The sequence below is a fragment of the Apodemus sylvaticus genome, chromosome 1, assembly GCF_947179515.1.
Source record: "Apodemus sylvaticus chromosome 1, mApoSyl1.1, whole genome shotgun sequence".
Lineage (NCBI taxonomy): Eukaryota > Metazoa > Chordata > Mammalia > Rodentia > Muridae > Apodemus > Apodemus sylvaticus.
This window is the reverse complement of record NC_067472.1, coordinates 62,424,273-62,495,068: the sequence shown is the minus strand read 5'-3', so window position 1 is coordinate 62,495,068 and position 70,796 is coordinate 62,424,273. Positions and strand designations below refer to the sequence as shown.

At 49.2% G+C, this 70,796-nt stretch overlaps 2 protein-coding genes across 2 annotated transcripts; both read right to left on the bottom strand.

Annotated features, from left to right (window-relative positions):
• Positions 1–30,562: 30,562 nt before the first annotated feature.
• Igf2 (insulin like growth factor 2) lies at positions 30,563–35,003 on the bottom strand. Its single transcript, XM_052173645.1, has 4 exons — positions 34,977–35,003; positions 32,445–32,607; positions 31,158–31,306; positions 30,563–30,898 (listed from the first exon to the last, which is right to left on the bottom strand). Exons 1-4 carry the CDS (start codon positions 35,001–35,003, stop codon positions 30,662–30,664), a joined length of 576 nt encoding a protein of 191 aa, XP_052029605.1. The 3' UTR covers positions 30,563–30,661.
• Positions 35,004–54,229: 19,226 nt separating this feature from the next.
• Ins (insulin) lies at positions 54,230–55,288 on the bottom strand. The gene is made up of 3 exons (XM_052173628.1): positions 55,234–55,288; positions 54,924–55,124; positions 54,230–54,436 (listed from the first exon to the last, which is right to left on the bottom strand). Exons 2-3 carry the CDS (start codon positions 55,108–55,110, stop codon positions 54,291–54,293), a joined length of 333 nt encoding a protein of 110 aa, XP_052029588.1. The 5' UTR covers positions 55,111–55,124; positions 55,234–55,288; the 3' UTR covers positions 54,230–54,290.
• Between the last annotated feature and the right edge of the window lie 15,508 nt (positions 55,289–70,796).

Genomic DNA, 70,796 nt, shown 5'->3' with positions numbered 1-70,796 from the left:
TAGGAGATATGGAGACTGCAATGAGGCTGGTCACATGTCATGTGTGAAGCAAAAGCTTCAGTCTCTTTCAGTCCCCACTGGTGATCCCGCTCTGAAGCTCATTCTCATGCCTTCTTGCTTACTGATCTTTGGCTCCAAATAATTAATTTTAGCATGTGGGTGCGGGAGGTCTCATCCCCTATGAATCTGTTCTTTTCTAGAATGATAGTTTACCTGAGAAGCAATCTTGTCATTCTAGTTTTCCTTTCTGATTTGTCCCATGAGCTCCCACTAGCATCCTTTTGGTATTGAGACCTGTTGTACTTCTTGGTAAGGGCATCCCAACACCCAGTCACCCCATCACATCCCAGGTAAGAAGCAGGAGTATGCCAAGGAGTTTGCAGATGGTGAGCTGAGCATTAGAATAGAGCCTTGCAGAGGGAGGCTGAAAGGGGCCAGAGGCCTAAGGAGAGGAGGCCTGGGACATAGTGCACCACAGAGCTGGAAGCAGGACAGGAGCCCATTCAGAGGGCACAAGCCACACAGCTGGGAAGGGCCCATGGGACCACTTAGAAGAGGGTCCCTGAAGTTGAGTGGGCCTGTGCCCTACAACCCCTCACACACGCTGACCCGTATCCATATGCTCACACACTAATATTGCACACTCAAACACAAAAACATTCATGGAACCACACAAGTACAAGATGGATTCACACTGGAGCACACAAACACACCTCCCAGGCACACAGAGTCACAGACACTACATCAGCTCATATCGACACTCAAACATACACACAGACACATCATTATCCAAACACAGGTACAAAACAAGCACACACACACACACACACACATACACACTTCCATGTTCCTTCCCTTCATGGTACTAGGTGGCAGGTGATTACAATGTTTCCGTGTATAGGTGGGGAAACTGAAGGGGCGGGGGCTTCTTGAGAGCTCAAGGATTTGGCTTAGTCTCAGAGCTGGATGTCAGGCTCCATCTTCCTGACACCCAGCATGACACGGATACACTAGGAGCACATAGGGACACTGTTGCACCATAGCAGCTTTCTCTCATGTGAGACCTCCCAGGGACAGAAACGCTGAAACCAGGCCAGAGCCATGGGGATCTAGTCTCTAGATCCCAGGTCTTAGGTTCCTAACTGGGGTCCTTCAGGGCCACTTTCTGCCTTTCATACAGAGGTTTGGAGTACAGAGTCCTGTCCACTGTGGTGTCTGTGCCACTGGGCCAGAAGTAGGACTGTGTGTACAGAGCAGGAAGACAGTTCTCTAAGAATGTCTCACCGCCCACGCATGCATGGTGGCAGGAGATGAAGCCAGCTGTGGCCACAGAGTTCTGGTTCAGAGCAAATATTGTCCTAAAGTGGTTCTGGAACGTGCCTTGTGCATTTGTGTTTGTGTGTGTGTGTTTTGGGAGCTGTTGCATTGACAGTGGCTGCCAGCCAGCCTCCACAGAAGAAAGTAGGGTAGCTAGACAGTCTCTTGGGGGCCCAGCACCTGCACCTCACATCTGTCTCTGCTTTATGTCTAGGCTGTCCATCCGCCATGAGCTTGTACTGGTGAAGCAGTGCAGATGCCCATATGAAGGACTCTCCCACCAAAGGCTGGGATGGAGGCAGACTCACCTGAGGAACTGAGTCCTATTACTGGACCAGGTCCAACTGGAGAAACTGTTCTTATCAACCTTAGAACTGGCCATCAATGTCAGTCACCAGATGCTTGTTCTAGAGCTTAGAGTCCTCTGCAGCACCTCAGGAGCAGCCACCATACCTGGCAACCCCGGACATTGGCTTGAGTACCTGCAACAAAAGCCACCATTGGAGATATTCCCTGATACCGAGCCATCACCCCATAACCTGATCTTGAGTTTCTCAGGCCCGGGGAAGACCCTTGAATATGGGAAATCTCTCCAAAGGTTCCATTGGACTATCAAACTAGAGCAGATTGATATTGATTAGAGGACCTTTCTGCAAGCTCTACTGGCTGTCACATCTCCATGGCTTCCCATCCTATTCTTGTCTAATTCCAAAGCAGATCTGCCGTATGTCAGAGAGACTGTGGGATGCCTTGCCTTTAATTACAACCAGAACAACTTGAAAACTCAAAGGAATCACCGGCTTTCTCCCACATCACACTGCAAACTGAGAATTTTTGAAGAGGTCACACCACAGGATCTAGAGCTTCCCTTTTCTTCTTTCAAGGAGGATGTGGAGACTTTGAATCCATTCTTCTGCCACTTGCTCTTTTCTTGAGACTCGCAGTAGGACTCTTCTCCAGACTGGTGTTTTATAATAGTAGGGCAACTAGGACTGACTAGATGGGCAGCTGTTAAAAGTACAACTCAGGGACCCCAAGGCTTTGTGCTGTGTTCTCCTTCTGACAGCCTCTGAGGTATGATGACTTCAAACCTTGCCCCCATAAAGAACAAATCACCAGGGGCTGGAGAGATGGCTCAGTGGTTAAGAGTGTTATTGCTCTTGTAGATAACCTGGGTTCAGTTCTGTGGCTCACAACCATTGGTTGTGGAGAGCACTCCCAACTGTACCCTGTGCCCCAAGTGTAAACACAGACACACATTGGTGTCCTATGTGCATCTGTGTGAACCAGGCACACTAACGATCTGGCTGGAGACAGAATAAGAAGAGCAGTGGATTTGATAGCTCATGGCTCCCAGAGTGGGTTCCCTGAGGCTGCTGTCTGTGAGATTGTCACAGAGATGCCACAACCTGGGTATTCCTGCCATCTTTGGAGGTGGGGGTCCTGGTCTATGGAGAGCAGCACAAAACCTCCAGGATTCTGCTCATGCCTGTTCCCACTTTTCTGGTAGCTCTTTTAATTTTGACTATCGACCTGATAGGATTGAGACAGCTAGGACATTAATGAGCTGTCTGTGCAAGCATTTCCAGAGACAAATAATTGGGGAGGTGGAAAGGCTTGGGTACTGGTGGCACCATCCATGGGCTACAGTCCCTGATGGAAGAAAAGGAAAGGAGAGAAAGCAAGCTAAACACTAGCATTCTCCACTAGACTCCCTGGTCTGCTGAAGTGAAGACAAGCAGTTCAGGTTCACACCCCGTCATGGAGCTGCCTCCAGCCATGCCTTCCCACCAAGATGCCCTATATCCCCTAGCCTATAGGAGGAAAAAAATTCCTTCTCCTTTAGGTTGTTTTTGTCAGGTATTTGGTTATAGCAATGAGAAGTAATATATTCCTGGTTTTCTCATACCAGGAAGGCTTGTCCCATCTTTTAGACCCTATGAAGCATGTCACAAAACAATCACTCGTTGCTTTCAGTGGAAGCCAGAAGCATACATGGCATTGTGTGCTGGCAAACAGGGATACTGAGGCAGAGTGCCTTGTGGAAGCCACATCCTTGCAGGCCCTGCACTCCTATGTCCCAGTCCTGGCCCCAGCCCCACATCACCCTGTACCATAGAGGGCCATGAAGCCATGTTGGCCCCCTGGACCACAAAGGACTCATAGGACCAGACCATGGCACTCATGTTGTCTAGGCCAGACTTCCCCAGGTATTGAATTTACCTTGGACCTGTGCCGCTGAACATGCATCTGCCCCTTGGCCCCACCCACCCATCACTGTTTTCTCTCCTTTCTTTCTTACCTGGAGGCTTCCCTCTCAGCTGACTGAATCCCAGTCTGTAATCAAAGTTCCAACTGGCCCCCCTTCCCACCTCACTGCTTCATGCAATCTCAGAGAGGGTAGGTAGCAGCTCCTCCTACCTGTTACTCATACCCCAAAGAGTTCGAGATGCCTTCAGATCCTGACACTGGACGCCTGTCAGAGGGGGAAAGGGATAAGTCTCAGAGCCCATTACCCAGCATTTGTCAAGTTCTGATGCTTTCCTGAAGAGAAGGAGCCTTAAAGCTCAGCCCTCTGGAAGGTACTAGGTGGTAGGAAGTACTCTCCTCCCTCCTTCCCCCTCCCCGTGTTATTCAATTCCTGGGAGACACAGCAGCATCGATTTTGAAATCTCTTTGAAAATGTTTGCTTTGTTTTATTTAGAAATTTTCCAAATTTTTACCAGGTTAAAGAGATAACCACAAGAATGTGTAGCCTGGGTAGATGTCTGGCATAAACAGCTCCTCCCCCACTACCCAGCCTACCCCTTCAACTGCAGCCCCCCAACTCAGCTTCAAAAATGTCAAACACAAGTAAGAAGATACACGGTGATGTAGATGTAGCCGGGTGAGGGGCAGATAACATTTCTTTGGCCATGGCATGCATACACTTCTGCGGATATATGCATGCCACACACATCATCAAACACTTGTATGTGCTCTATATTCAGTTGTGTATGCACAGGTATAACACATATGCATGTGTACATGCATATGGGTGTATACATATGTATTCCAGCTGTTCTTGATCCTAGTGAAGAAGTAGAGGGTTGAAGACAGGCTATTGGGTTGCCCATGCCTCCCATATTCCTTTAGTGAATCCAATGGGACAATTTGGTAAGCTCTGTGTGTCAGCCAGTACAGCCAAGTGGTAGGAGATACAACCCAGTATACCCCCAGGAGACCCTTGCAGCTGGGAACTGTGGAGCTACTACAGGAAAAATGAATGGGCATTGGGCTTTTGAAACCCTGCTCTGATCAAGCCTACTCTTAGAATACTGAGTACAATTTCCCAGAGGCAGTTGAGACTGAAAGACCTAGAATGGTCAGTGGCGACTAGAAATAACACTGAGAAAGGCTTCCAAATTTCATTCTCTAGGCTACACCTCCAAAGAACTTTGGCACCTCTCTGGAAGCTGTCTCGACCCTTCCAGAATTCCTCTTTTCTTGCAGAAGCTGCCTGACTAGTTGATTCTGGCAGAGGCCAGTTTTGATGCCTAAGGGTTTCACCTAGAGTGATGGCATTCCTTGGCCAGGAAATATTTAACTTTTAGTAATAAAGGTGGACTCCCACCCCCACCCCAAGAACCAAGGATGCTTTGCCCCAAAGCCCAGCATCTGGCTGCTGCACAGGCCCAAAACCCAGATCTGATGGCATAGCTACCAGCCAACATCTTGGCCTCATGGAGGGATGCTCTGCTTACCCAAGAGGCTAACGTGGAGCCCAGGGGGAACCCCTCATGAGCTGGTTCCCATGCAGGGGAGAATTTTGGGTACAAGTAGACCCTCAGAGCCCTTGGAATTTCACTTCCCTACAGGCATTTACAAAAGATGATTTGGCCTGTGTACTTTGCTGGCATATAGACTCTCGGCCTTTCAAATGGTTACTATACCAGAAAATGAATTCACTATGCACAGGTTCCAATAGTGAAAATAAACACACACCATCACTCAAGGCAAATGTGGGCTAACCTGAGGCTTCCCACAATGAATGAAGGTAGGTCAAGATGAGTCAGGTAGGTTTCTTTCTCGCCCAACCCTCCCCACCCTGGCATAGGCTACCACCCACAAATGTTCTGGGCTGTCACTGACACCAGTAAGGCTTTTATTACTGGATTTTGCCCTACTGAGGAGGCAGGTACCCAGCAAACCTCACCCCCAGTCCTCGCAATGTGCATTACCAGGACCAGGAGGATAGAGACCTATGCTGGCTCTGTGATGACACGAGGCTGTCTGGTGAGACGGGGCATCCCTAGTCATTGGGACTTTCAGAAACCTGGGCTGTTTTAGACTAGGGAATCTGGAGGTCAACCTCCTGGTATGATGTCCTGGTCAGTTCTGAACCAGGCTGAAACCCAGATGATGATGATGGGGTCTGGAGTTTGAGAGACGGAAGGGACTTGAGTACAGAGTATGGTGCTCATACCAAATACACCTCTCTCCCTTTCGCCAGCTGTCAGAGGCAGCTGCTGGAGTTATAAGCTCAATTTCTCATCCTGGTTGCCCCTCCCCATGCTCCCACAACAAGAAAGGCCTCAGCCTCTGTCATAGAACAGTCTCACACCACTAAACATGGCTGCCTGGAGTTCATGAGGAAAGCCATAATCCTTTTGCCTCATCCACCCTGACATCTGAGCCACCTCTAACTCTCTTACAAAGACAAGGTCCCTGTTTCTCGATCCATGGAATTTTTGAGCTCCTACTCAGTGCATACAACTATCACAGTATCTGACCTGCAGGGCTCTGTTCTAGGCTTGAAGACCTTTGCGCATTCATTAGGCAATGGATACCTATGATACCCATAGCCTGCCTAGCCTCACCTGTCTCTGTGAGCATTGCTGTCCTGAATATTTTATTCCATGGTCCAGGAAGTTACAGGGTTCCCAAATAGTACTAGAAGTAGGAGCATGGAACCTGGCTATAGCTTTAAGGAGGGATATAGCTTTAAGTTGTTCTCAAAGTAATATGGGAGCAGGGAGGTTCCTGGCTATAGGAAATGTAAAAGACCATCTAGCTGGCTTTTCTTCTGGCCACCTGCCAGCCATAGTCATTTCAAGGAGCCATAGAAAAGAGAACTGATTGTAAGAGGCATTTTGACTAAGAGGAAGCAGGTATGGGGTCCATGTCCCATAAGACCAGGGACAGTGCAGAACCCAAGCTACCAGCAAAACTCTCAGGATACCTGGAACCGGATAGATTATCAACATTCTCTGGAGTCCCTTCCACAGAGCCCCATGCCACCAGATTGGTCGCCGTGCTTTGGGTGATAGACCCAGCAGGAGGTCTTCTGTGTCCCTCATGGACAGTCTCTATCGCAAGCTTCAGCCCAGCTTGGTGTTTGAAGCCAGGCTCTCTTCTTCCATGGGATCAGCTCATGCTGATCCCACAGGATGACCATGTCTGCTGAGCCCTGTCCTGCCTGCCTCTTGTATACTCTCACATAGCCAGGCCAGGGTGCAGAGGCACTGCCAATTCTGTGTTGGCTTTGGGAATGTGGGGCTCTTTTTCTTTTCATTGGATGCTGGGGTTAGAGGTAATTGGTTAAGGAATGGGGATACTGGCTGGGGCTGAGCAGTGCTAACTCTGCTCAATAGGCAGGTGTGGTTGGACCATTAACAGGGCTACATCACCTGTGTTCAGTCTCTGCCTTCACCCTTGAATAGGGACAACCAAGCTCCCTGCCAAACAACAAGCAGAGCTGAACCAAGAGAGCTAGCACATTGGGACAGGTATAGGCTGAGGACCCAAGCTGCCAGGGACAGCTAGGTACACATAAGCACCTGCCAGATACACCCTTCCTTCCTACGTCTCACTCTGCCAGCACATTTCAAAAAGCACCCAGGATATCAAACATATGCCAAGTTCCCAGCCCCAAGCCATGACCCTGTTGGCTGCCTCAGTGTGCTAATGAGCCCAGAATAGGCCCAGGCAAGCCTAGAGAGCCCATGAAACATTGGGATCCGCTGAGAGTCGTTTCCAAATGAGAAAAGAAGCTGCGTCATTATCCTAGAAAACATATGCACCTCAAGCCAAGCCTGCAAACAAGCTCAGGTGAACACTTGGGTCCTTATCTCTGCAGAGCGGCCACTGTTTGTCAACTCCCAACCCGGCCAGGCCTCTATTTCATCCTGCCCAGCATCCTCCCCAGCCGCATCACCTCCTCACTAATTCTGCCTGCACCAAGCTCTCTTTGCAGCAGATATTCCTCAATCCTTCTAGCCAGTTCCCACTTCACAGCCAGTATTACCGTTTTCTGCCAAGAGCCATACCATAGCCCCTTCACCCAGCTCCCAGTGTCTGCTCAATACCTTTCCCAGTCATCCTTCATTGCACGGGCATCCAACTTCAGTGTTTCTTTCCACTTCCTCCCCAATGACCCTGAGAAGCTGAGGTAGTATGTAGCTACCTCCACCCCACTGTTGTTACTCGTCCTGGTAAGCTCTGTGTCTTGTATACTGGTCCAGCCTCTATCTTCTGCAGTCTCTCTGCTAGAGCCCCACTTGGATCCTCTCACCCTCTGTGTAGTACTTTCTGATTGAGACTCTCACTCTAGCCCCTCCCACCTGGGGTCACTTGGGTCCTCAGCAATCGCTGGTCCTCACCAGTCTGGTGCATGTGGTCCGATCTAAGCCCTAGCATTCTAGGAATAGCTTCTCTGCCCATGGGTTTTTTTTTTTTATTTTTATTGCAAAACACAATTAAACATCCCCAGGTAGGCCCTGCCAGCTGGCACAGGACATCTCAGTGAGGTGTGGCTTTTGGATGCCAAAGAGACTGGCTAGTGCCAGGAAACTGGGCCTGTGTGCCCCCGGGCTACTGTTCTGCCCATTCATTTGCTGGCAACACTGTTTGCCACAGTTCGATGAGAAGAGCTCCCATGTCGCACTCAGCCTGTCTGAAGATAACTGGGGCTGTGCTTCCCTTGGGTAGCACAAGTGGGCTACAGGGAGGGGAGGCCTATGGTCAAGCCTTCCAATAGCATTACAGGTCCAAATCAGTAGTGTTGAAGCCCCCATGTGTCCACTATGGTGCTTGGGCATGGAAGAGCAGACCTGCAAGGCTACCCTGGACAAAAATGTCCCCAAACAGGACCAAACATGGTCCTCATCCCTTTTGCTAAGTACATTAAGACCACACTTATTTATCCATATATCAATTGAACATTCATTGCATAGCTAGGTGGGCTCCAGGTCCCATGTGCCTCCAACAAAAGACAGCTGGGTTCTAACATACAGCAGAGGTAACAAGGGCAGAGTGGTACCCAGTCCTCCCCAGGTCGGACCTGAAGATCTGTCACAGTGACCCAACAAGAAGCCCATTCCAAATGGTGGCTTTTCCCCAACTGAGGTGGCCTCTTTGTCCCACACAGTCCAGATTACAGTGAGACTATGCCAGGGGTGGGGGTTGGGGTGTACCAAGATAGCACCTTGTTATCTCAGACAGTGATGTCACTGACTGTAGTGGGGAGTATGTAGGTGTGAGGCGGGGAGGGGTCATTCCCCTGGGCCAGACAGGAAACCTGCTCAGCACAGAAGGAGGTTCCCTCTGAGTCCAATATACTGGGACCCTCTGCTCCCACCCTGGTCCTTCCAGGCCAGCTAGGCCTGTTTTCCACTCCTTTCAACCCTGTATTCCTTCTTCAGGTTCAAAGCCTTGTGGACAAACATCTTACTTGTCTCTTCTAGTTTCCAAATCTCCCTTAGCCTCAGTTTGGAGGACCTTTGGCCTTAGGACAGGGCTCAGGGAATCATTTCACAGGTTCCTTTACATCTGGATACCTGCTGGTCACTGTTGAGAAAATGGGAAGACACTTAAGAGCCTACACAGAGAGACTGCCTCAGTATCCAGGCTGTCCCCGTTTAGGTAGATGGAAGCTAGAAGGAAGGGAAAGATGGAGAGAGCCAACCTTGAAGACTTAAGAGTGTTAAATCAGGATGACCTGAAAGGTAGAGGGGCTGGAGTCGTAAAAACTGGCCCAAGCCAGACCCAGGACCCATTCCATGCTCAGAAGCACTGTTAAAGTCACGAGGCCTTCCACACGTGGCTCTAGAGAAGAAACCTCAGGCCCAGACATTTAGCAGGGCAACTGGATGCACCATTTTGTCCTCACTTGAGTCTTCCCCATGACAAATTCACTAAATCATTTCAGGGATTCTGTTTGGGGCTGAAACATTAGTCTCAGCCCCAAGGGACTTTAGAGAAAGCTCAAAGAGAGGAGTGGCCTTCACGTCCAGGCAACATTTCGAAGGTGTCTAGCAGACTCTCCTCACAGCAATGTAATCTGTGCATCCCCTTTGCAGAGAGGGCCAGATCAGAGGAGAAAGACAGTCAACAGAGCTCAGAGCGACCCTTCCCCACACTGGCAGCCTTGGGAACTCCAGCCCGCGTAGTGTCTCCTGTATGACACCATCTCCATTTATATAGTGAGACAGTCTCATATACTGGACACAGTGTCAGGCATCACTCGCAAAGGCTCAAAGCTGCAAGTTATCGATGTGGAACATGAAAGGAGGCAACATTACATTTAAAAGGTAAAAACCAAACCAAACCAAACAAAAAGCACTTACTGAAGAAATTTTCTTGGCAATGGACTACCAGTTACCATGTTAAATCAAGATGCCACAAAAAGTGAAATGGTCTTGAGAGATTGTCTTAGCCACTGTTCTATTCTGAGAAGAGACACCATGACCACGGCAGCTTATAAACGAAAGCATTTAACTGGGGGCTTGCTTACAGTTTCAGAAGGTGAGTCCATGACCATCATGGAGGGGAGTGTGGCAGCAGGCATGATGTTGGAGCAGTTGCTGAGGGCGTATAACTGATCCACAGACCCAAGCCGGAGAGATCAAGCAAGCAAAGAGAGAGACAGAGAGAGGCATAGATGGGAGGGGTGAAAGACTGGGACTGGCAAGGGCTTTTGAAATCTCAAAGCCCATTCCCAGTGGCATACTTCCTCCAACAAAACTGTACCTCCCAATCAATTAGACAGTTCTCTATCAACTAGACGTCAAGTATTCAAACACATGAGCCTATGGGCACCATTCTCATTAAAACCACCACAAAGGTGTATGAGCTGATATGGAGATGGGTGAACAGGTGATGGATGGATGGAGCATTGAGGGATAAATGGATGATAAATTATACACAGATGAATGGACAAGCATGGACTTGTGAATGGATATGATGGGTAGTGAGCAAATGGATGTGGACAGATGGATGGACTAATGAGTAGATGGATAAATGGATGGATAGAGTGATGGATGATGGATGGATGGATGGATGGATGGATGGATAGATGGGTGGATGGATAGACTGATATATAGATGAACTGATATATAGATAATAGATGGGTAGGTAGATGTATGAATGAGTAGGTAGATGGAGAGATTGTAGATGAATGGCATCTGGCTGGATATATGGGTGGGTAAATGAGTAGATGTGTAAATTATTGGATAGTGAGGGATGTAGGTGAGATGGATGGATGGATTGGTGTTGGGTATAGGTGTTTGGATATGATTGAAGATGTGAGTGGAAGATAAATAGGTTGGATGGATGGGTAGAGGACACTCAGAGATCTGTGGACATCTAGATAGAGTGCTAAATGGATCTTCTTTTTTTTTCCTAAGATTTATTTATTTATTTATTATATGTGAGTACATTGTAGCTGTGAGTACACTGTAGCTGTCCTCAGACACTCCAGAAGAGGTCATCAGATTTCATTATGGATGGTGAGCCACCATGTGGTTGCTGGGATTTGAACTCAGGACCTCTGGAAGAGCAGTCAGCGCTCTTAACCACTGAGCCATCTCTCCAGCCCCTAAATGGATCTTCTAATGGTACTTTCTTTAGCTAAGCTCTGAGCACAGAGAATGGCTGTAAAGATACCCCTTTATACATACTTTGGGTCTGTGGTTTCATACCTTGACTCCCAGGCCACATAGTAGTGTGGCTTCTTAATCCCCAAATAAGGTGGATAAAGCCCACTCTGGCCAGCCAGGGCGCAGGAAGCCTGGGAGGGGTGGGAGGCCCTGCTCCAGGAGCTGAAGTCAGTTCCTCCTTTTCTAAACAATGGGCCTGGCTTCGTCTTGCTGCACCTCCACCCTGCTCCACCCATGCTCCCTCCCTCCTCATCTGCTGAGGTTCTGGGGCCCTAAGAATGGGGTTCAGGGAGAGAGGGAGCAGGAAACCAGAAAAGACCAAGGCCTCTGACAAGTGTCCGAGGCCTTCAGATGAGAAGATGCCTCCCCTGGGGTTGGGACTGCTGGGGTCACCTGCTCCAGGTTGCCTTTTGGGGAAAAAGAAGAATGCAAGGTGATGCTGTGCCTTCCCCACCCTCTCATTGAGGAACCCTGGTTCCTTAGTTTGCCTTTCCATCAAGTTTCTAACTGGAGGCCCCTCATCCTCTTCCTTACACTCATCCTGCCTGAGTTCCTCCCTTCCTTTATCCCCCTCCTCAACCCATCCTCTGCCTCCCATGACACTGTGCTCAGTTGATTCTGGAAAGGAAGAGGGAAGCTCTTGACCCTGCTGCTGGTAGTGTCTCAGCTCTTGACCTCCTGTTGAAACTCAAGTCAGGACTGGTTTCCAGCTTCTGCCCCTAGGTGTGTGCCACCCCTGGGGACAACATGAGGAAACCAAGGAAACCAGGTCTTTGGAGGGAAACTGTGTTACCCTCAAAGATTCTGTCTCTTGTTGACTTCTGGAATTCAGGGATGGCTCCAGGAGCTCACAGGTCATTTGATACAGTCCTACATATAAACCCCAGGTGAGGAATGCTATGGATGAAGCACATGGATCTCTTTAGAGAAGAACATGAGAGAATCAGTGTATAGGACTCCAAGAAGGCCCTGCTACCTTCCTGCTTTTGCCCAGTTGTCTCTGATTGTGTGAAGGCTGTGTGTGCAGAACCCAAAACACACACACACATACACACACACACACACACACACACACACACACACACACACACACACCATAAAGATCATCTTGGTCCAAGAGTCCAAGTTTTGTCCTCCTTCATGGCTCTAGCAGCCCAGAAAACCCTCTTCTGCTGCCCTGCCCTAATTTAGAAAGTCCTAGTGAATATGCCAGGGTCCCTGAGCCTACCTCAAAGGTCACCAGGCTCCTGCCACCTCACAACAGGGAGTCATACTGCACACTGCCTCCCTCACCTGCTAATCTCCTTTGATCCCTGGCAACCTCTAGGTGAGAGCCATCATGAAGCCCTCAGCAGTTCATAAGTAGCTCAGGAAAGATCAAATGCAAGTCTTGCTTCTGGAGTCAGTTTAACCCAGTGAGAAGATGCAAGAAATGGCCCAGCTGAGGGAAGCCAGCGTGGATGGGAGGATCTCATGTTGGTATCCCCTCTGTCCCTCTCACAGCCGCAGGTTCAGTCTGTTGCTAGGATTAGTGCCCAGATTAGTCCACCAACTTTCCAGAGCCTGGAGTGTCCCAGTCACTGGTGCTATAGAAACCTGGCTGGAGGCTCCCTCTCAGGCAGGCCGGAGCCTCCACCTCTTATGGGGAACAGTCAGAGCTACAGGCATGGGCAGAGCCTGGGTTTAGCCACCATACTGACCTAGGTTTCCTTCTCAGAACTCTGCACCCTGGGAAGTTTGCAGTTTATCCCTGAGCCAGAAAAAGCTCTGCTGGAATGGAACCATGTCTCACAAGGTGTCAGGCTATGAGTGGGAGGCCTGTTCCTTTCATGAAGTTCTCAGCACAGGGCCTGTGAGCCTGGATACAGAAACAAGAGAGACGGGAGAGCCCATCTCTATTTTGTATGGATGTTTGGAGAGCCCTACCTCCCCTTTAAAGTGCCAGGGTCCCTGGTTATAGCATCAGAATAGCAGGGAGGGCAGAAAGCCTGAGGTCAAGCTCCCCGGGGCCATCTTGGAAGATGACTCCCATGATCAGAGGCCTCTTCCACAACTTAGTTTAGAACGAGAGAAGCAGATGAACATGGCTTCTGTCATCCTCCTCTCATGTGAAAACCCTTGTTTGCCCACCTGCTACCTCAGGCCCCTTCCTTCTGCTCTCCAGGAGTTCTTCTCCTCACTTTCCTTCCCATTCACCTGCCCCTCCTCAGTCCCATCGCTGCTCAGGGCCTGGGTTCCTGTCTATTACCTTCTTTGACCCCCTCCTGTTCTCTTAGAGTGTACCACCCCACACATATCTCTACTGCTCAGTTCCCCACCCCACCGTCACCTTCACTTCCTGCCTCCCTACTCCTCGCTCCTGAGGTGATGCTGAGTACCAGTGTTAAGAACAGTGTGTGCATGTACCCTGAGAGTGAGCTTCTGAGCCCTGAGCCCCCCCAAATGCTGGCATGTAGGAGGGGGTACTCATTACTGTCCCTTGCTCTTGGCCCTACAGCTTGGCAGATACATCAGCCTCAAGGAAAGGGAAACTGGAGTGCTTTGTGGGGTACATAATATAGATCCCGGAGCACCCTGTGCAAAGAGCCAGTACCATCGGACCCAGCCCTTACTACACCTCTAAGAAAAGAGAATTAGAGACAACATGGGCTATCTCTACCCTATCTTCCCTGAGAGAGTGAGAGAGAAGAGAAGGGAGAAGGAGAAGAAGATGGTAGGAGGAAACTCCTGCAGGGTTAGTTGGAAGTCAGGGGCCCCAGAGGTCATCTACCATCTTTCCCTGACCTTCTTCCCTGTGGGGCCCAGACCTGACAGGACACTGAGAGTCCTTTTCCTCAGCACTGACCCATGGCTGGAAGAGGTCAGGGCTATTCTGGGGCTCTGCTGCCAGGGACAGGGATGAGGAGCTCCTTCTGGCCTGTTCCTTGCCTCCCAAATGCTCTAGTTTGGGCAAGTCCAGTCCTGGAGGCCCACCACCCTCCCCTGGGAGCCCACGGCCCAGCTTTGCCAGCTGGGGCAGAGCATTTAAATTGACGCCTATTATACAAGGAACGTTGCAGGCCCCAGGGCTGGAGCAGAGCAGGGTCATTTTTTTTTATTAAAAAGCAAAACCTAAACCAAGAAAACAAAGTGATTAAGTTTCTCCTCAGAGCAACGGGCCATGCAGACTCGGGACAACCAACTCACAGTTGCTTAGACCCTCAGAGCAGGAAAACAATTGAAATCTGGATACAAACAGGAAGCAGCTGTTTTTCTCTAAATGTAAGGGGATGGCTGGGGTCTCCAGGACACCTACTGTCTGAATGGTGGTGCTGTGCCAAGCACTCAGATGAGGGACATGTCTGGGACATGTCCAGACAGGAACCTGGGGATCCCTGAGCTTCCTGACTGGACACACACACACACACACACACACACACACACACACTTACTTTGGGGTCAGTTTCTCTGAGAGGACTATAACCACTAACTCTCTAATGGGGCCACGAAGGGGTGCACAGAAAGACTAGTAGATAAAAATTAAAGCCCTCACAGTAGAAGAGTGGGGGATGGTATTGAGTCTAGGTTCTGGGGCCTGCCCCTCCCCAGCAGTTTCCCCTCTTGCCCATAGCCCCACTGTTGACTTGATTTGAGAGCAGGGGAAAAATGGCTGCCTACTCTGCTCAGCCTCTGGTGGAGAGGGCTGTCTCAGTGAACCTGTCCTGAAGCAGTGCTGCTGTTGAGCACTTGGGGTTGGGCCAAGGGAGGCAAAGAGACTCTGAAGGAGACTTGGAGGATCAGGAATGGGTGGGTACCCAGCCTAGCAGAGAGGTCTCAACGAGCTCTGGCTTGAAGGGAAGTAGAATACAGTCCCAGGAGGGGATCCTATTCCTAAAGAGGGAAACACACTGAGCCTGGGTTCTGGGGCCTGTCCTTACATAAAAGGATAAGCATGTCTTGCCATGTAATCCCAGAGACTCTGCCTCAAATGTTAATCTGAAGAAGACACTAGACACTAGACGCTTGGCCTCTGTCTGTGTTCACAGAATGCATACATGCATATCTCCCACCTCAGGAGTTAAGAAAAATTACCTTTCAAATCATCTTGAGATGATTCACTACCATAGCACAAACGCTTATAATAGCTTTGTTCATAATTTCTTAGATGTCCCTCAGTGGTAAGTAAACAACTACAGTTGGTCCATGCCAAGGGCTGCTGTTTCATGCTGTAAAGAAGTTAGTTGTCAGTCATGGGACTAAGACACATGGGGACAAGAAGCCAGGCTGCAAAGACCCCACTATGCTGAAACATTCTATAGAGGGCAAAATTACCCTACTGTGAAAACAGTCAGTGGCTGTCAGGACCCAGGGCAGGGGTAAGGATGGATGGAACCCAGGGGATGTGCAAGATGGTGAATGTTTGACACTGTAAGGGTGGGTGTACTCGTGACATTACACATTTGTCTCATCTATGAAAATGTGTGAATCCAAAAGTGACCCCATGTAAGTATGCACTTTAATTAATAGTATGTGTTGACTCTGACTGACCAGTTGAAACCAGAGCCCCATACCAGTGGGAGGTATTAATCACAGGGGAAGTTGGGTTCTTCTTGTTGTTTCCAAGTTGGTCTTGAACTTGAAATCCAGCTGACCTTGGCTGTGAGCTTAAACTTCTGATGTTCCCACCTCTACACTATGAGTATTGAGATAGCAGGTGAACACTACCACACTGTTTATACCATGGTAAGCATTGAACCTAGGGCTTCCAGCATGCTGTATGAGTCCACTACAATTGAACCATAGCTCCAGCCCTCTGCACAATTCTATAGGCCCAGTGAGGGTTTTTAATATTTTTAATATTTATTTTTTGTGTGCATTTTGCCTGTGTGAATGTGCATCACAGGGGTGCCTGGTGCCCACAGAAGTCATAAGAGGACATTGGATCTCCTGGACCTGGGGTTACGTATGAACTGCCGTGTAGGTTCTAGAAACAAAACTCAAGTTCTCTGTAAGAGTACTCTGTGCTCTTAAGCACTGGCCCATCTTTCTAGCCTGGGCCTAATAAATCCTTATCTTGTTAAATAATTGCCTATATATTTGATTCTGAAGCCACCAGCTTCCCTTCATGAGGAAGAGAAAGATTTGGCCTTATACATGGCTCATCCTGTATAAGGCTCACCCTCATGAAGTCTCTTTTTGACACAAAGGGGAAACTGAGGCACATAGAATATGGACAACACATCAAGATTTAGAAAACACTCTCCTTTAAACAAACAATAGGCAGATCTGGTAACTCCTGAGCCCTGTGTGCTTTGACCTTATTTCTCAAACATTCTGACCTCAGAACTTTACATTCATAGAAATTATGCAGGAGCCCCAAAAGATCTTTTGTTGAGATAAAGCTGTTCCTATTGAATATAAAAAAATACAGCCGCCGGGTGGTGGTGGCACACGCCTGTAATCCCAGCACTCTGGGAGGCAGAGGCAGGCGGAGTTCTGAGGCCAGCCTGGTCTACAGAGTGAATTCCAGGACAGCCAAGGCTATACAGAGAAACCCTGTCTTGAAAAACCAAATCCAAAAAAACCCCAAAAAACAAAACCAAACCAAAACAAAACAAAACAAAAAACCCAAAAAACCATCCTCCGGGATCGAGATTTCATGTCCATCAAGGACATTCCTCAGTGAGCGGTTAGCTAGCCAGTGCCTGGAGGTTACTTCTCAAAGCGGACCCTTTATTCCCAGTTCCCAGAGGTCTCCAGGCTAGCTCCTTTGCCCTTGCTGGAGGGCCTTGGTGAGAGTATGTCTCAGCCTCACCACCACCACCACCACCACCACCACCACCACCACCACGGGCCTGTCCTGCTCGGGCGCCACACTGGTCCTGACAATCCCTCGGTCCACTCTGTTATCTCCCCATCGAGAGCTGCAGAGCCTCCACCGGACGCTTTATCCCACCTCCTTTAAAGATGTCCACGTCCTCCTCTTCCAGGCTGGAAGTGTTCTTTTCAGTTTACCCAGCACGCCTGTAGCTGCCGGTCATCAAGGCCCTCGCTCAAATCCAGCAGCAACGGACACTAGGCTTCCTGGACTTCTTTTGACTCCTACTAATAAGCAAAACCTGCCCCTCTGCTACTAACAAGCAGAGTGTGGCGAAAGCAAACACATGACTCTTCATTGTGATGGGCCTGCCTCATGTTTCTTCTCAAGCATGCCACGGGCCATTACATGACTTAGATGTCAAACCCCACAGCGGCTCTGAGGGGTTCCTGTGGAACATCCATGAGTAAGGTGTATTAGGAGTAAGTGGCTTATGCCCTCTTGGGCTTCCTGGTTGGCTCCCGTTTTCCACAGGGCAGAAGGGTAGGAGTGGTCCCTTGCTCCTGGGCTATGCTCAACCCCTTCCTTCCTCCTCATCTGTGCCAGAGGTACCTTGCTCTAAAGCAGCCAATATTCCCATTCATCTCTTACCTGGAATGAAGCCCAAAAGGCCTGACTCCATGGGTGATGTCATGGAACTGTAGGAGCTCTCCAGCACCTCTCCTGTACTCACGTCTGACTTGGATGGTGCAGACAGAAGGGTCCATGGTGGGGGGCCACACGCCACAGAAAGGACAGCTTGAGGGTGTGTTAGGCCCGAGGGACACTCTTTCTTCCATCCTTCTGCTTAGAACACAGGCTTCTCAGTGGCCCCTTGCCTTTCTTATAATGTAGAAGAACACAGGACTCTTGACCCTTTCCTCCCAGAGAGCCTTCTCCCTTTTTACTAGATCTCCCAAGCCCCAGGCTGTACCTCCCTCCTGTTCCTAAACCCAGAGATGCTGACTAGGTAGGGTGATGCATATCCAACAGAGGGTATCTAAGCCTCCTCCAGCACTGCTTCTGATCTTTCTGATTCTTGACCCATCCAGATGTGAGCAAGCTTCCATGGAGGTTGCTGTGAACTGCTCTTGCTATTGTGGCTGCCCCCACTGTGACTGACTACACACCCTTACATCTAAGCCCAGACAAGCCTTCCTTCCCCTAAGTTGCTTCTTGTCAAGTGTTTGGTGACAGCAACAACAAACGTAACTAGTATATTTTTTTCTGGCCACTTTTTAGGATTCTTTTCTCACTCTTTAATGAATTTTTATCATTGTAGGAGCATTCTCCAGTCAGAAACACAGCTGACTAACTATTCCGATGACAACCACATTGCACCTTTCCTTTCAGAACCTATCTGCTTTGCCTCATTATCTGGAGAACCCAGGTCTTTTTTTTTTTTGTCTGCAGTTCAGGGCTAATAGTTTCTCTCTACAAAAATGTTGCCCTGTTAGTACTTTGAGAGCTCATGCTGGACATAAAACTCAGATAATTTCATAATGGAATGGGACTTTAGCAGTCATGGTGCAGCTGAGCTGGCAAGTCTGGTACAGAAACAGCCATTACATTTGGTTGTAAGAAATTTGGGGTGGATAGATGGCTCAGAGCTTAAGAACATTGCTGATTTTTTTGAGGGCCCTGATTTGATTCCCATAACCCCCATGACAGCTCATAGCTGTCTGTAACTCCAGTTATAAGGGATTTGATGCCCTGTTCTGGCCTCTCTAGGCACCAGACACACATGTGATACACAGACATACATGCAGACCAACACTCAGACACATAAATTATTAAAGGTCATTTTAAAGATGCTTGGGAGTGACCTTGACGAACATGGTAGGTGGTGAGATGGGAGACCAGGTAGCTCATGTGATAAAGTGATGTAATGTAAGGAGACATAGATGATGTCATGATGAGATATGAGAAAGTCAGGTTGTAGTGGTTTGAGTATGAAATGTCCTCCGTAGTCATTTGCCCCATAGGCATTTGAATACTTAGTCCCTAGCCAGTGGCACTGTTTGAAGAGGTTCAAGTGGTATAGTCTTACTGATGAAAAATTGAGATAAAAGCCTGGTGCTACTTCCAGTTTGCTGTCTGTGCTTCATGCTCATAGCTGATATGTGTGATCTTAGCTTTTTCTCTGGCCTTCATGCCTGCTGGTTGCTGCCATGCCTCTACTCAGTGATGGACTCGTACCCTATGGAGCCATAAGCCAAAATAAACTTTCTTCTGTCTGTTGTTTTTGGTCATGGCATTTATCACAGCAACAGAAGAGTAATGGAGACACATGTGGTGGGTGATAGACTACCGGAAGACTCAGGAACAAAGGTCTCCTCAGATTCAGGAAAATTATTTTGAATCCTAGCCTTTTTTGGGTTTGTTTGTTTGTTGCTGATATTTTTGAGAAAGGGTTTCTTTGTGTGGTCCTGGCTTGCCTGGAATTTGCTCTGTAGACAAAGCTGGCTAGAACTCAGAAATCCTCCTACCTCTGCTTCCTGAGTGCTGGAATTGAAGTTGTGTGCCACTAGCACCAGGTGAGTCCTAGCCTCTTATGCATGTATTACACAGACCAAGGGAAGACAAAATGTATGATATTGAGATGTTCCAGAAACATTTAATAAAATCCAAAATGCATTTCCAGTATTCCTAGTCCTATGGAAACAAACTCTTCCATAAATTACAGTGTCTTTACTCTCTCTTTTCATTCATTCTGCACCAAGACCATCTCAGATGAGAACTCAGGTAGATGTTTGTGGGTGTACAGTTGACACACCCATCAGCCTTTCCAGCCATTTTTCTCTCCAGCTATCCTTTCATAGTTCATATATTCACACATCTATCCATTCGCCTTTATAAATCTGTCAACCCATTCACACATTCATGAATGTATCTATCCATCCATCCAACCTTTCACAATTCACATATCTATCTTCAGCCTATCCTCTATCTATTCACACAGCATCCATCCATCAAACCATTAGTCTAGTCACACATTCATGTATCTATCCATCTGCCAGTCACCCACATATTGATGCATATATCCATCCATCCATCCATCCATCCATCCATTTATCTATACTTTCATCTATTTATGAGCCTATCTACCAGTTAATCCATCTACTCATCTGTACATATATCCATTCACCCAACTCTATTCACTCCATCCTTGCATCTTTTCATCCATCAATCCATCCATCCATTCATCCATCCACATGATCATGAATATGCCCACCCATCTATCCTACTATTGATTCAATACCCACACATTCTTCTATATATTCATCCATACATTTATATATCCCTATACCCCACCCATACCCCACTTATGCAGCCCACATTGAGTTCCTGCATGTACTAGTCTAGACATTGAAAGTTCAGTGCTAGAAGATACAAGCCAAAGGCTGGAAGATCAATTTGAGATTTAAAACTGTCCTAGCAAGATAATGTCATTGACAGAATAGAAACAATATGCTTCTGTGGAACTCTTATCTTCTGGGCAGTAGCATATCTTTTATCACCCCGGTATGTGTCAGAAAGAAGCTTCTGGAGCTGGACCAGGAACCTCTCTGGGGGTGTCATTGGCATAGGAAGATGAGAGGGTGGGCGTATTGTTCTCTTTCCTTCTCCTCCTCTTCCTCTTCCTCCTCCTCCTTCTCTTCCTCCTCCTCCTCGTCTTCCATGCACAACTCTGTAGAGAACCAATTTACCTTATCAGAAAGTCCGGCAAGCGACTGGCTAACCAAATAACTAGAATTCCTGCTCCAAGGCACATCTGGTCCTGATCGAGGGGAGGCCAGGGATGGCAGGCAAGGGAGGGGGGAAGTAGAGGTACTGCCTAGAACTTCCCAAAAGCAGTCCTCTAGGACAGCAAGGGAAGCCTGCCAGCCTGGTCAAGGGCAATCCCCCATGGCCTCTAGGGTAGAAGGCAATACTCTTTGCTTACCCTTCAATCTCGCCAGCAGATGAGCCCAGGCTTGCTCTCTATGAGGCTGGGAGTGGTGGGAAGAACACCCCACCCTAGTTAGCTCAATGGTGTTGGTGCTTCACATACTGTGCTCCTCCCAACCGCAGCACCACCCCTACTCCCCACCCAATCCTGCCCCTTCATTACTCCATAAACCTTCCCCAGCTCCAGTGCATCCTACATGTACACCATCTTTCCTGAACTTAATCTGCTTGCCTTGGTCTCTCCCTAAAAACTATCTGTTGCCACCCAGAGCCCTTGGCAGGTTGAATTAAGGTTCAGAGCCAGAACTCAACCCTGGGGCACTTTGATTGTACCTTCTACAAAGACACTCTACCAGCCTTCCATGTACAGGTTCTCCTGCTCCGCCCTCTTCAGATGCAAGGGTAGAAAATTTCTCATGGGAGAGGAAGGTCTTTTTCAGGCCCAGGTGCCATCCTTCTGGCCCCTCTGGTAGAACTTATCTTCGGGCCCCCTTGACTCAGAGGAGCCCCTTCTTCTATGATCCAGACTGATACAGACTCAGGAGAATAAAAACAAGTGAAGACTAGGATTTCCCAAGAGGAGTGAGAGGGTATAGACCCTGGGGACTGTGGTAAGACTCAAAGGAAAGGCTTGCTTAAACTTCCTGTCTCCCAAGACAGCAAGAGCAAGCAGGGACCCTGTCCTTCTTTCTGTATGGCCAGAGCCCTGAGCACAGGACTTCCACAGTTCAAGGCACCGATCCTAGCCAGGGGTAGTTCATACTTTCACAGTGGCCACCAGAAAATACCTGGCTGTGCATCTGTTGACCCCCTAAGCCAGGCCACAGTGACAGAGGATGTTCCTGCTTTGTGAGCTCCAGGGCACCATAGACCTTGAGGGATGAGGAGATACGGAAAGAAGGCTAGTGGACAGGTGGTCTGGGCACCAGTCTCATGAAATGGAGGTAGGCTCTTGGCACTTCAGAGCAGACCTGGGGATCAACCACGAAGTGCTTTCCTTACCTTCCTGCCCTGTCCAGAATGGATCCAGTCTGACTGAACCCTAATACTCATAGACTCCAGATGTATCCTTCCATTGCCCCAGGGGAGACAGAGCCTCCTCTGCCTCCCTCTTTACTCTCCTTGCCACTTCACCAGACCTACAACCCTTTCTGGGGGTGCCCAGTACCTAAGACGAGGGCATGGCCAGAGCCTAGGCCAGTAGGGGTACATAGCAGCCAGTGTAAACAGATCAGTTCTGTCTGCCTAGGGGGAGGGTGGGGGCAGGGAGGGAGTTGTCTTGGGCTTTATTATGTTCTGAAAAAAAAAGGCAAAAAATTTGGGTCACAAACCACAAACTGTTTTGCTTTCGGCATAACTGGCATAAACAGGCATTTTCTCTTTGGTTTCTGGCCGGCAGAGGCCTGGGTTGGCTGGGGCTGGGAGCGGGAGAGGCTGCAGGCTGCGCTAATGAGGCCTCAGGCCTTGGCCCAGCAGCCAGAAGGGGGCTGGGTAGGAGCAGGGCTCAGCAGAGCAGGTAAAGAGGCCAGGCTTGGAGAGTACTGTCATGGAACTACCCCTAACCCCAACTTGTCTATGTCTAGGTATTAGCTCTAAGCTGGGAGCCAGGCCTCAGTGACTGGGGAGGCCTGAGGACATTGGGCATCAGGACACCAAGGCAGATGGAAACAAGTGTTTAAAGATGAATCTGATGACCTGCTCCAGGGACTCATCAGTTCGCGAGTAAGAGGCCAGGGAAGACTAGCACTCACCCCTGAAGAAGATGGGCATGGATAAGCCTGGGCCTCCATAGAGTTTGTCCTGGGGTCCCCAGATGCACAATTTCTCTCGCCAGCTCTGAAGTGAAAGCTACAGAGAAATCAGACAAATTCCGGGAGAATTTGACAGCAGATATCTTGCACATCTCTGCATCTCTGGGCAACAGGAGAAGGGGCCCAACTGCTATCTAAAGAAGATCAGTCATTTGGGGGGATTCAGAAAAGAACTGCCCAGGATAGCAGAAGGCATGCCAAGACCATCAGGGTTGATGACAGATGCCAAAGGGTCTGGGAGAGAGGGCAGTTACCTTACAGGACTGGGTGTGGGGACACTGAGTGAGGGAACCCAGGGGATGAAGAAATTGGTATGATACAACTGAGAAATGGGGATGATGTCAGTATGCTGAAGAACCCAAAGCATGGCCAGTCTCTGAGTTTCACCCAACAGTCTGTGAGCCACAGAGGATTCTAAGTGGAGAATGGCAAGGTCTGGACTCAACACTCTGGTCTCATGAAGAATATGACGTGTGTGTGTGTGTGTGTGTGTGTGTGTGTGTGTGTGTGTGTGTGTGCAGTACAGAGTCTGTCTTGTAGGTTGGAGGCATGGAGATAATGGATGGAAAGGTCTTTTCGATGTCCTGGGGAAACAAAAGGGCGTGGGTGGTACCATTTTGAAGCCTGTTCTCTTTATTTCTAGAGTCTTTGTGGAACACATGCATGTCAAATGCCATTGTGTACCGGGTACTCAGGCTTTGTGAAGGATGCCCCAGTCAAGGAAGGATACTTAGAGCAGGTTTCTCAGGGGAAGTGGTCCAGACAGGACAGTCCTTGCAGAGGGTCAAAGGTCCCCAGATATCAGGAGCTTGTGACTGGGACAATTGTTAGAGATAGTAGTGGTTGACTGTGTGTGCCAGGGTGGCTTCTGGTCACCATGAGTTGGTTGGCTTATCTAGAAGCATCTGGCATGTTCCATACAGAAGTGGGATGGTGTCTGGTTATGTTCCACCACGTGGGTTCTGCTGCAGGGAGGTACCTGGGGCAGGTAGGGCAATGGAGATGTGGCCTGGCAGGGTCAGACCACTAAATAGAAGCTCTTCTTGAGGTTACTTGCTGTGGGGCCTTCCATGTCCAGACCCGGGCTGTGTTGTAACAGAATGAGGGCACTCTAGTGCAATCCATTTCCTAAACAACCACAAACTGGGAGCTTCTACAACAGTAACACATTTCATTAGAAACCAGGAGCCTAATATCAAGGTGTGCCAAGGCCATCCTTCCCAAGACTCCAGATGGTGGTCCTTCCTCTCTCTTCCAGCTCCCAAGGACCCCCAGACATCCTCTGGCTTGTGACTTCATAACTCTAGTCCCTGCCTCTGTCTTTGTATATAACTTTATTCCTTATGTAACTTTCTCATGTCTCCTGAGGACAACTGCTATTTGAGTTAGGCCTACCCTAAATTCAAAATAATGTCATTGCAAAGTCCTTCTATAATTTTGCAGACCCTTCCTTTTTTTCCTTTTTTTTTTTTTTTTTTTTTTTGGATTTGGTTTTTTGAGACAGGGTTTCTCTGTATAGCCCTGGCTGTCCTGAAACTCACTCTGTAGACCAGGCTGGCCTCAGAAATCCACCTGCCTCAGCCTCCCAGAGTGCTGGGATTACAGGCATGTACCACTATTGCCTGGCTCCTTCCTTTCTTTAAATAAGGTCACATTCATAGGTCCCAGTGTCAAGAGATAAATGTGTCTTTTTGGAGGACATCATTTAGCCTAGTGAAGAGATGTCCATAAGTGCTCGTTGAGTGGATAGCAATGGCTTATATGGCCCACATGACCTGACCTTGTTCCAGCTCTGACCTCATCACTTATATTTTTCCCTCCTGCTGCTGCAACCCTATCCCATTCCCAGTGAATACTCTTGGCCCAGGCATGTGCATCCCACCCCTTTCATGTTTTTCTCTATACTTGCTACAGTCTGTGTGTCATCTTCTTGAAGCCCCACTCAGCACTTCCATCACACTCACCCCCTGCTGAGACAGCCTGAACATTATAGGTGCCCACCCACATGTGTGGATGGGGTAGTGATAGATGAATAGATAGTGGGTGGGTAATGGATAGATAGACAGATGGTTGGTGAGTGGGTGGGTGGGTGAACAGGTAGGCAGATGGATAAATAAGTGGCTTAATGAGTCAGTGATTTAGATAAATGAACAAGTCATGGTGGATGGGTGGATGGATAGATAGATGATAGAGTGGTGGGTAGATGGATAGATGGGTGGGTGGATGAAAAAATGAATGAGTGTGGATGAATTGGTAGATGGGTAGGTAGATGAATGGGCGAATAGGTGAATGAATGGGTTGATGAGTGAATTGGAGCATGGGTGGATAGAATGATGAGTGGGTGGGTAGATATATGAATAGATAGATGAGAGGTTAGGTGGATAAATAGGTTGGTAGGTTAATATGGGATTTGTGTATAAGTAGATGTGTGGCTGACTGGACAGGTAGAGAAGTTGGTGGATGGGTGGGTGCATGAATGAGTAGGTGGATAGATGAGTGGGTGGGTGGGTTGTGGATGAATGGGCAGATAGGTAGGTGGCTTGATGGATAGGTATAGTGGACACATGGATACTATGGATGGGTAGGTGGGTGGATTGATAGGTAGATGAGTGTGTGCATTAGTGGATGGGGAACAGATGAGTGGGTGACTGGGGGCATGGGTGGTGAATGGATAAATGGGCAAGGATAGGTGGTGGATGTATGGATATAAGGTGGTCAGGGTGATGGATGGGTGGATGAGCAGATAGATGGGTGGTTGGATACATGTGAATCAGTGGGTGAAACAGCAGACAGATGGGTGGGTAGATGGATAAATGGATCAGTGGGTAAGGGGATGGATAGATGGATGGATGGATGGTTGGTTAAATGAGTAGGCAGATGAGTAGATGTTTGGGTAGATATATGGATATATGTATAGAATAGATGAGGGGGAAAATAGATGGTTGGATGATTGGTTGGGGGATAAGTAAGCTAAAGGATGGATGAATGAGAGTCATAAAAGTGGGCAGAGAGGCAGGCAGTTAACTAGACAGATAGCTGGGTCTGCGGAGGAAAGAACTTTGACAAACAGGATTTTCCAAGCAAGAAATGGAGAGAAAAGAGAGTCCTGGAGCACCCCGGTGGGAGTTAGGGATGTTAAGGCAACCCGAAGGGGATTTCTGTGAGGTGAGGACTAACTTGAAAAGACTGGGCAAAGTGGTTTATTTTACCCAGGACTTCAGTGAAGTCAGAGGAGGCCCTGGAGATGGCAAATACCTACTGCTGTGAGAATAGAGGCCAACAACAGTGGATTGAAGACTGCATCTCAGAGCTCTAGAGGTTTATCAGGGACAAGTGGATATATCAGGAGGTGCCAAGAACTCCAGGTTTAGGTGATCTTGATTAGCAAGTCAGGAAGGAACCAGCTTTGGAAAGGGGGTAAGAGTCTGGATCCTGGACACCCCAAGGCAAACTCCATAGGATCCTAGTCAACTGCAGAGTTGACAGAGGGTGGACAGGCCCGCAGTGGGCTTTCAGATAATGGCACTGACGAGAACACAAAGGATTGGGCATCTCAGGGCCTTCCTCCACCCACATAGGAGACACTGAAGTGTCTCGGAAGAAAGACTCACCGGGTAGGAAGACTCAGCGGGTAGGAAGGTGGTCAGTTTGCCCAGATCCAGACCTCAAACTAGCCTCAACTCTGTCAAGCTAGAGGCTGGCCAGTGTCCTTCGTTCTCATCTTACTGATATCTGGTCTTCCTCTTCAAGGATGAATTTGTGTCTTCTAAGCAGTCCCCTGTGACCACTGTGTACCCTGAGTTTAGAAGCAGCCCTTGGGTTTGTAGGCTGCCCTGAAGACCCCCTTTAGCATGCCCAGTAGAGACTCTGGAGTGCAAACAAAACTAAAAGCTAATGCTAACGGTGTGCTGGCTTGCACCTATAATTCAGCCTCTTGGGGGGAGGGGGGCTGAGGCAGAACTGAGACTGCTCTGAGTTCTAGGACAGCATGGACATACATCCATTTGCAGTTCCAAGCTTGCCTGGGGTAGAGTGTGAGACTCTGTATCAAAAAACTAGCCCAACACGAGAAAAAGAAGTGCTAGTGTGTAGCAATAACTGGGGAAAAGGAGCAGGGTCCCAGGCACCGGGCCTCAGCAGCTGCCCTAGCCTGGGCTCTTCCCACATGGGGGAAAGGCACATACCCATCCGCACTAGAAAAGTGGGGGACTAAGGACTAGTAAAGGTGCAGAAAGACGGTATCCAGGCCAAGTAGCAAGCATCTAGGGGTCAATCTCACTTTACTCCCAGGGTCCGGGATCCCAAAGACCACTATTACTGGGCAGGTGGGTCCAGTGACTACTGGGGACAGGCTCCAGCGTAGCCTTTATAGAGGGAACAGTACGGGTGACTGCATGCGCATGGAAACCATCTTAGGTGTTTTCACCCTGAGTCCCCATGTCCATCACCAACCACGATTCTTCACCCATCTTGCTCCCCAACCCCCAAGGCTAAGGGCAATGTTCCCTGGGGTAGGTATTCATAGTACATGGCTCATTCCAAAATGTGGGACCCCTTTAGTCCCATAGCACCCCATCTTTGAGGACTTAGAGTGGCTTATTGAGCACCACTTCTTGTACTTCAAAGGCTTCTCTTCTTCATCTGCTGGCCCCCATGTGCCCCCAGGCATCAGGCACCCTTTACTCCATCCCTCCCTCCCACCCAACCTTCCCTCCCTTTGCCCCCTCCCCCAGATAAAAGAGCAAAGAACTCAGTAACTAGAATTTTAAATGCTTTATTAGGTTTGCAAGCGTTACAGGTTAAAAACAAAACCCAAGCTTTGGGTTTTGCCAGAAAATGCATGTTAAAGGGACTGGGTTGGGGCAAACACCTGGGGGCCACTGCTGGATGACATGGACAGTGGCACAGGTGACATATGGCGTTCGACGCGTGGGAAGTCTTTACATGATGACAAAGGGAGGGACCCAAGAGGGGATCCCACCGAAGACAGTAGGGAAGAGACAAGATGGAGGGCCACACTAGGCATGGGAGGCTAGGGAGGTGCCTGCATCAGGGTGACCTATGATGGGGAGAACTGTAAATCTGGGGACACAGAGGGTGGTCAGCAAATGCCCCTGAAATCACCCATCCCACGAGGCATATTAACACTGGGTGGGTGTCCAGCCAAATGGGCAGGTAATTTAGGGTGCCTCGAGATATTTTGGGTAGCAGGCCAATTCATATTCTCCAATTATAACAATTTACTCTTTGAGTTTCTGTCCAATGTTCCAAATGGCCCATTCTTTAGGCACTTGCTGAGGGACCCTCTGTGCCATGCTTGACTGACACACACCGCCCCCAGGGTGGTGCCAGTCCTGTCACCTGGGCCCAGAAGCCTCAGGCCTCTAGATTGCTAGTTGGACTGTTGGGCAGGGGGGCTGCACTGGAAGCAGAAGTGGGGGTGAGGTAAACCTCCAGCCGCCCTGTTCCCCACCGCAGTCCTAGGCACCGTGGAGTGGCTGCTACGGCTCGCCAGACCCTCGGGCCTCAGGGCCCAGATGACCCCTTGTACACAGTCCTCCTGGCTCTGTAGGCTTTAAGCCTCCTAGCTTCCCCAACTCCAGGCCTCACCCCACCTTGCCCCAAAGAGGTCTGTAGAGCTCCAGACCTCCTGTGGGCAAGGTGGGGTGCTGAGGAGTGGGCACGATGACACTGAGGGACGGGGGAGGACCTCCCCCAAGTGCTCAGAAGGCAGCCACCTGCTCCCGCCTGATGGAACCTCTCTACTCTCACATCTATATCCCCTTCCCCCACAGCTGGCATTGGCCAGCTGGGGGCCCCATCTTTGTGGCTTCCGAGCACCTTCCTAACACCTGAGGGGACACTACCCCACGCCCCCTCCACTCCGCAGAACTTCTGGGGACCAGCCACTGTCCCCAGAAGTCAGGCCAGGTAGCGGCCTTCTCAATTCCTTTTATTTCTCTGTGGGTGCGTGGCCAACATCCCACAGAGACTCCACTCCCAACTCAGGCCCAAGCGATAGAAAGAGATAAAAAACAAAAACAAATCAAGGTTGATAAATGAAAGGAGAGCAGGACATGGTGGTAGCCGGTGTTGATGGCTCTAGCCGGTGTTGATGGCTCTAGCTGGTGTTGATGGCTCAATGCGTTCATTACTTGATCACTGCTCCCGTTATATAGGGAATGGGTACAATTTGATTATGAGCGCATAAAAAGCTAAGGAGGGATAAAAAAAAAAAACAAAACAAAAAAAGGAAAAACCGGCCCCAGAAACAAAAAGAGGGGAATAGATCAATTGGCATAAAATTTGGGGTCCTGATTCTTCAGTAATTCTGCAAGTTGACCTGTGACTCCTCCTGATTATTCCACGTAAAACCTCTCTGCGACCACTTCCTACCCATAGCTCCCCCCACCCAGCCCCCACTGCCCCCCACCCACCCCTCCAACCGCCAAACTTCCCACACTCCCCACATCAGTGTGAGTCTCCTGGGGAGCCCCTAAAAAGTGGGGGCTCCCCAGGAGACTGACAGGGATGGCCCATAGGTGTGCTTGGGGTAGGGGTTGTCCCCCAGATCTTTCCTCCCAGGAACACACCTAGGGCTCAGGGTACTTGGGCAGCATGTATCACTTGGCAGTGCCATCTCCTTATCTGGCCAAACTTATTCTACACTGGCTAGGCATTGGTCCTCACGTGGGCTGGGGAGCACTGGGCTCATGCTGTAAGGGTGTGGACAGGTGCCCAGATGGAAGTGAGCCTGGCTAGAACACCTCTCTCACTGAGAAAGACAGAACTAACAGCCTAGTCACACACAGGGCCAATAAGCAGCAGCAGAAACTAGATGGATTGGGAGGGGAGCTCAAACCATGCAAACTGCTCAGGGAATTTGGGATGGGCCTTGGTTTGGGCAATGTGGTTAAAATTGAAGTTGTTCAGCCATTTCAATGTTCTCATCCAATTGTGTGTGTGTGTGTGTGTGCCTGTGTATGTATATCCATGCAAATGTGTTATGTGTATGTGTGTGAGTGTCTGTGTGTGTGAGTATAAACATGTGCTTTTTAGTGTAGGTAGAGAAAAGTGAGATTTTGGGATGGGGGGCTTGTGCCAATTAAGCTCTAATTCCAGTTTTCATGTTGTTCCTTTCCTCGGGTTCCTTCACCCAGCCCCTTGGTGACATGGGGGACATTTGTGATGGAATGACCAGTGAAGAAGGAGTTTGGGCGGCTATTGTTGTTCACAGCCAGCTTATGCTAAAAGCGCCTGGGGACAAGGAGAGGGCACTGAAGCAATGACATGCCACCTGCAAAATTTTGGGTCCCCTTCCTTTCTTCTTGGGTTCTGAGATCCAAGTCTAAGCCAATTTGACTAAAGATCCAAATGGGAAGAAGATGAAGGGGGGGGGCCGAATTATTTAATTTTGCCAATTGTTTTTAAGCCAATTAATTTTTAGTATGTTTTAGCCAATTAATTTCTTTAGTTGTTTAATTTTTAAATTATCAGTTATGGGGTTTCTTAAAAGCCAATTCGTTTTAAAGGGACTGTATTTTTTTAAATTTTTTTTTAATGTACAAATACAATTTGGGGGGTGTCAATTGGGTTGTTAAGAGCCAATCAAATTTGTTTTTGAAGAGTTGCTGAGATCCCCTTGCCCGATGGTGTGGGGAAGGGGTGCAGCCTGATGTGGGGAGGCGGGGCATGGGGGTGGGTAGGGAGAAACCTGGGGAGGGAAGGGAAGCAGAGAGACTTTAGTGTGGGACTGATGGAACTGTCCCTGCTCAAGAGGAGGTCACAGATTGATGGTACTACATTGCAGAATTACCACATAATTTGGTTCACTGATGGTTGCTGGACATCTCCGAAGAGGCTCCCCCGTGGGCGGGGTCTATGGGTGGTAACACGATCAGGGGACGATGACGATTGGCCTCTTTGAACGCTTGGAGCTCTCTGGCAAGCATGCGACCCCGACGGGCTCGCAGGAGGGCAGGCAGGCCTCTACGCAGGCGTCCGGCGGACTGTCTCCAGGTATCATAATGGAAGAACTTGCCCACGGGGTATCTGGGGAAGTCGTCCTGAAGAGGAGGTGCTAGTCAGCAGGTTTCAGGGTATCATGTTAGTTTGAGCTCCCATCCAGGTGTCACATACTACCTACCACATTCACTAGAGTCACACCATCTCATGGCAACTTCCCAGAAATATCTATGTTAATGGGCAGAGGCCAACAGTAAAATGTGTGTGTGTGTGGGAGGTGCTTCGTGGTACCCCAAATCAAGAAGCGAGTGGTCTTTTTGTCTCACCCCACAATTCCTTCAACCCCACCCAGCTACTTACCGGAAGTACGGCCTTAAAGGTAGACACGTCCCTCTCGGACTTGGCGGGGGTGGCACAGTATGTCTCCAGGAGGCGCAGGTCACATCCGCGGAAGCAGCACTCTTCCACGATGCCACGGCTGCGACGGTTGGCACGGCTTGAAGGCCTGCCTGGAAGTTCCACAGGGCAGACAACTTCAGTTAGTGTCCACTGGAGTCAGCACCCATTGGAGTGGCCTCCTCAGCGCCCGCCCCCCCCCACCCAGGGAAGGCTGAAGAAGGAAAGAACTACCCCTCCCTCCCCTTCCACTAGGCCCTGGCTGGACACTAGGTCACCCTGCAGGGATGTGGGTAGAAGTGTGAGCCAGACAGGCCAAGATGCCCAGAAAGGAAAAATAAAGGCGCATGCTGCAGGACCAGCCCCTGGCATCTGGTGCCTCCTGCCTGGCAACTGACACAGCACAGTCTCTCTGTCCCACAGACTCCATGGAGACCAGAGGCCACACTGGAGTGGTTTAGAAAACAGGGAGGAGGGGGGTGAGCCCCTCAAGGGGGCCATGGTGGACACAGGTGTGGTCCCTGGACTTGAAGGCCCGGCCTGAGGGGCCCACCCCCACCCCCACCGCTGAACTGTGACAGGAAGGGAAGATAGGGCAGGAGAGAACAAGACGGGAGGGGAGGAGTGAGGCACCCAAAAACCACTCCCTTCTCTTCTCCCGTCTTCCCCCTCTCCCCCACGGTCCGAGGGTGGGCTTGGGGCCCTCCTATCTGTGAAGCCCCTCCGTGCAGGAGTGGCTCCTGATCAAGGACTGGTCCTGCAGTACCCAGGAGCAGGAGTAGTTTCCAGAGGTTTGAGTACTCAGAGCAGTTCACAGGCAGGTAGGCAGAAGTGAAGAGGAGGAGGCTGCGTGTCCAGGACGAGGCGAGGAAGATAAGAGTGGCCCATGCCAGCAAGGACAGTCATCCATTCCGGTGCCCCTGCCCCTCCCAGGCATGCCCCACCCATGTGTCCCCATCACCGTCTTCTGTGAGCAGTGAGCCCATGCCCAGCCCCTCCCCCAACTGGGAAGTCAAGAGAAGCATGAAAGCAGGTAAGCGCCCCATGTTGTAGGTCTGGGAACCCCTGAATGTGAATGGCCAAGGTCCAGCTCTCCCCTTGTACCCCCAAACTACATGTACACTCTCAACCTGGCTGAGACGTGGCAACCACAGTTGGTTTTGCTTTTATTAACTTTAAACCAGTGCGGACTAACTGTCCCCCCACCCAGGGAGGCTTGCTCCCCTCCCCCATCTCTCTGGAGTTGCTTACTGAAGTAGAAGCCGCGGTCCGCACAGACAAACTGAAGCGTGTCAACAAGCTCCCCTCCGCATAGAGTCTCCCTGGGGCCGTAAGCAGCGATGCAGCACAAGGCGAAGGCCAAAGAGATGAGAAGCACCAACATCGACTTCCCCACTGGGATCCCCATTGGTACCTGGAAAAAGAAATGCAGGCTTTGAGTTAGAGGCCCTAAGCCACGCCCCTAATCCCAAGAGGCTGGCTTCTCCCCACCACCAAAGACACCTATCATCTCTTAATTAAAAATGTAATTGGAATTTGAAAGACGGCCGTCATTATTTTATTTAACCTGTGAAAACAGGAGAACTTGAATCACCGAGGTCAAAAACCGCTTTGAGTGTGGAGAAATTCAATGGACCCCAGGAAGGCACCCCGTGGTGGCTTTGAACTGTAAGAAACCCTTGAGGACCACCCATTCATGGGCGCAGTTACGGCTTAACCACACCCACAGCAGCAGGGGCCAGAGCTGGACACTGGACCTGGTTTCCATGCTATGACATCATGGGGGTGGGGCCAGCCCAAGTGCACATCACCGTTGCCACTCCTACTCTGGCCTCCAAGCACTGGCCAAGATGGCAGATAGCTCCACCCCACCCACCGTGGAGCATGTGCATCCAAAGGGACCAGTCTTCAACCACCCCGCCCCCTAGCTGGCCACCCCTTCCTAAGCAGCAGAGCCAGCCCCGCCCGTCCACCCCACCTCCCAGGCTTTGGTGAGAGGGCCCAGGTCAAGAATCCAATGGTTAGCGCAATGGGCCTGCCAGCACTCCTGTGAGCCTTGCTCTCCAGGATCACCCAGTCCTCCAACTATAGACTTTCCTGAGTACTCTGAGCTTGGAAAAGAGCCTGAAGTCCCATACCAGGCCTCTGCCCCTTACCATCCAGAGTCAGCGACCCTAGAGAGTCCCTTTATGGCCCGTAGGATGATCTTTTTGATAAGAACTAAATTTACCCAGGGCACCCAGTTTTGGAGGGACACACCCCCTCCACAGGCTGTGTGGCTACAAGTGGAGACAATGGTTAGCTAGCTTTTTCAGTTGTGGGAGGCCACGGTGACCCACAGTAAGCCACCCTTGTCCCTGCAGTCAAGTAGAGCCCCCCCAGACCTCAGCCCCAGATTCTGCTCCATCACTTGCGACCAGCAGGCTATAGCTACCGCAGTTAGTCCTGGGGCAGGGCGGGGGAGACAGGCAGATGGGGAGCTGACCTCCAAGTCCCTTCCCAAAGCCAGATCACGCTGGCTGGTCCCGCCCAGGTGTCCAGGAGACGCAAGCAGGAGACTGACCAGGAGGTAAGGGATAGGTGAGGGCCCGAATTTGTTGGCGTGGGGAGGCAGAGGGGAAGGAAAAGTAGGGGACGGGGCAGGTGAGGAAGCCTGGATCGAGTGGGAGCACAGGGCAGAGGCCGAGGGAGGACGAAGGCTTGGGAGAGGTAGCAGGCCAGGCTGCAAGGGTAGAAGCCCCAGGCTACCCGGTACCCTGACCACCCAACTGGGCTGGCCAGAGGTGGGGTGGCAGCAGGGTCCTGGCTCCACGGCCCTGGTTACCTGAAGTTGGATAAGAGGCCGCTGGGGCTGGAAGAGGATGAAGACAGGAAAAGGCTGGAAGGTTCTCACAGGAGAAGCTAATGTCCAGTTTGAGAACTGGTCAGTGCCTCCGCTTTTTATGTCTGAGTCGGCTCCTCCCAGTCCCGGCTCCACCCTACCCCCCACCCCCTCCCTGATGACCACTCCCCCCCACCCCCTTTGCACCCGCCCCCTCCCTCCTTCCAGCCAGTCCCTTTTCTCCTGCACCCCCAAGAGCTAGCCTTAGAAAACCACCACCAATGGGAGGGGGGCCTCATCGTGCGCCCCCAGCCCTTTCTGCACAGACCAATGGGGGCGGGGGGGGGCTCCTTCCCACACCCTCCTATGGAAAGTTCCACCCAGTAAAAAAGCGGGGGCAGTTATTCCTCTTTGAACTGTAACATTTCTGCCCTTCTGAGCCCGAAACTGTCCCCACTCCCCCCCCCAACATTCCAGGTTGGGAATGTTGGGGACAGAGTTGGGGTGTGTGGGGGGTGGGGGGAACAGTAAACTGTGGGGGTCTGGCCTCTTTTGCCAATTTTGGGGGGGGCTCCTGGCCCCGCCCACCCATTTTCCTTCCTGTCTCATTGGCACAAAGTCAACATACCAGGGTGGGCTTTGGAGACTCTGCCCCCCTCCTCATTACCCAGCACGGGGGAGGGGGTACAGGGCCTGCACAACACGAATCTTACGTTTTAAGCAGTTCATTCCCCCCTTTCCCAACACACAGCAAAGCACCAGGAAGTCTCCTGTGAGTTCAACTTATGCACCCCCTCCCCAACAGTCCCCATACCACCGCCCCTTCCCCCACTCCATGGCGCAAGGGGAACAAGAGTTTGCTTAGGGAACGAGCCCCCAGCCCCCCACCCACCACACCAGTCACGCCATGCCCAAGCCCAGCCCTGCGCACCCCCACCCCCAGGGCCCCTGAGAGCCCTTACCTGGAAGCCGGCGACGCTGCCGCCCATCTCCCTGCTGCAGGTATGCAAACCGAACAGTGGGCGAAGGCCCTTCTGCCGGGCACTCCTCTGCCAGCGCCGCTCTGACCGAGTCGCAGAGGCCGAATATGCGACGGGTCAGAACGGGGAGATGGCTTTTGTGGTGGGGATGGGGGCGTCTCTTCTGCTTCTTTAGGGGATCTTAGGGCTGGGGCGGGCCAGATATTGTACTTTCGGGGGGGAAAAGGTGTCGGGAAATGAGGTCAGCTGTTGTATCAAGGATAGTTGGGGGGCAGAGATAGTGAGAGAGACAGAGTGAACGTGAAAGGGGGGGACCACAGAGAGGGAGGAGAGGGAGAGAGGACAGCGAGAGGCGGGTAGGCTCACAGCGGGAGAGGACAGCACGGAGAGAAACAGAAAGCGTATAATTAATCCACTTGGTTAGGCGAAGGCAGAGGGCGGACGTGAGGGGGGAGGGAGTCTGAGGCTAGGAGCGGGGAGGGGGCAGGAGGGGAGCCTAGGAAAGGTGGCGGGTAAGCGAGTGCGCAAGGGGGGGCGCACTCTAAGCAGAGGAGAGGATGCAACTTCGAAGGAACGAGGGCGGTGTTGAGGGGGGAGGAATGGAGGCGTCACCCCGGCCACGGGCACCCAGCTCGGTTAGGGCCGACGGAGCCCTCAGCCGTCGTAAACCCGGGCTTCTTGTGGGGGGGACTGGCGTGGCGGCGCCTCGGCTGCTCGGGACTGCAGCGAAAAAGAGGGGAGCAGCCGGGCTGCGCGCCGGGGAGGGCTGGGAGGGGGAGCGCGGGGGATGACAACGCCGGCGACCTGCAAGCCGGACTGCCTGCGGTGGGGACCGCCTCCTCAGGCGAAGCAGGAATGGGGTGTTGAGGTAGATAGAGGAGGAGGCGGTGGGGAGATCCGCAGGCCCGACGGAGCGCGGCCCCGCCGACGGCGCCCTGCACAGGAGTTAGCAGCAACGAGGTGGCGGACGGCGTCGACGCGGGGCCGCCAGCCCGGATGGAGGCGCTGGCGGGCCGAGCGCGGGCGGGCGTGGGCCAGGAGGCGGGGGGCGGCCGGAAGGGGGGGCCGGGGGCCGGCCTGGCCTCACGCAGCTCCGCCGGAGAGCAGGCGAACTCCGGGCGCCAACGCCCGGTTCTTATAGCCGCGCCACCCCGCAGCTCGGCGCCCGCTCGGGCCCCGCTGGCCTTACGCCCGCGCCAATGGGCGTCCACAGGGCCCTCGCCCCGCCCCGGGACCGCCCCCGCAACTCGACCCACGGGGGGAATGCGGGTCGGGGGCCCTGGGCACGGGGATTGCCGGTGGGGGGGGAGTGGGGTGCCTGGTAGCAAAGATGGGGGGGGCTGTGCGCCCCAGCAGGCCCACTAAATCCTGGGTGTCCATCCCAAAAAATCTAGGCCCCATGTCATGTTTCCGGGGTGCCCTGTGCTTGTGCAACATGGGCGCGTGGTACAACCAACGTGCGTGGCACCCTGGGCCTCAGTGATAGTGAGGGGACCTGAGCCCAGTTAGAGGGTTACAAGGTTGGAGCATCCCGGTAGACAGAGTTAAGGCGCAGGTAGCTGGGTTGAGAGTCTTCACAGGGACCTACCTGCCAAGCAGGGGACAGTCCCCTGGATCAGCTCGGGCAGAGCGCTCAGCCTCCACCTGCCTGAGCAGACAGGAAGGGCTGCGAGGTACCTCGAATAGCAGCCAGATTCTAAGCGCCCCTAACCGCGTGCTTTGCGCGGGATCTCCTAGTAGCCTGGGGGTTGGGGGGGGGCACCAGGTGCACCATGGAGGGAAGGCTGGCTTGGCCATGCCAGATCTGGGCCCCTCGTGGTGCCCCGCGCAATGTCTGCGCCCTTCCTCAGAAAAAGAAGCAGGGCGGGAAACTAGCTCAAACCAGACCTGTAAAGCTCACTGAATTGCTTCTAAGCGGCGCGCCTTTGAGACCCACCCAGAATGTCCAGATAACAGTTCCCTGTCCTCAGCACTTTGACTTTGCTTAGTCGCAGGTTCGGCCCCAGGGGCCAACGCGATAATTTGGGGTTATTAGGAAACTCTCTCTCCGGGTGGTTTCAGATAAAAGAAGCCATTGTGACTTTTACCAAGTCAAAAGCACTCCTAAAACCCGTGCACCTTCTTTCCCTCTCCCGACCTCCGCACCTCTAGGCCTCTAAGGGGCCACTACTGGTGGAAACCCCTGCACCCCTGCACCCGGGGCTAACCGCCCCGCCAGACCATCAATCACCGCGCCCGCGCTCTACTCTCGCTTCCCCAAGCCCACGACCTGTAGGGTCGGAGGCTCCGAGCCGCCCGAGCGCTCTGCCCTTCCCGCTTCCTGGACGCCCAGGGGCTTTCCCTACCACCGCGTTGTTTGCAGAGTGCATACAAAGTGGCGCGTGTTTCGGAGCAACCAGCCCAAAGGAGTGCGGCCGCCGAGGGAGAAGCCAGCAGCCTGCTCCCGCGCTACTCCGCAGCAGCCTTGTGGACAAACTGCGAGGTAGCTGGTGCCCTGCAGCGGAAGAGCTGGAGCACGAGGGAGCGCGCCACGGGGAGCTCACCGCAAGGCCGAAGGTCGGGTCCGCTGGCGCAGGATAATCGGCGGAGAAGGGCGGGAGAGCGGCTGAAGTGGGAGCTGCTGCAGTGGACGCTGCTGAAGGTGAGCGAGACCCCAAAGGCAGTCCCCAGTGTCCCGGGGCAACGCCCAGTCCGTTGGAAGACCCGGGGACAATGCCCAAATTTGGGGGAAACTGGGGGCAATGCCCAGTCGTTTTCCTGGACGCGGGAGCAGCACTGCCCACGTCCTGGCCGCCGCGCAGTGTCCGGTGCGTGTTTGGGGCACACACACTTTTCCAAAATCTGTGCTGCCGCTGGGACACCGTAGGAGAAGTAAAGAGGCCGATACCAATGTTATGCGCAGGACGGGAAGCTGCCGAAAGTGGCCAGCGGAAACAATGATCAAATTTCGGGGATCCCAAATCAGACCCGTGTCTGATTTGCGGCCCTGGGAATGAGCGGCCCAAAGTAGGGAGACTCGAAGGAGACTCCATAAATGGGAAAACTGTGGCGAATGACTAAATTTGAGATTCCAGAAAAATTAGAATCCAAGTTGGGGAATGAGGAAAATTATTCTATGCAAAAATGGGGAGCATCTTGATCCAGGCCTAAGGAGGGGAACCCAACAATTTGGTTAGCAAGCTTGGGGAACCCACAAAATCCTAGACTAATTTCTAGAAGTTAGGTGGTTTGTTGTTGCTGTTGAGTTTAAGAAAATTCCCAATTTGGGGGAGCCTAATTTTAATTGCTTAAAAATGGGAGATGAAAAGCAACAGATGAATTTTAGGGAATTCAGGTCAATTCTTTGGGGGGGTGGGAGTGGAGAGTAGGGTTCACCCTGAAGCCAGTGGGCCCTACAGCACCCGGGAAAATCACCTCTAATTTCTGTGGCTTCAGAGACGTCCTCTAGAGAATGGGGAAATGCTGTCTTAAATGTGGGGGAATTAGGGGTGCAAGCAGACCATTTGAGAAAGCTAGAAAAATCAATGTCTTTTAATATTTTAATTTCTTAAACAGATTCCTATTGATCTTTTTGTTGAACAAGGGGGAGTTTGTATGTTTTCCTGGACAATGTTTGTTCTTGGAGAAACATACTCTTTGTTTTGTGGATCAATAAAAATTACCCAATGGATGTTGAAATCTAAATTGTATGGAATAGAATTAGAAGCTAAGAAATTAAGAAATTTGTAAGACACAGACCTTTAAAACCTAGGATTTGGGGGATCTGGGACTTTTTTCAGAGTGCTTTGGGGACCATAAAACATTATCCAAATATAGGAAGACTCCAGTAGAAGTCATAAATTCAACAAAGTTCATTAAAGTTTAATAAAAACCCACCTCTTTGGAAGAAAAAAATCTCTCTCTCTCTCTCTCTCTCTCTCTCTCTCTCTCTCTCTCTCTCTCTCTCTCTCTCTGTACTTGAATTTGGGAGCCCCCAAAAAATAATTTCTGAATCTAAAGTTTCCTGGTCCTTGGGGCACTTCAGGGCCAATCTCTACATTACAAGGAATAGAGATTATGAGTTCCCAAATCACAGGGCCTGGGAACAAATCCCCCAAATTTGCAATATGCAGAGACTGCAATCTGCAGGATGGGGTGGTGTGTGTGTGTGTGGGGGGGGTGAAATTTAGGCTGAGTGGGTGTATAGCTGATATTGCAGTGGGAGAAACCAGAACTTTTTTGTGACCCAAGGCTAACACTAAGTGTGTTTTAGGGGCCTGGAAAATATTGCCTAATGTTTGAGGACACTAGGTATGAACCAACACAGGATGAAAAGGACACAGGATGGTAATGGATTTTGCAATTGGTGTTTGAGTTAAAACTTTTTTTTTTTTTTAAATTGGTAAGTTAAAGGGACACAGGGACTCTTTTAATATTTGGTGCAGAAAAAAAAAAAAGCTCAGTGTTCAAAGATTGGGGACATTCAACACTCTAGTATAAAGAAAAAGGCCAAGCGTTAATTTTGTGCCTTCTGTGACCCAGAGAGACATGGAACAGTCATATATGGCTTGGGAGAGCATGGCAAGTCCTCAGCCCCATGGAATTTCATGCCTTAGGTCAGCCTGCTTTGGGGACTTTAGTGAGAGCGTTTATATTTTAAAGAACCCAAACCGTGGCCAGAACGCTCTCAGGAGAGCTAGGAACCCCCAAAGCCCTGCGACCAGTGTGTATGCGTGGAATTTTTTTGGGGGGAGTTCTTGTTAAGTGAATTTTGGATGTGATTGGTGAATGCACTCCCTCGATTTTCTGGAATCAGAGAAATGAGAGTGTACGCTATTTGAGGTGCCTACATTTAGGGGAGGACATAGAAAAAAAGGTTGGGACTTTGAAGGTTCCAGGAAAATTGTTAAAGCGGTCTGGGTGGGATTCAACTTATAAAATTCATGGTTGGGGCAATAGACAACAGAATCTAGTGTTCCACATTAATAAAACTGGTGGCGGGGGAAAGAGAGTCATCAGGAACATTATTGCAGATATAAAATGATAGGGACACGGGGAAAAGACCCTGCTACCTCATCCCCTGGAGACAGGGCCTAAATGCTGGTAAAATGTCCACTCTCCCAAGTAAGAACATTTTATCAAAAGGACTAAGGACACCGGTTTACTTTAAGTTTTAGGGAACTGAGAATGATGTTTTTATATTTATCTATAGGAGCTTACATTTAAAGTTGTTAGGAGCCAGAAGCAAACTTGGGGGCCCAAGCCAAAATAATCTAATTTTGAGGAGTCAGCAGAGGCAGAATTCCTACCCTTTAACATATTTGGAAATCAACTATCAAAAAACAAAACAAAACTAGAACAAACAACAACAACAACAAAACGTTTCCCCTGTGACAAATGCGGACTGATTTTGGAGGGCCCCTGAAAAGCAATGCTAAAAAATTTCAAGGCTCCCAATGAAACTAACGCCTGAGGTGTAGAAAAACCGGCAACTTCCTCGGGTTGTGGGGGGACCACAGAGAACTAGAGCAGTCTTTGAGAAACTGAGCTCCCGGGCCGGGAAGGACGGGGCGCCAGGATCCGCGGTGCCAAGGAACTCACAAGGAGCAGGGGCGCCCTCACGGGGGAACGCGGGCGCGGGAAAGGGGCACAGGCGAGGCAGACTGGGAGCACCGACGCCACGGAGCGTGCGCCCGAGCCAGCTGCATTTTTCGTTCTTTCGCCTTCTAGCCAACGAGAGGGTTTGGGTAGCGGAGGCCGAGCGAGACGAGCGTCAGAGAGGGAGGGGGAACGTCGAATAGCAGCGCGCTGCTCCCCGAGGCTCAATGGGCTCCGGCACCCCGCTCGGCTCCCCGCCGCCCCTGCGCCCCACGCGCTCAGGCGCCGCGAGCCTAGGCGAAGTCGGGGCCCGGCGGCCGCCGGGGGCAGACTCGTCCCTAGCTCGGTTTGGGGGCCCGGGGCACCCCCAGTGGCTACCCCTGACCGCTCCTGCGCTCAGCACACGCCTATCCCGCTTTGTCTGCTCGCTAACGATGAACAATGTAGGAAATAGTTTTGTTTGGGCAATATGGAAAGTGGGTAGAAAATAGGGGAGCAGAGGAGAAAGTGGGGGGAAGAGTGTCGCAGAATGACACAGTGGTTGGTGGCCTGGCCGGATGCTAGGACCCTCATGCCGTTTTCTCAGAAAATGTCTGCCACTAGCCTCCCAGTCCTGGCTGGGGAAAGTCCAGCTCCTTAAAGGCAAATATTAAACCCATACACCACACACAGGCTCACCGTACTTTTGCTGGGAACGAGGCCACCCCCTCAAAGTTGGGCAATGCTGGAGGTGAAGAGCCATGATTCTAGCAGGACCTGGGGGTTGGGGGTGGGGTGTTAGATAGGGGAGCAGCTGGAGAGCAGGAGAATGAGGAAACCCTGGGGCCATGACTGTAAGCACGGCTTGTCGCTAAAACCACCAGTAAAGGATGGTATGCAGGGAGGATTCTCAAAGCCTGACACTCTGGGGAGGCAGGAGTTAAAGTTAGTGGACAGGTGTGGGGACCTAGACAGGGCGAGGCAGCTCCATATTATCTTGGCAGGACTGAGAGAGCCCCCACCCCACCCATTTTCCACCCGGAGCATGAAGCACGTGGGGAATGTTCCCCTTTCAAATTCCAGTCCGCATCAATCACCCCCGTGTCCCATTCCAAGAACATCTGGCCTGTCTCCCCCCACACACACCCATGCTGCCCCCCTTCCCCCAGCCACCAGCCTCTATCCCTGGCTTTTCCAGCTTCTCTGAGTGTGTGCCTATAGATTTGAGGAAGCTTCCAGCAAGGAAGACTGGGGTATGGTGATCTTCCTCATTCCGGGGGAAACTTGTAAATTTGTTGGGAGTAAGGAACATTAAAAGGTGTCTGCGAACACCTCGATTCCTTGTGAGGCTAGAGCAGGCTAAGAGCTCTCTGCTGAGGGTCTCCTTTAGGGAAAAAAAATGGCAAGATGATTCCCAAGGGCCAGCTGAGAGGGGTTCTCTACCTTTCCCCAAGAAGGGGCACAGACCGGAGATGAGCAAGGTTCTGGGAACAGAGTCCCGATTCTGGAGTCCTGCTTTCCTTTCCCTAGAGGGCATCTGAGAGGGCAGCGATCACACCAGTGGCCTGTTTCAGCGTCTAATCTCTGCTTTCTGCCCTTCAGAGGTGCCCTGGAGAAGCCACAGAATCACACCCCGGAGATGCACTACTGGACTTTACCAGGTAGGAAATGGCTGAGGTCACCTTGAGGTGCCCACTGAAGAGCCACCCGGGCATGCAGCGTCGGGGGGGGGGGTAGGGTGGGGGACGGGGTATGCATGTGTTCTTCTTCCTCTATGTGACTGCCCACAGAGCCTTCACCTGACCTTATTTAGTCAAAGTGTGGCTCAAGGGGCAGGGTGGAGGCTGGTACAGTTCCGGGTCAGCCTGGGGCTCAAAAGCACACCACCTACCCCCCCCAGCCAGGATTAGGACGGATTCTTTCTCTAAGGCCCTCTCCTTTCCCTTATTCTTGCCTCCCACGCAAGGTAGAAAGGGACCTATCCTGCATGCATGGAGTCTATTGTTTCTTCTAGATAGGGCTTGGACCCACTAGACTTTAGCCCCGTGCTGATCCCAGTTCCTGCCCTCCCCTACCACCGTGACAGCCTAGGTCTCCTTTCTGGGCTTAAAAGCTCAGATTCCGAAGAAACTAAATACCCTTTAAGATTCGGACTTACCCACTAAGCCTGGCTAGCCCCCTTAGCCAGGGCTTCTGCCTGTCTCCCCTCTCTCCCTTCAGGCAGTGGGGTCTTCCTTATCCCGTGTGACTTTTCCTAGCTGCCGAGCTAACTGCTCTCCCTCTCCTTTGGAACAAGCCAAACATTTTTACACACCCAACTTCTCTCCGAGGGTCCCCAGTATGTTTTTCCCTCATGCCCTTGCTAGACGGATGCCTGCTGCAGAGGACACGCTCAACTGGGCTGCGGACTTGGACACCACATAGGGATTCCAAACCAGGAAGACCCAAGCAATGCTCTGTGTCAATCTGCAAGCCTGGGAAGAAGTCACTATCTGAGCCACCAACATGAGGATCACACTGCCAAACGGATCGACATACTCCACACCAAAAGTAAGTAAGGGTTGCTGTGGGGGCACTGGAGAGGGGGCAGCAGGGAGGGCTGGTGTGCTAGGTAGGGATAGACTGAGGCCATACTGCTATGTTATTGCTTTAGTGTCTGAACCAGCATTTAAAAGAGGATTCTTGGCTTCTTTTTGGCATGGGCATGATAGCCTGGAAGCGAGGTGGAATTCACCTGCAGGGAAGTCTGTGCCCTTTGAGGCTTAGACACAATGACACAAACCTACATGCTGCCCCCCAATCTCCAGTATTTCACCAGACACTGCCTCTGCCTCCCTGATCCCCACCCAGTATCTGACCAGTGAACTGCAGGGCCACCAAACAGCAGAGCTTCCTCCGCAGAGTCCACAGTGCTTCTGGCCCCATGCCCTTTCTAGCTGCTTCCCACCCCATTCACACACAGGAAATCCATTGCCTTCAGAACACAATAGAATTAGGATGCGCGCTCTCCTAAGGCCCTTCACGGGTCTCAGAATGTCTCTTTGGTCATTATGTCATTTGCTGTTCACAGTTAAGCCAGGAAGCCTGAGACTGTCACATACTTTGATAAATGGGGATAGACATAGAGAGGTCAAGCTACTGGTGCAGGGGCACCACAGCTGTAACTGCATAGCCAGGGGAAGGGGGAACAGGACCCCTCACACCCAGCTTTCCTCCGCCTCTAGATTCTTTTTAGCTAACAGTTTGTTTTTCTTTTTTCCTTTCCTCAGATTCTTTCCTCATCTGGAACCCTGCCTTTCCCTCTGGAGCTGTCTGACCTCCTCCCCACCCCACCCCCAGCATTTGCTACCTTTGACCCTGGACTCCTGGGAGCATAGCTTCAAGGACCTACATTTTACAGAGACTGCTGCTGCATTTCTGCTTGGCCTACACCCTTTGCTACCAAGGAGAGGCACCTGGAGCCCACCTGAATCCCAGATACTGTGACTGACTAGACTTCTAGCCTTGGCTGGTCCCTTGGCTGCAAGGCACTTGGCTGTGTCTTGTATTTGCAGGAGCACTGATGCTCCTATGCTAGATACCTCTGTTCTGCTGTATGCTTGAAGGACACTTACCTCGAGGAAGGACTGGGGCTGGTGGGAGGTTTTGGAGGTTTCATTCAGTTCTGGGAGCGTGGGGATCTCCTGGGCCACAGGCCACACCACTTGGGTACGGGGCTGGATTCTCGGGATGCTCTAGCCTGTTTCTTCTCAGGTTTCGCCTCAGGCTTCAGCTCAGGCTCAGGCTCAGGCTCAGGCTCAGGCTTCAGCTCAGGCGTTGGCGGCAGAGGCCTTGGCTCAGGTCTCGGTGGCAGAGGCCTAGGCTCAGGCCTCGGGGGCAGAGGTTTCCTCTCAGGCCTCGGGGGCAGAGGCCTCCGCTCAGGCCTCGGGGGCACAGGCCTCCGCTCAGGCCTGGGTGGCACAGGCCTCGGCTCAGGTCTCGGGGGCACAGGCCTCGGCTCAGGCCTCGGGGGCACAGGCCTCGGCTCAGGCTTCGGGGGCACAGGCCTCGGCTCAGGCCTTGGCTCAGGCCTTGGCTCAGGCCTTGGTTCAGGCCTTGGCTCAGGCCTTGGGGGCTCAGGCCTTGGCTCAGGCCTTGGGGGCTCAGGCCTTGGGGGCACAGGCCTCGGTGGCTCAGGCCTCGGTGGCACAGGCCTTGGCTCAGGCTTCTGCAGCTCTGGCTGGGCAAGAAGTTTAGCCTGAGGAGATGCAGGACCCTGGGTTAGGGGTCTGCAGTCGTCGTAGTCCTCCTCCTCTTCCTCCTCTTCTTGCACAGTGGTAACTATTCTGCCCCTGAGGAGGAGAAGCAACAATCCTTGAGATTATCTCAAAAACAAGTCTTTGCCCCCACCCCCCACTTGCTGCTGGATGGAGAGGCCCAAGGGTCACCTTGTCATAGCTGGAGCACTTCCCCCTACCCTGTCTCTTCAGCTGCCTACTCACCCCACCCCCTTCTCTGTAGAAGGGAGAAAGCAGTTGGTGTGAAGTCACTTTGCCAAGTTTGACAACTGTTGAGGGAGAGGCAGGAGACCCTTCTTTGGGAAAGACAAACTGGCTCCTGCCTGGCTGGGGGTGGGGTGGGGGGTGCCCTGCCATACATGGGTAAGGCTGCTGCTGTACACAAAAGCTTTCTTTGAGGGGTCACAGCTGAAAATGTGAATGTCTCCGATTTGAGCAAAACCCAAAGGGCACATGGCTCTGGGTTAGGAAGGCAACCTCTGGAAGGGGTGGTGGGGCTTCTCCCCATAAACACTATACGGGGTGGATTAAGGAGTCTAGGATCCCAGCTGCAGGGAAGAAAAGCTTTGTGCACAAATGAATGTGCACCTGGGAGCTCTGCTGCTGCTGCTGCTGCTGCTCCAATTCCTGCCTGTGCACAGGGAGCACTGGAGGGAGGGTGCAGAAAGACAGGCACACCCAGGAGAAAAGCAGCTTTTGTACTTAAACCCTGCAAGGGGATAGCAAGGTACATCCTCCGTTCATGGACCTTCTACCTCTTCTCCAGTATCCTGGTGGTAGTTAAGAGGTACAGGATATAAAAACAGGGAAGCTTGTTTTATATATATATAACATGATAATATACACCCCACACTGCTCCAGAATCTCTGGCCCCTCTGCACAGTTTAGCTGGGAGTGGGGCGGAGGCAGGGGGGAGGAGACGGGAGGGGGCATGCACCAAGGGAAAATTTTTCACACAGAAAAACTTCACATTTGCAAAAACAGCTGGGCACTCCTGCTGGGAAGAGAAAGAGAGCTGCCCCTCCCCTTTGCATGGTAGATTAGTGAAGGAAACTGTACTTTCCTTGTAGCTTTGTGCAGCCCTGTAAGTCCCAGTCCCAGCTGTCCCTTTGTCCGCTCGGAAGTTGAAGTCACTCGGACTGTCCAGTTTAGTGGCAACCTTCCCCACTTCAGAGAATAACTGAAGGATCCTAACTCCCCCAAGTCCCCAGCCCATCTACGCACACCAGAATATTTAAACTGCTTTCACTCATACACAAAAGGCATGAACAAGGGAAAATCAATTAGTTACCTGTACTCTAGTCGCTGCGAAGTTCCTGAAGTTCCCGGACGGTGGATAAAGAGGACCGGGGAGTCACTGGTGCCCAAGATTCTCTTCCTAAATTGCCCGGACGATGATCCGCTGGCTGGGTCAATATTAGCAGCCTCCTCCAAAGCAGGGGGTGCTCTGGCTGTGGTGCCCAGACCCTCCAGCCGGGGCGACGATGTAGCGGCAGGGCTGGAAGGGGCCGAGGCTGAGTCTGAAGGGACGGTGAGAGGCAGCTTTAGAGCATGCATGATAACAGAGCCCCTAGAAGTGGCTTCTGCTCTCCACCACCGAGTAAGGCACCTGCTCAAATGACCCTACGGTTTTATCCCTCACCTCGTCCCTTCCACGCCCATTTCCAGCCCCCTCCAAATTTGGGAAATGATATGCCAGCAAAGACTTCTGGGGCAGCTGACTATGGCGCCTTCCCACACTAGGGTATGGGGGCATTAGTGGGTGGGGCTTTGGCCCCTGCCCGACAGACAGGAAGGCGTCTATGTAGGTTTGAATTAAGCTAGAAGCACTTCCTGTTAGCTAGGGGGTAGGGACTATGTGCAGGGGGGTGGGGAGTGGGTGGGGCTTCACTAGATTGACACCTGGCAGTCACCTGACACCCTGGAATGTGTGGGCGTGGCACAGGTAAAAAGGGGGCGTGGCTTATGCAAATTAGGGTCCGGATTCAAAATAAATATTGAAGTTGCATTCTAAGGTCTTCCGGGTGTGGTGTATCCTTGTGGCACAGCGCCATCTTGTCGTCTCACATTTCATGGATACTCAATTTAGAATTCTTCTCTGTCATTAATCATCTGACCTGGCCCCCTGCCCTATGAGTGGTGCCAAGCACCAAGCATACTAGTGCAGATGGCATGTATAGTGACACTTGTTCACCCTTTTGGGGATGTTGATTGGGTGGGTTCTCACCCCTTTTTAGCTTAGCTGCAGCGCCGTTTAAGGCACAGAATCAAACTCCCTTTAAGGCATGGACAGCAGCTGAGATGGGGCTCAGATAACAAGTACTGCCTGAAGTCTTGTTTGAACTCTGAAACCTTTGTTCCTGGCTTTGAGGGAGAACAGAGAGTAGAGTAAAGGCTTTTTTTTTTTTTTTTTTTTTTTTTAAGCACACTCCACAGAAACCCACTAGTCTCTACCCTTTGCACTTTTGCATTCCAGCTAACCTTTTTATCTTACTTAGTGTATCAGCCCAAGCTAAGGCATAACTATTCCCTCTCTGTTTGTTGTCCAAGTTCCACCTGAAGGCACTTACTTGGTTGAGATAGGCATGTTTAGGGAGAATGAGACTTTCTGTAGGGGAAGATAAACTTTAATGGCAATTTATATATGATGGAGGTAGCTCAGCACAATACAGATCTCCTATTTCATTAGAGAAGGACAAGTGGGATTTCTCATTATGCTTGTGGATGACCCCAAATCATATATGGGATTCATGACAGAAGGCATTTGATACTTATCAGAGTGAGGCAGTCTTTTCCTTGTGAAGATTCTAGATCTACTCTGGGCCCTGTGACTAGAAGTATGTGACAAGTGCTGCCCTCTGTTGTCCACTGCAACATGTCTGAACGTTGCAAGCTGCTACTACTAAGGCCTTCTGAGAACATTTGGCTGGGATTTACTAAGCCAGAGGTTGACATGAGGAAAGTGAAGGCTTTCTCCAAACCTATGAAGAGATTACATGGAATATCAGCAAGAGGAGATTCTTCTGAGCATGTAGAAGGATAAGGGGCTGTAAGAAAAAAAATGGCTACATCTCAGAGGTCACAGCCAGAGAAGAGGAGCTTTAATTTTCCCAAATGAATACAAGCTCTGTCCCCTTGGCTTCCCCTAGGAATAGGCCCAGAGATATTTTATTTTATTTTATTTTATTTTATTTTATTTTATTTTATTTTATTTAGAACACTGATTGTTTAAGGAAGGGAAGAATGCAGGCAACAAGTGCCCATGGAGGAGCAACTAAACCTTGGTGCCACTGAGGCAAGAATGGAGCACAAATTATTAGTGAGTTAGAGTCTGAAGGGCATAGCCCTTCAAAATTATATTTCATGTTCCGTGGACACAAGTCTAGGGGACACAGGAGTAAGGAGGAAGGAACCATAAATAAAAGAACAAATATTGAGGTATAACTATGAAGACACATCACAGAAAAGAAAATCTACTCACTTGAGGCTTGGGGAGAGGAGAGTCATCTAATTGGGGGATCTACCTAGACTCTCATTTATGAAAAACAAAGCTGAAGTACCTCTAGAAATCCCCAGCATCCAGTTTTTCTTCCTGGACTGCTAAAGTGGCCTCGTGCTGACAGCTAATAGGTATATCTTAATTACAGTACACAATCTAAAGTTCTTACTGCAGGGATCTGGGGGTACTCAGGGAAGGGAAGTGGTAAGAGGCAAAGCTGTAATTCTTCTCCCTACAGAGAGAATACCTTCTATAGATTCATGATATAAGTGAGTTCTTTAGCTTTGTGCTTGGGACGGAAGGGTCTCCCCCCCACATCTTATCAGGCATTCTTTGCATATCTTCCTGTCCTAATAGGACACCTTGAACTATCTATTTAGTTCTAAGAAAACTTTGTCATATTTATATTAAAATAAATGTATTCTGGACTCTTTCTAGGTATAATCCCTGGATTCTAGATAAGAGGTTGGGTCCCTAGGATGTATAAAGGTGTATTAAACACTGTTCTTAATTCACATTGGCTTCCCCACCATCCTGCACCTGAAAAGGGAATTTGCAAACCCGGCTCGAGCTTGACATCTGGTGGTCATTTAAGAAATTGCACTGACTCTTTAGAACATGCCTCTTTCCCCCACAATCATAACTACAAGGTCCTTTACCAAGCCTTAGGAATGGAGAGAAGAGGAAGGGAGGTGTTAAGGCTCGGGATGTAGTTCAGTGGTAGAGAATCTGATGAGGCTCCGATTCAATCCATAGCACAGGAAAAAAAAAAACCTTTTCATCTTACCTCACATAACTTGTTCCTAACCCTTGCACATTGATTTCTTCCCCTTGGCTGACTGGCAAGGCTGAGATAACCTTCTCAAAAGCTACAACTACACAGCTGAGAACCAAGAAAACCCCAGGCTTGGAGATAAGGAGTCCATTCAATATACTTTTACCCACTGGGCATCACATGGGAACAGAGTGTGTACAGGGTGCTAGTGGCTGCCTAGGTTCAAATACCTATCCTGCTCATTACATTGGGTAATCATCAGTCTACTCCAAACCTCCATTTCCCCTTCTGATCCCAAAGATTATTTCTGGAACCATGTGGAAATGAATTTGAACCTATAGTCCAGAACCTATAGTTGTGAAGCACCTGTCCATAAAGGCTCTTCTATCTGTTCCAACAAAACTTTACTCCAGAGGGGACTCTGGGATTTGGGGTGGAATCCTGGCTAAGGATGCCTTGAGTACTGATCTAGGACTTCAAAGAACTGCAAAGAACTTCTTGCCTCAACATACACAGTGAAGCTCAGGATCAGAGGAGTCCTCATCTGTAACATGGTGCAGCTGGTCTCTCCCGAGAGTTTACTCTTTACTAAACCTTTTCTCCTTGATTCACTTCAAGATGAGTGGATGCTTCAATGCTCCATCTCTGGAGGATCCTGTCCCTTAGAATATGGTGCCTTTCATATACCCAGGGCAATGTTGGGAGCATATATAGGAAGTGTGCCCATTTTCTCTTCTTCACAATAGCCACATGAGAGCCAGGGCTATCTCCAGAAGATGAAATCCAGAGACTCTCAGATCCAAGACATTAGTCTCCACCAGACTGAGCCACTAGCTTTCATTCTTTAGGCCTATTGACCCAAGGAGTCTAAGGGTACTTCTCACATCCTCCATACACACCTTTTATATAATTCGTAGCTATAGCCACCCCTTGCTTATGCCATGGCCAGCCCATATGCCAGGCTTTAAAGAAGAACTCAGTATGAGTCTAATCAAGGCTCATAGCAGTGCCTGGCTATATGAGGAGGCCATAGTGGACCTATCTCAAGGCTATAAACTATAGAATATGGACACTGATTTGAAAGGAAGCCTCCCACTCATTTACTCCTTGCTTTTAAGGTCTGACTGTGCAGCTAGAGCTGGGATGTGGGGCTCCTTCCTTTACTAGTTCTCTGACAGCTTTTCTCCCACTCAGCCAGCCCCTCCCATCTCCTTTTCAACATTTGGGTCCAGGTTGGGGCACTTCACCTTTTACTAGTCCCTAGTCCTGCCAACTGAAGCTGTTCTTCATCTTGAGAAGTCAGACCTAGGGAAGATCAGGTAGCACTTGCCAGGGCACAGATTTGGGTGCCTCAGTTTACCTCTGGTCCTCAGTCCCATTCTGACTGCTGCTGGGTCACCAGGTGTTGCTGACCCATGCTCAGGACCTGAACCCAGAGAAGCTAGGAGGAGTCTTCCAGGTCATCCGCAGTCGAGGTCACCGTGGGTCTTAGGGATTGGACAGGAAAGTGGAGATCCAGCTGGAGCAGGACTCAGTTCTAAGCCAGGGTAGCCTTTGAAGAGCTGAGGGGGAGTGCCGTGGCCTCAGCATGAACAGCCGCAAGCTGGCAGGGCTGAGGGACTCCACTCTGTTGTCCACAAACACAGATGCACTGGGAGAGCCAGAGGGAGGTCCTGGTGGAATGTGGCGCGGTGGCGTTGCTAGCAGCAGTATTCTAAAGGCTTTTTTCGCAGGACTGCAAAGGATGAGGCGTCATGGAAACGTGAGGGTCTGTGGACCTCCAGGTTTGGTAGCTTTAAGACATACTTTCGTTGTTGACAAAATGGTAAAGAATCCATCATTAGTCTATAGTTCTACATATATGGCCTTTGGGATTTGGCTGGCACAGCCAACCAGAGTTGGTGGCCTTAGCTCAGAGGTCAGATAACTGGATCTAGTCACTTTGAGCATACAGATGGAGCACTGAGTGGGTGATGCATCACCATGACAACTTTCAGTCTGAGGAGCCCTGGTTTAGGCCCTTCTTGGAAAGAGAGGCATGATGGGAAACCTATAGCTCAGCCTAGGTCCAGATTCAAGGGTCTGCCTCAGGGGTCTGCAGATCAGGCATGGGATTTTGACTACCTTGAGCAGAAGGGTGTTATAGGTGAGGTGTTTGTATCGAGGTAGTGGTGGGGTGGGTAGGATACCTGGGGGCCAGGCAGTGAGCCAGTGACTCCAAGGGGGCTGGCTCAAAGCCACTGGGTAACTTGGCGCCAGCACAGCGTGACTGGACCACACAGGGCCACCTCCACAGCTTCACTTTCGAAGGAATCTGCCTTGCTGTTCCTCGGCCCAGCCAGAAACAATAGTTGGAGGGGAGGGGGGGGGGAGGAGAGAAAAGAGACACGGCATCCAGGCTGTTCTTTAGCTCTCCTACCCCTGGCCACACCACCCCCAGCATTCTTTTCAAAACTGGCCTCCCATTCTCAGCGCTGAGCGGAAGGTAGATATGGGAAAGAGCTGACCCTGTCCCAGATGGACTCTGTGTGAAGCATCCTGCACCCTGGGGTCCCTGTAGCCCCTACTTCGTGTGAAAACTAGAGTTTTGTCTTCTAGCCTGTGCGCCTAAGAAAACCCCAAGCAAAAAGAGGGACTCCTGGCTCCTCTGGCGCTCCCAGTCTCTGTGTCCACAAGGGCTCTGGGAACCACAAAGGTCCCAGCTGGAAACAGTCTGTTCCCCTGGCCTGTTTGCTGAGCCACAGAGTGCGGTGTTGCATGGATTGTGCCCCCTATACTCTCCTCTAGGCAGTTGTAATTGTAGACAGGTAGAAGATGACTCTAACCCGAGACATTCCTGAAATAGTGCAGACACCTGGACATTTGTTTATCCTCCTCCACGGGGATCTAGGAAACCTAAACCCCAAAGATTCACATCCAGTCTTTCCTTCCCAAACCCCATACTCTCCATAATTTAGGGCAACCAGCTTCTTGGGACGCTTCTTTGTTCCTGTGACTACAGGGGAGCAAAGGGAGACACTCTGCAGCCCCTAGGAAGATCTATGTATGGTAGGCCCTTCAGACTTGTAGTACTTCAAAAGCAAGGTTTTGGTGCCCTCTGCTGGACGCTTCTATGACTAGTCATTTCCAGCTATGTTACCCAGATTTCACAAATGTCTATTCCAAAACAGTAGTTATCTACACAGAGGGACACCCAGTCTTAGTTTGTGGGAAGGCTCCTCGGAGGTCTCCCTCATCTAGGCTAGAGAGCCACCAACTAGTACTTGATGCTGCCAACTTTTCTAAGTAGGTTGACGTAAGAACTACCTGGTTTTGCAGTGCTTCTTACTCCTTGGTTCAGAACCGTGCTGGGTATAAGGATCTCAAAGAGTAAAAATGGACCTTAGCATTCCTGATGCCACCTATCATATCACTCAGGGCCTGTTCAGCCCTAGAGGACATGAGTACAGTAAACATTTATTGATAATGTGAGAAAGCAAATATGGTCCCTGGGACTAGGCTGAGGTGTCAGCTCATTTGTACCCGGAGACAATGCAATCTGGAGGAGCCAACCTCGAGGCAGCTACATCAGAAGACCATATTAGGTGTCTGGGAACCTATACTGTGAGTACCATAGCACTGAGCATAGCACAAGAGTGGCTGCCCTGGTTTCAGGCCTCAGTCTCCCCATGGCGCATGTATTAGTATGAGTCTCTCTATCCCATATATATATATATATATACTCACATACCTCCACCCCAGCAGGGCACCACACCTCAGGATGTGCTAACTTACCACTGGGGAGTCCCATAGAAGGACCCCAGGCTCCTCCTCCTCCTTTCTTCTTTCGGGTACAGTCTCCATCTGTCCCCTCATCCATCATGCTCACTTCTGGCCTTCCCTTTTCAGGGCTACAGCTTGCTAGAGCCCTATATCATTTCTCTAGGTGGACCTGTGGTATTGTCACAGAGAGGGGGTGACTGGAAAGGGGTTCTTAGCACTGCTGGAGGAGGCTTCCCAACCGCCAAGTACCAGCAAGAAGGCTTGTGTCTAGTTCAGAGGCTTGTCATCCTGGTTCTGGGTAGAGCTTTCAGGAAGACACAGATTGGTTTGGCTTGGGTAGCAGGCAGGTCAGTCAGCCCTTGTGGTGACCAGGATCACCTTAGACCCCTAAATTCTCATCTGCCGGACAGGTGGCACCCAGCCTGGGCACTCTACGTTGAGATTCTCCAAACATTTACAGGTTATGTGGGTTTTCTTTAGAACTGAGAAAATTTCTAGGGGACTACCAAGCAGTTAGGTTCAAGGAATCTGATGAGAGACCCCACCTATCTGGAAGGAAGGGTTGAAAAGTGATAGGAGACCCCAGCACTAGGCCTCTTTCGTGGCCTACAATGCTTAGAACTCACAACTGGTCATTCCAGAGAAGTGGAGTTCTGGCGCCTGCCCAGTGCTTATGGGAATCCTTCAGTATGTCATTCCACCCATGTGGGATACCTGGCCTGCTCAGAGCACTAAGGGTCACTTGGATAGTGTGAGAGCAGTTGGGGCTGTTCTCTGTCCTCCCAGAGCTGGGATATGCCTTTGAAAATGCCCTGTATGGCCTTCCAGCTCAAGGTCCTAAGCCCAGTTTCTACTCATTCAGGGAGGCCTTCTAAAATAGCTCTGGAAAAAGAATTTAGTAAAGCTAGGTGGGAGCTATTGTTGGAATATTTTGGTCCTCTTTCTTATAATAGTTCTCTGAGGCCCTTGAGGATCCAGGGATATAGAGCAATGAATTATCCGCTCCTAGCTGCCATCACCCATGCCTTCCAAAGACCTCTAGATCATCTCTATCCAGCTAGAAGCATCAGGGGTGGGGGTCATGGTTTTCCAAGACAACTCAGGGTGGGGGTTATGGGCTACCTGAAGGTGTTGGTTATCTTGGGGAACGAACTATCTGTGTTCCAGGTTTGGTCTAACAGGCACCTGTGGAAGGTGCCCAGGGAGCCAGGAGAAAACTGGAGATGCAGAAAGAACCAAAGAAGTCTTGGGTAGACACTTTAGGGGCTATTGTGGCCATGTAGATAGATAAATTAAGCTGTGGCTACCCCAGCCAGCCCCACTCATGTCTCCCTGACCCACATATGCGCATGCATGTACACACAACTTGTAGTGCTCATTCGAAGGTTTTATTCATTGCAGAGGGGGTAGGCTGGGTAGTAGTGGGCCTAGTTGCAGTAGTTCTCCAGTTGGTAGAGGGAGCAGATGCTGGTACAGCACTGATCCACAATGCCGCGCTTCTGCTGGGCCACCTCCAGTGCCAAGGTCTGAAGGTCACCTGCCCCTGGGCCTCCACCAAGCTCCAGTTGTGCCACTGCCAGGGAGGTTGTGTTAGATCAGGCCAGAGCATCAGCAGCACAGAAGCAAAGACACAGGACAATCCAATCAAGAGCAGCTGAGCAATCCCCTACTACCTGAGGCTTTCTCTCAAAGTAAACTCTGCAGGTAGCAGGGGTTGCGTGTCTGTGGGACAAGCCACTGGTCATGGATGGACACATGGGCCTCCAAAGCCTACATATCCTCAGTCAGCTCAGGTGCTCTATGGGGACCCAAAATAGGTACCTATCCTGGGATCCAGCCACATGTCCCAAGTTACTACCACCTAGGAACCTTTAAGGCAGGATTCTTACTCATTCCTGGAAGCTGCCATGTTTACATATGTCTAGCCACCCCCAGAAACGTGCCCCTGCTCTCTGGTTACCCTGAGACCCTCCACACTTAGGACAAAATTTGCAAGGGCCCAAGGGTGAAGAAAACCAGGGTAGTTAGCACTGGGGACAGAATTCAGGGGCAGAACTCACCTTGTGGGTCCTCCACTTCACGGCGGGACATGGGTGTGTAGAAGAAGCCACGCTCCCCACACACCAGGTAGAGAGCTTCCACCAGATGGGATCCACAAAGGTGCTGTTTGACAAAAGCTTGGGCAGGGTTGGGCTCCCAGAGGAAGAGCAGGACCAGCAGGGGCAGGAATCGCATCCACAGGGCCATGTTGGACCAGTGACCTGGAAGATAGCCTGGGGTGAGGCTAGCAAAAGTTTCACATATGAGAGGAGCCCACATCCTCCCTGAGGTCTTGGCTAGGGAGCCAGGCCCACCGAGCAGAGTACATACCTGCTTGCTGATGCTTTTTGATTGTAGCTGATCACTTAGGGCTGGGGGTTACTGGGTCCCCACTAGCTTTATAGTCCAAAGCACCTCCTTTTTGCCCCCTGGACTTTGCTGTTTAGCCCATTAAGGACTCCAGGTGGGGTGGGTGGGCAGATGGTCAGAGGGGCTGAAGCTGCAGTTTCCAAACACTTGCCTGGTGCTAGGTCTGCAGAAAACTCTCATTGGACGTCAACACCTCCACTTAGCCCTAGGGTAATTAGAGTCTTAACAAGGGGCCCTGATGGCCTGATGAACCAATTCACAGCAGGGGACATTGTCCCAGAGAGGGTGAGGCCTTCTTTGTCCTTGGCTGAGCATTTTTCCACACCATTCCCCAGGAAGCTGCAGTTGTTGGGGACCTAGTATCTTTGTCCCTTGGACTGTTTCACAGTTCCCATTGATAGCTGGCTCCTTACCTCAGCTGAGACCCCAGCTCACCCTCAGAGGTAGAAAGGAAGCAGAACTCATGCAGCAAGGCACTGAATGGTCCCTTCTCCTCTATCTCTCCTCCACAAACCCATAACCCACTTGGAGTCAGCTGGACTGCCCTGCGGTACATCCTCCTGCAGTATTCAGTGGCACAAGATAAACACCTGAAGGCCAACAAGTCTCCACAAGTAATAATTGCTTCAGAGCTCAGAGCTGGCTGTCTCCATCCTTAGTGCATGCTCTACAAAACTTCTCTCAGCCTCCACTTGGAGTGGCTGGGGGTTCCTTGACTCTTTCTTTTCCTGATTTGGCACTGCCCTGTTCCCCAGGAAACCACTAAAAACCCTTGGCATTGTGGCATGAATTAGAACTCTACCCTATATGCAGGGCTTCACAGCCGCTAGACTTAAACTGTGGGGCCTTCTCTATCTGCTCCTTGTCCCCCAGAAAGTGCTTCATCCAGTCACACTCTGGTTACCTGGGACACTACAGTGGAGCCACTGTAGCAGAAGATAACGTGAATGCAAGAGGGAAACAGGTAAGGCACTCAGGCAGGACTGGGCAGGAAGACCAGGGCAGTGTGGAGGATTGTCCTCAGGACCATAGAGAGGCCAGAGGGCCTTGCTGAGGGTCTTGCTGGGGCTCCAACCTCCCAAGGAGCTTTTTCTTTTGAGAAAGGAGTCTTGTGGTATAGCTAGGCTGGTCTTAAACTCAGTCTTTTTGCCTCAGTTTCCCAAGCTCAGCTTTATACCACTGTTTCTGGCTCTCCTTGGGACCTTAAAAAGGCTTAAGGTCTTCTTTATGTTTTTTTTTCCTGTGATACTTAAATTCTTTGTTAGGTCTCAGTGACATACAGGATCAACCCTGAGTATCCCTACAGGGTTTTAAGCCCTCCACAGGACTGTCATGGGAGCTCAAGGCTCTCCAGGGTCTCCATAAAGAATGACACATAGCTTATATCTTAAAGGAGTTCATGTATATGCTAATGCTGCAACAGACTTACCCCAGGACAAGGTTGCAGCAGGCCTCACAGTCTATTTCAGGGTCTCCCTGTAGCTTAAGGCCTTCCTTGAGGCTTCACATGGCTCAGTTCCCCCCCCCCCATTTCTTTCCCACATGAGAGTTTCATTGTGACTCTGGGCTCTCCATAGAACATTTACCTTCCCGAGAGTCTCTTTGAGATTTTAAGAGTACCCTTAAAGGGGCACCCAGAGACAGCTCCAGTTTCTCAGTGGGGTTAAGATCTTCTCTAGGCACTTTTGGAGCTTACAATCTTCCTCAGAGTTTCACCCTATCACAGTCCTCCCATATCACCACTCTTTCAAATTCTTACAGTTTCCCCAGGGCACTAAAGGGACTTAGGTTTTCTCCAGATGTTAGCGAATCCCAATCTTCTTGGGAACTCAGAGGGCTCACACTGCCTCCCTGGCTCTCATCCAAAGTCATGGCATTCCCGAGGATCCCAAGGGATCTTAGGACTCTCTATAGGACCTCAGTGGGCCTCACTGATTTCCCAAGATCTTAAAAGAACTTAACTCTTTCTGCCTGAGTTAGTGCCTTTTATATCCCTGTGAACGAATCCTCCTGAAGAAGCAACTTTAGGAAGAAGAGGTTTTATTTTAGCTCATGACCCATCATGGAACGGGTGGCTGAAGTAGATCTGTCTGTGACAGCAGAAGCTTCCAGAGGTGCTGGCCAGGGAGCAGAGTCAGACCGGAAGCAGTGCTGGCTGGCCTGTAACCCTAACACTCACTCTTATGGCCCTTTATGTATCAATCAGCTAGGCACTATGCAGAAAAGGTTTCACAATCTCCCAGAACAGCACCACATGCTGGAGACAAGTGTTCAAACACACAAGTCTGTGAGGGAAATCTCACACTCAAGCCATCACACCAGGGCCTCAGTGAACTCTAAGACCTCCTCCATGGTTGCTGTGGGGTCCAAAGAAATAGAGAAACTGAGATATCAGTGTGTTGTACTGCTTTGAGAAGGGTCTTAGCACAGTCCCCTGTGTTCTCTAGGATTTTAGAGGGTCTTACTCTCTGTCCCAGGGTCCCATATTCCTAATGATGCCCATGTCTCCTCTGGGCACTCAGCAAGGTTCATGGCTCTCTCTAAACTCTCACTAGTGTCTTGTTGTGATTCACAGACTTTCCCAGAGACCCAAAGGCCCTAAAGCCTTGGCACTTCAGTGGGGTTAAAGACTTCCCTTGGGTCTCAGGAAAGGCCAGTCTTCCTCAGGATCATATGGGGTTGAAGACCTTGCTTAAGTTTTAAAATGGTTCCAGGACCTCCTCCAGGTCTTGGTGGTGCTTAAGGATTTGCTAAGAGTTTCTGAGGCCTGAGGCCCTTCTACACCATCCTAAAGATGCTCCCACCCTTCTCAGGGTCTTTAGGAGCTTCACAACCTTTTCTAAGGCCTCAGCGAAGCATGAGAAATGTCCAGGATCTCAGCAATTCCCAAACACTATACATGTGTCTCATTGGGGAGGAGGCTTTCCCTAGAGTATCCATGGGCTAGAAGCCTTCACCATCATCTCACTAGTCTTTATAGCCGAAGGTCCCCATGGCCTAAGGAAAGCTCACAGACTTGTATGACGTCTCTGCTTTTCTTCTTTTATATCTATATTTTAATTAATTGATTAGTTTGTTTCCTTCCAAAAATGGAAGTCAAATGACAATCCACAGGGCATGAGTCCCTCTTTCTACAAAATGTGTCCTAGAGGCAGGCACAGGTCAGCAGGCTTAGTAGCAGACACCATTACAAGAGGAGACATCTTGTTATGCTCAGATATAAGTACTTAAGGGCTTAAAACTTTCCTAAGGGTCTGACATAGCCCTAAAACCTACAGATGGACTTAACATAAGTTCTTTCCAGTGACTGAATGGGAGCCTAAGAACATCTTCACAGTCTCAACCTAACACCTTCCACAGAAATTCACTGGGCCCAGGCCTTAGCAAGGTCTCATGGGGCCTAAGATTTTTCCCAGGAACTTATTGAATTCAGTGACTTTTCTTAAAGCCTTACTGTAGCCAAAGGCATCCCTTATGGTCACACTGTGACCAATAGTTATCTCCAAGGTCTAAATGAGGTCTTACAGGGTCTCACTAAGTCCAAAGGTTTCTTTAAGGTCTCTATGGCAAAAGGCCTTCCTAGTGTCTCGCTGGGGCACAGGCCTTACCTAAGTTCTCCCAGGACTCTATAGCCATAATGAGGGCCAAGAGTCATAATGGGAGCTGAGAACTTCTGTGAGACCTTGGACTTATCTAAACTATCACTGAGGACTAGGGTCTTATACCAGGTATCATTCCATCTAAGGCTTTTCCTATATTTTCTCTGGTTATCTAAGATGTTCTCAGGCTTTGACTGGGGCCTAAGGCCTTATCCTGGTATTTACTGCGGTAGCAGGCTCTCCTCAGGTTCTTACTGGGGCTTAATGCCTTTACCAGGTTCTAATTGGATCTAAGGCCTTCCCAGATTTGTATTACAGCCCAAAGTCTTCCCAAGTTCTCATTAGGGTCTAGGACCTTTGTAGGTTCTCTCTGGTCTGAAGGCCTATCATAGTAATGATCTCACTGAGTCTTAATGCCTTCCCAGATTCTCACTGGGTAAGAAGTTTTCACTAGTTTATGACTGAGTTTGCTAAGGCCTTCCCTAGTTTATCACTTGGTCTTGAGACTTTCTTCTGGGACTGACTAGGGTCTGAAGTCTTCCTCAGAGTCTCACTGGGATCCCAGGTCTTTCCTGGAGTCACAGTGGGTTCTAAAGCTGTCTCTGGGATCTAAACTTGCCTTATGCTTTCCATAAGATATTATTTGAACCTAAGGTCTTACTTGAGGTTTGATTTGAGCTTAAGAACTTCCCAGGGTTTCAGTCAAGAATAAGGATTTCCCAGGATCTTACTGGACTCAATATCTTTCTATGGACTCTCTGGTGAACTAAGGCATTTACTGGAGTCTTTCTGAAACATAAAGCTTTGTACAGGGTTTGTCTTGTTCATAAGACATCTCCAGAATCTCTCTAGGGTTTGAGTACTTTACCAGGGTCTCACTGAGGTCAAGGTTTTCCTTGGGGTTTTTCTGTGGCTTAAGGTTTTTCTAGTGTCTCTCTGGGACTCAGGCCTTCCTTAGTGTCTAATGGGGGCCTCTAACCCTTCAAGTTTACAACAGAGGCTGAAAATTTCTCCAGGATCTCATAGATTCTGAGTAATTATCCAAGGTATCACAAAAGACTAAGATCTTATGCCAGGAATCATTGCACTTAAGGTCTTTCTCATATTCTCAGTGGGTCCTAAGGTCTTTTTAGTTTCTGACTGGGATCCAAGATTTTCTGCTGGTACTTACTGTGTTCTAAGGCTATCTCCAGGTTTTCACTATGGACTAATGGCTATACTACATCCCTACTGGGGCCTAACACTTTCACCAGGTCTTCACTGAGTCATAAGACTTCTCCCTGGACATACGGTCTTCTCCATAATCTCACTGGGACCGAAGGCCTTCTCCTGGTACTTGCTGGGGTCCAGGGCTCTCTCTAGAGTCTAAGGACTTCCGAAGCTATCACTTGGACTAAGGCCTTTCCCAGGCTCTCACCGGGATTTAAGTACTCATCAGGGTACCAATGAGGCATACTGTCTTTTCCTGGTACTCACGGAGGCCTAATCTAATTCTACAGATTCACACTGGGACCTAAGGTCTTCCCAGGATGTCCTAAGGTATAAGACATTCCCCATGTTCTTACTAGGTCTTAAACCCTTGCCCAGATTCTCACTGAAGCATAAAGCATTACACAGGATCTCAATAGGCCTAAAGTGTAACCAGGGCCTCCCTGATGTCTAAAAAATTTCCCAGGACTTTGATCATTTTTACTGGGTGTCTAGGCCTTTTGAATGTTCTTGCTCTGTAACCAGGCTTTCACTGATGCTTAAGGGCTTCTCCAGGTTCCCACTGGGACCCAAAGACTTTCCCAAAGTCTCACTGAGCCCTAAGGCCTTTTTCAGGGTCTCACTGGGTTCTAAAACTTTAAACAGGTTCTCATTGGGATCTAAGGATTTCCCAGATTGTCACTAGATCCTAAGATCTTCCTTACAGTCTCACTGGTAAAGTGGAAATTTCTGGATCCTTTGGAGATACCAGATACTTTGGGTCATAATGATGATTTGCAGCAAGGAAAACAGGTGAAAAGATGTTTTGCTAAAGCAAACACATAAAAAGACAAGTGATGTTTAGAAAGAAGGAATAAAAATATGACCATAGCTGGTGGGATAAGGCTCCATACTTTGATTTGCCTTGCACCACTTTGCTAGTCTTTGCTGTCAGTGTGCATGTATTGGTTTGCCTTGCATTGCTTTGCTGATGTTTGCTTGTCGTGATTTTGTAGAGAGTAACTCGCCAAATAACTTCTCATGATATTCCAGCGGCTTCATGATGTTTCCACAGACTCAGGCTGATTGGCAGAGCCTCCTAGTTTCTTCTGGTTGGTGGAGTCTCACCACACGATTGTATTAGTAGTCTCTGATGTTTGTGTCCTGACTGTATCTGGCTGAAAATCCAAGACATCAGGAGTTCAAGCAGGTCAGTTCAGCATGTCTGACAATAAGACTCACCAAGGCTATCCAAGGCTATATATTCTGTAATATACAAATCTCAAAATAAAATTTTAGTATCATCAAGATAACTATTTTTTGTTGTTGTTGTTTGATTCTCTGGAATCTAGTTCTTCAGGGGGGTCTCCTTTTGTTATATCTGATCCATATTAATCTGGATGGTGTATAGACACTAATCACCTTTTCTAAAACCACAAAGACAAAACCTTTATCCCAAATCAGTGTATCCTTGAGCCAGTAACAGGAAAAACCTTCCATAGGTTCTGACTGCAATTTAAGGCTTTCTCCAGATTCTCACAGGAGTCCTAAACATACCACAGGCTCTCACCGGGGTCTAAGGCCTTCCCTGCGTTCTTACTAAATCTTAAAGCTTTGCAAAGGCTCTCACTGGGACCTAAAGCATTCTTCAGGAACACAAGGGGACTAAGGTCTTTTGTAGAAAATTTTAATTCCAATCCTTTCTACTCTGCCTTTAACAATTTAGTTCCCGGATAAAAGACACAAACAGTCAGGCAGTAGTGGTGCATGCCTTTAATCCCAGCACTTGGGAGGCAGAGGCAGGTGGATTTCTTAGTTCGAGGCCAGCCTGGTCTACAGAGAGAGTTCCAGGACAACCAGGTTTATACAGAGAAACCTTGTAAAACCCTTGAAAAACAAAAACAAAACAAAACAAAATGAAAAACAAAAAAAGACACAAACAGCCTTTATATTTACAATAAGCCTTGATCAGCATAAGAGCTGGGCAGATATCTATACTCTATGCTATTAAAATCTATTTACTCCAATTAGGAGTAAATTAGGCAGTCCTCAGGGCCATGTGTTTTTGACTCCTAACCCTTGGTAACTTTTCCCTCCTGTTCCTTCACTCCATTATGGTTCTCCTCTGAACCCAAGCCTGAGAAAACTAAACCCCGCCTATGTCTCTCCTGCCTAGCTATTGTCTCTCAGCATTTTTATTTAGCAATCAAAATACACAGCAAAAGATCAAACCTCAACAAAGTTCTTTCTAAGATTCTCACCAGTGTTTAAAGCCTTCTACAGGTTATCACTGGCACCGAAGTCCTATATAGATTCTCATTGGGTCTTAAGGCTTTGCTCACATTTTCACTGGAGCCTAATGAGATCCAAGGTCTCACTTGTGTCAAAGAATGTTTCCAACATCTCACAGGTTCTATAAGTCCTTTTAAAATTTTTCACTGGGTCTGAATTCCTTCCTCAAGTTTTCATGATGGAGTAAAACTTTCTACAAATTCTCACTGGTACTTAAGGCCTTTCTCAGGTTCTTACTACAATCCAAGGCCTTCCTCAAAGTTTCATTGAGGCATAAGGCATTTTCCAGGTCCTCATGGTGGTCTAAAATATTCTACAGAATCTCACAGTAGCTTAAAAATATTCTACAGATTCTCCCCCTGAGAATCTCAAGGGGGGTGGGGTGCCTAAGGTCTTTCTCATGTTGTCAGTGGGTTTTAAAGTTTTACATCTTACTTGGGCCCAAGGCCTTCTCAGGTTGTCACTGTGGTGTGAAGATTTTTTTTTTTTTAGGTTCTTACTGGCTTTTAAGGCAGATTCTATTAGGGTTTAATATCTTTCCAAGTTGTCACTGTGGATAAGTTTTTCTCCATATTCTAAATTGTTCCAAATGCTTAGCCCAGAATCTCAATGGAGACTAAGGTATTACCCAGGTTCTCATTCGGGCCTAAATTTTTCCCAAGTTCCCATAGATTCTACAAGACTGTTGACAGATTTTTCACCGGCTCTGAAGGCCTTCCATATGTTCTCACTGTGGCTTAAAATCTAAAGGGTCTCACTGAGGCTTAAGACCTTCTCCAGGCTCTTCTATAAAGCTCATTGAGGTGAAGTTTTAGGCCTTCCACTTTCTTTCTGGGGTTTAAAACCACCTACAGGTTCTCACTGTGGCATGAGGTCATCCCAGGTTGTAACTCAGGCCCAAGGCCTTCCCCATGCTCTGACTCATAGTCTTCCTGAGACTGAGACATTACCCAGAGTCTCAGTAGAGCCTAAAACTTTCTCCATGTTATTACAAGGTTTAGAAGGACTTCAGTAGGTTTTCCCTATATCTGAAAAAAATTTCCATTTTCTCATTGTGTCCTAAAAATCTTCTGTAGGTTCTGACTAAGGCCCAAGGCCTTCCCAGGTAGTAGGGAAGTTCCAAGTTCGCCCCCATGTTCTCTTGGGTTTTAAAGGATTGTACAGGTTCTCACTAGAGACAAAGGCATTACCACGTGTCTCAATGGAAACCTCAAAAGTTCCCATAGTCTCACAAGGTTTATAAGTCTTCCTCAGGCTTTCATTCAGTCTATAGTTCTTACTCATGTTCTTACTGTGGCCTAAAACATTTTACAGGATCTCATTATAACTTAAGGAATTATTTAGGGTTTCAAGGGGGACTTAAGCTCTTTTGGTCTTAAATCATTCCCCAGGTTCTCACTAGGTCCTAAGGTTTTCTCCTAGATTATCAGTAGGGCCTAAGATCCTCCCAGGATATAGTATAGAGTATTCTTGTCTTACATTGGTGTCAAAGGCCTTTTGTGGGTTCTCACTGAAGCCCAAGGCCTTCATGTGTTGTAACATGGCCTCATTAATGGTTTTCCAACATTCTCATTGGAGATAAAGACATTACTAACTGTCTCACTAGGGACTAAATGTTTTCCTTAGTACTTTTGGGATGTTTAAAGCTTTTGAAAGGTTATCATGGGGGCTGAAAATCTTCCCTATGATCTTCCACTGTGGCATAAATGCTTCTACAGGTACTTAAGGCCTTCCCCAGGTTCTCACAGGATTTAAGGTCTTCTCTAAAGTATCATTAAGGCCTTAGTTCTCACCCAGGTATTTATGGATGCTTGAAACCTTCTACAGGTTCTACAGGGGTTTAAGGTCCTCCCAGGTTTTAGCTGTAATATAAGTTCTTTCCCATTTTCTCACTGGGTCTTCAATCTTTGCCTGGGTTCTCAAAGGAGCCTAAAGCATTCCTCAGTGTCCCAATTGAGCCTGAGGCCTTTTCCATGTTCTCAGTGGGTCTCAGATATTTCTCAGGTTCTCACTGGGTCTTAAGGCCTTTCCCAGATTATCACTGGGTTTAAGGCTTTCCCAAATTCTCAGTTGTTTCAAAGGCCACAGGTTCTCAATGGGGCCCAAGGCCTTCCCAGGTTGTCACTAGGTCTAAGTCACTCCTCATATTCTCAGTGTGTATTAAAGCTTTTTCAAGGCTCTCACAGAGGCTTAAGTTATTACCCAGGGTCTCTCTGGGCCCTAAATTATTTCTCAAGTGCTCACTGGTTCCATAAGGCCTTCAACACTATGTCTGAAGGCCTTCCCTATGCCCTCACTGTGGCCAAAACTTTCTACAGGTTCTTACTGGGATGTAAGCTTTTCCTCATGTTCTCTTTGTACTCTAATGCCTTCCTCAAAGACTCACTGAAGGTTAAGGCTCTACAGATTTTCTTGCAGAGCCCTAAAACCTGCTATGGGTTTTCACTAAGCCCAGATTGTCACTGGGATCTAAGTCCTTTCTCATGCTCTCAGTGGGACTTAAAGCTTTGCCCAACTTCTTGCTGGGCCTAAGGTAATGAATGGCTAGGGTCTCACTGGCACCTGAAACATTCTAAAAGTTTCCGTTGGGATCTAATACCTCATCCCAGTTCTCAATGGATCTAAGGAATGTTACTCCAAGTCCCATTGAGGCCTTGCACCTTCCATAGGTTCTCACTGGAGCCTAAAACTATCTACTGATTCTCATTGGGATTTAAGGTCTTGTTTGATTTTTTACTGTGATCTTAGAGCACTTCCCTGAACTCTATTTTCCCCCTAAGACCTTCTATAGATTCTCACTGGGGCCTAAAACTGCCTATAGGCTCTCACTAGAGCTTAAGGCCTTCTTCAGTTTTTGATCAAAAGCCTTATCGAAAGTCTCAATAAAGCCTTAAACTTCCCCATGTTCTCACTGGAACAGAAAATCTACTACAGAATTTCATTGGAGACTTAAGCTTTCCTAGGTTATAACTGGGACCCATTGCCTTCTCCAGGCTATCACTGGAACCTAAGGCCTTCCCCAAGTTATCACTGGAATTTAAAGCATGCTCAGGTTCTCATTGTACTTATCCAGGATCTCTGGATTTTCCTAAGTTTTTATATGTTCTATAAGGACCTACAAGTTCTTTTAACTGGGTATTAAGGCCTCCCCCATGTTCTTACTTGGCCCTAAATCTTCCTGAGTTTCTTACTGAGGTCTTTTTTCAAGTTCTCACTTTCCCAGGTTCTCACTAGAGCCTAAAGGATTAATTAGGGTTTCACTTGCGCCCATGTTCTCACAGATTCTGGAAGTCCTTCAATAAGTTTTATCTGGGTCTGAAGGCCTTCTCATGTTTTCAGTGTGGTTTTGAACTTTCTATAGGATCTCACAGGGCTGTAAGGGCTTTTTGAAGTTCTCAGTGTAATGTAAGGCCTTATTGACTAGAACCTCAAAGCTTCTCCAGGTTATCTCACTGGGGCTTCTCCCATTACTCACTGTGATCTGAGGCCTTTATTCAAACTGCCTGTGGCCTAAATGTCTTGCCAGGGTTCTCAGTGGGGCACAGGGTATTACCATGTTCTCACAAGAGCAAAAAAAAAAAAAAAAAACCTTTATTAGGTTCTCAATGTGGCTTAAAACTTTCTCCAGATTATCACTGAAATCTAAGCTTTCTTCATAATCTCATTGAGCCCTAAGGCCTTTTCATATTCTCACTGATCCTAAAACCTTCTACAGGTTCTCACTGGGTTCTAAGGACTTTCTAGGTTGTTACTGGGCTCTAAAGCCCTTCCCATATTCTCAGCCTGTTTAAAGCCTTGCCTGGATTCTCACTGGAGCCTAAGACATTGCCCAGGATATCTCTTGGGTCTAAAACTTTTCCCAAGTTCTGACAGCACCAAAAGGTATTTGGAAGTGTTTCATGGATCTGAAGACTTTCCCCATGTTCTCACTGTGGCCTACAATATTCTGCACTTTCTCACTTGGCCTAAAGGTCATCTCAGGTATACTTGGGATCCAAAGCCTTCTCCAAAGTCTCATTGAAGTCTTAGGCATCCCCAGTTTCTCACCCTATCCTAAAATCTTCTACATGTTCTCACTGGAGCTTTAAGCATTAAGTGTTGAGGCCTAAGGCCTCATGGACTCAATGAAGCCTAATTTCTTTTTCATGTTCTCTCTGGTTCTTAAAGCTTCTCCAGATGCTTTCTGGGGGCATAAAGACTTCTCCTGGTTATCAATGGGGTATGACTCCTTTCCAGGTTTTTAATTCTTGCCCACATTGTCACTGTGGTCTAAGGCCTTCCCCATATTCTTACTGGGTAGTAAAGACTTGCCCAGGATTTCCCTTGAGTCTTAGACTTTCTTTATATATGGGTTAACTCATGCCTAATTTTTTCCAGTTTCCAACAGAATTTCTAAGGCCTTTGACACTTGGGCCTAAAACCTTTTACAGGTACATACTGATGCCTATGAACTTCCTATGTTGTTACTGGGATCCAAAGTCTTTCTTATGCTCTAATGGTCTTAAAGTCTTCTCAAGGTTCTCACTAGAATGTAAGGCATTATCCAGGGTTTCACTGGTACCTCAAAACTTTCCAAAGTGCTCAAAGGTTCTTTAAAACCTTTCAGAGGTTCCAGTTGGTCTGATGGCCTCTTCCATGTTCGTGCTGTTGCCTCAAAGATTCTATATATTCTCAATAGGACCTAAAAACTTCCCAGGTTGTAACTGGGGTTTAAGGCCGTATTATATTCTCACTAGGTTTTATGGCCTTATTCAAGCTTTAACTGCAGCCTAAGGTAATTCCCAGGATATTACTGGTCCTAAAAATTTTCCAAGTTCTCACAGGTTCTCTAAGGTCTTCAAACATATTTTCACTGGGTCTAAAGACTTTTCTTCATGTTCTCACTATTGCCTAAAATAGTCTTCAGGTTCTCATTGGAGTTTAACGCCTTCTTCAGGTCCTTCTTGGGATTTTTTTAAGGCCTTCTCCAAACTCCCATCAAAGCCTTAGCCTTTTTATGGTTCTCTGGAGCATTAATAATTCTGTACATTCTGACTGGGACTTAAGGCCTTCTCAGGTTCTCATTGTGCTCTCGGGCCTTCCCTAAACTCTCAATGCCATTTAAGTCTTTCCACAGGCATTCACTTGAACTTAGAACATTCTACAGGTTCTCAGTAGGGCCTAGGGCTTCTCAGGTTATAAATGGGGTTTTGGTGGGTAGGGGGTTGTCTAAGGCTGTACTGTTCTCACTTCAAGTCTTCCCTAGGTTCTCACTGTAGGCTAAGGCCAGGGCCTAACATTTTCTTCAAGTTTTCACAGGTTCTCTAATCTAAGGCCCTGAATATGTTTTCACTACTTTTGAAGGTCTTTCACATGTTCTCACTGTGGCCTAAAACCTTCTCTGTAGAAGGTTTCTCAGTGAGACTTAAGGCCTTCTCCAGGTTCTCAGGGGATCTAAGGTCTTCCTTAGAGGCTCATTGAGGCCTAAAGCATTTTACAGATTCTCTTTGGGGTCAAAACCTTCTACAGGTTCTCACTTCTCATGTTCTAATGGGTGTCTAATTTCATTGACATGTTCTCGCTTGGGTCTTAAAACCTTTCCCAGGTTCTCATTGGAGCCCAATGCATTATCTTTAATCTAATCAGGGACTAAAGTTTTCTGAAATTCTCAGTGTCTCTAAGGCCTTCAACAGGTTTCACTGTGTCTGAAGGCTTTTTCCTTGTACTTACTGTGGCCTATCAGTTTTTACAGTTTCTCACTGGGGCTAAAGGCAATGTCCAAATTCTCAAACTTGTCCTTTTGTAGGTTTTTGCTGTCGTCTAAAACTTTCCCAGGTTGTCACTGGTGTGTAAGGCCTTCACCTTGTTTTAACTGTGCCTTGGAGCCTTTTCCAGGTTCTCACTCATGATTTAAAGCCTCCAAAATGTGTCACTGAAGCATTAATCCTTCCATAGGTTTGCACTGGAGCCTGGAGCCTTTGGCACACTTTCCCTGTGTCCTAAAACCTTTCACAGAAAGGGGCCTAAAGGCCTTCTCTAGATTTGGACTGAGATCTAAGTAATTTTGAAAATCTTGTTGAGCTCTTCTGCCTTCCCCAGGTTTTCACTGGAATCTGAAATCATCCACAGGTTCTCTCAGGGGCCCAAAACATCCCTAAGGTTCTTACTGGGAACTGAGGTATTTCCCAGTATATCGCTGGGGTTTAGAAGTTCCCAGATTTTCATTGAGGCCTAAAGCCTTCCCAGATTCTTACTGGTATCTATGCCTTCCTAATGGTTCTCACTGGGGCCATAAGTTTTCTTACTTTGTCACTGTGGTTTACAGCATTCTCCATGTTCTCACCTGATTTTAAAGCATTGACCAGGTTCTCCATGGAGTCTAAGGCACTATCCAGGCTATCTATGGCCTTCACAATTTTCCCATGTTCTTACAGGTTCTATAAAGCCTTCATCAGATTATGACTGTGTCCAAAGGTCTTCCCCATATTCTCACTGACCTCAAATCCCCTTTTGGTTCTCACTGGAGTGTAAGTGCATCTCCAATGTTTAATTGAGGCCCGAGACCATCTCGGTTTCTTACTAGAGCCTAAAATATTCTCCAACTTCCCACTCTTGCTTAAGGCCTTCTCCAGGTACTCACTGCAATCTAAAGTCTTCCCTGAAGTCTCATTGTTGCCTAAGGCATTGCTCCAGTTATCTCCAGGGCCTAGGTATTTCCAGGTTGTCACTGGTATCTAAGACATTCCCCACATTCTCAGGGGGTCTTAAAGCCCTGACTAGGTTCTCACTGAAATCTAAGGAATTACTTCAAGCTACCTAAAATTATCCACAAGTTCTTAGAGGTTATAGTATGCCTTGAGCATGTTTACAGTATGTGTGAAAAAGAGACTCCATGTTCTCACCATGGTCCAAAACCTCCTACATGCTGTTCCTGGAGTTTAAGATCTCCTGCAGGTTGTAACTACAATCTAAGGCATTCCCCAAATTCTCATTTTGTATTGAGGCATTCTTCACATTCTTGCTGGGACCTAAGGCCTTTCCAAGGTAATAACTAGGGCTTAAGACCTCCCCCAGGTTGCCATGGGGGACTAAGACTTTCCCAGACTCTTACAGGGATCTAAAATTTTCTATAGCATTCATTGGGGCCTAAGGAATTCCAAAGCTGTCACTGGGATCAAAGGCATTTCCTATGTTCTCCCTGGTGCTAAATCCTTGCCCAGGTTCTCACTGGAGCCTAAGTTTCAGGGTGTCTAAAATTTCCTAAGTTCATATAGGTCTTATAAGACATATGAGGGGTTTTCTCTGGGTCTGAAGGCCTTCCTGTATTCTCACTATGGCTCAAAACTTTTGCCACACTCTCATTGGGGAGGGATTAAGGCCTTCTCAATTTTCTCGGTTGAGAGCTACATAGTCAGTGTGGCCTTAGGAATTTCCTATAGTCTCCCTGGAGCTGAAACCTTTCTAGATGTACTCACCTCCCATGTTGAAATTTTGGACTAAGGACCTATCTCAAGGGGTCTTAAAGTTTTTTGGAGGTTCTCAGTGAAGCCTAAGACATTATCTAAGGTCTCACTGGGGATTGAAAATTTCCCAAGTTTTCACTGTGTCTATAATGCCTGTGACAGCTCTTCTCTGGGTCTTAAGGCCTTGTGTGTGCACTCACTCTTGTCTAAAACATTCTACTGGTACTCAGTAGGCTAAAGGTCTATTCTCAGACCTTTTCCAAAGTCTCACAGAAGCCTTAGGATTTCCTAAGGTTCCCTCTGAAGCCTGAAAACTATAGGTTTTCACTTGGGCTTAATTAAGGTTTTCCCCAGTTTCTAACAGAGATATAATTCCTTACTCAAAGACTGACATAGTGAGGCATAAGGTCTTCCCCAGGTTCTCACTAAAGTCTAAGTAAGGTCTTTCATGATTATCACTGGGGTATAAGGCCTTCTAACATCATTCGATGTTAAGGCCTTCCCAGATGCTTGTTTGTGTCTAAGGCCTTTAGTTAGGTCATCACTGGGCCTAAAGTCTTTCCAGTTTGTGAAGGGTGTCTAAGGCCTTCCCCATGGTTCTATAAAGTCATCTCTTCCCCACAGGTTCTATAAAGTCATCTCTGGGTTTTTAATATATCTGAAGAATTTCTCCTAGTTCTCTCTGTGACCTAAAATTTTCTGAATGTTCTCACTGGGGCCAAGAACTTTCTTCAGGCTCTCACTAGTATCTAAGGCCTTCTTCAAAGTCTCCTCAGGGTTTGCATCTTCTCTAGGTAGTTATTTGATCTAAGAATCTGGATCCAAGAAACTACCACATTCTCATCAGAACTTAAGGATTCTTAAGGTTCCAACAGTGACCTAAGGCCTTTCCCAAAGTTTCAGTGAAGACTAAAGGATTCCCCAGGTTCTCACTGGGGTCCATGGGTTACTACATGCTTTCACTTGGGTCTAATACCTTTCCAGGGTGTAACTGGAGATAAAG

Bases quoted from the DNA above. Each gene is read 5' to 3' on its own strand.
- Igf2 (XM_052173645.1), bottom strand. From the start codon at position 35,003: ATGGGCGGCAGCGTCGCCGGCTTCCAG. The intron at 31,307-32,444 runs GTAAGCAACTCC...TGGAACTTCCAG, and splicing joins GGACCGCGGCTTCTACTTCA to GCAGGCCTTCAAGCCGTGCC. The intron at 30,899-31,157 runs GTAAGTAGCTGG...CCTCCTCTTCAG, and splicing joins CCTTTAAGGCCGTACTTCCG to GACGACTTCCCCAGATACCC.
- Ins (XM_052173628.1), bottom strand. From the start codon at position 55,110: ATGGCCCTGTGGATGCGATTCCTGCCCCTGCTGGTCCTGCTCTTCCTC. The intron at 54,437-54,923 runs GTGAGTTCTGCC...CCTCCCTGGCAG, and splicing joins TGAAGTGGAGGACCCACAAG to TGGCACAACTGGAGCTTGGT.